A 68,517-nucleotide genomic window follows, 5' to 3' on the forward strand; every position below is an offset into this window, starting at 1 on the left:
TTCTACAAAGTCTTTCAGAGATGGCGATTGATACCAACCGTCACATCTCTATCCGTAATGTCATTTGTTCTGCAAGTCCTTCAGGGATGGCGATTGATACCAACCGTCACATCCCCTATCCGTAATGTCAAAAAAAAGAGATTTGTGAAATGAACGAGTCTGTGCGATGCGCTGTTCTTTTATAGCCTGAGTCTCACTCGCTTGTCCTCATGCCAACATGCTCTATGTGTTTACATCAGTTTGAGATAATATGCTTATGGGTATGCTTAGCTTAGGTTGGCTGCAGTCGCAACCTCAGTTGCGACTTGCATGATCCTACTTATACACAATTTAACCAACTTACATCTAACTTATTGCTATGTTTGTTCAAATGTCTACTCACAAGCACTCAGGTACCAAATCGCGTGATTCGATCACCGTTAGGTATGTGGGTGCTAGTGCACTGTGTTTGCATGTGTTTTGTGTGTTTTTACATGGGGGATCGTGTCTTTGTACAATGTGTGTATGCAGTTTATGCATTATCGTATGTTTTTACTATTTCTTTCCCTACCTAAGTTCAATTCTGCTTGTTTTGTTTACCCTAACGGTGCTACACATTCTGCGCATTTTTACACGTAGAGATTCTTGCTGAGGTTTGTTTTGCATGTAAGGATTTTCTACCTAAGCTTACTTCTTGCATGTTAAACATGTTGGGATTTTGCTTGTATTTATACTTTGAGTTTTATTTAGCCTTTGAGTTCTTGAGATTCTACTAGTATTTGTACTTTGAGTTTTGTTTAACCTTCGAGTTCTTAAACATTTTGAGATTCTACTTGTGTTCTTAACATATTGATTTCTTGCAACTAAGTTTTTCTTTTATTTGGGTTCTTGACTCCGCTCTTACATTTTGAAATTTGGATCTAAGCTTTTTGGTACACTGGGGTTCTTAATCTGTGCTGTGGTGTGCTTCTGTGTTTTTACAGAGGCCTCCTCACTATGTGCTTGTACTTTTCTCTTTACACACATGTGTTGTGTGTTTCTAAGAATTAACTCACGTGGGCCTGTACAATAGGTGTTTAGACATTTTTCTCGTTAGAAGGTATAGGCATATTTAGTGTTTTAGTTTAGATATTATGATTTTATCTGTACAAGGTATAGGTATACTTAGTGTGTGTTTTATGATTTTGATATTGCAGGGGGCTGTCCGTGTATTGCTCACCGAACGGCCTGCGGGCAGATCGGACTTGCTGGTGGCGGATTGCGGGCGGACTTTTAAGCGGACGGACTTGTATTTCGTAAGGAAGCAAATACGCTTCCTTACAAAGTGATATCTCTCTTAAAATCGTGACAGATTATGCAACATAGGTTTCAAGCAAACACTTAACGCGTCCTCGAATAAGTAATTGAATTTTATTCCCAACCAAACACAAAAACACGAGACGACAATACATTACTTTTGTGGTCAACTTTAACAAGCAAGATTTTTGAAAAGGTTTCAAGCTGTTATTAGGCCAAAACGTAGATCTGATTAAAAAAAACAAAGAAATATTTTCAAAAATTGTAAAGAGTATGTAGTAAAGCTTTGCGCATCTTTAAAGTAAGGGAGCGTGAAACAAATCATCATTACATATAATTTATGTATAAAATTTGTTGAACCAAAGAAAGCCTTACTTTGTGCACTCCTATGGTCTTTGATGGCTGGCAGTGAAGCCTTCTAAAAATTTAATATCGGGTTGTTGGATCCTGGTATAGTCAAGTGTCATCGACATATACCGGGTTTCGAAATAAATCGATGGCGGATTCACCTAAAATCGTTTCAACATCATCAACCCTCTTTTTTTCTTTTGTTTATCTATTAGCATCATAGATAGCCATATTGCCCATTTCTCAGTTTGACATATGGCTTTACTTGCAAGATCACGAAAAGATTGATCAAGCAAAAATTGTTATTCAGTTCACATTTTTTCATCCTGGCGTCGGCGCGCACGTTCTTGTCATATGAACTGTGTATACCATTTGCAACTTTTACAATTTGCGCATTGGCCATGAAGCTTTCCTATTTTCTTAATGTAAGAATGGATGTAAAAATGAATAATAGGAAACCAAATATACTGAATAGTGTAATGGTCCTGAGATTTTTTGGTACCAATGAACCCTTAAAAATTAATGAAATGAGAAAAAGAAGAGTTTCGTTTTGAAAGATTGGCTCGCCTTCAACCGCTTAGTCAGTAAATGGTTCCCAAAATCCAATATCATAGTCCAAAAAACCACTCGCTTCAACTTCTCAAAAAAAAAAAAAAAGCTTAGCATGCTTCGCATGCTTACCTTGGGTTCGTCTTCGTTTTGTGTTACTCATTGCTGACTCATTCTTCATTTCAAGAGAAGTGTCGCGTTTGGGCCACAGTAAATTACTTGGATATTTTTCATGAAATCATCTTTGGAATGTTTCTTAATCAAAGTATACAACCTTTTCGATACTCACCTCATGATTAATAACAATCAATTAAAGTATGTTTTGTTGTGAAAGATTGTAATTTCTTATAATCTATAGGACTGTTAAGATATCAAATTTTGGAAAGTAACGCTTAACCAATGACGGGCGCGCGTTTAAGCGCTGTTTGCAAATTATATAATTATCTTTGTTCTAATCAAAAAGAACGGCTAGATATGATAATTATTTGCAGTTCCACGGAGAGTGAACAACTGTCTCATAGCATAAGCAGTTAATAAACAACTGGTCATGGTCAGCTTAATTCTCAGTGTAAAAGACCGCACTTTAATTACGAATGGTGTGTTGCCGTAACTATAGTGAGCGCTCGGTCGCCAAAGGCGTACAAGCTGCACACTTCTCATCAGATAAAATTGTCACGCATGCCTCATGAAAATGTTAATTCTCCTGCAATTAGGACGCTGACACACAACAGTACGGTTGTTGGCAAGATTGGCCGATGTACGCGTTGAGGACGTTGAGAAAGCACCATATGGGAACTCAACCACTATGGTGTAGGGGCAAGGGAATGTTAAAATAGTTTATAGAGAAAAAGGGTTGAGATTCCATCCCATGTGCGATTACTGATTTTTCTTTTTTATAAAATTCTTTTTACCAAATGCTTGATAAGAAAAATAAATATCGCTCACTAAGCAAAGACATACTATAGGTTAGGAAAAACATTTGTCTTTTACATAAAGCTGTGATTTTAAATAAGGATTAAGAAAAACAAATAAAAAAGTTGACACAAGAGAAAGTGAATAAAAAAAATTGCATAATAGTTGTTGAATTTGTAGCTCTCTTCTCTACTTCGAGTCTATTAAGCTGAGTTAGTCAAGGGTCATTTTTAAGAACGTCATGAACACAGTAACAAAAGGAGTCGAGTAAAAACGTAAAGTCACAGAAGGGGGTTTATGTTACAAAATTTATGCATGTAAACATGTATGCGTAGAAGGAAGCGATTTTTTCACATTAAAATTTTAAGCGCCCCAAACTTTTATGGATATTCATATAAAAGTGGCTGGGATAAATTTTATTTTCCACATTTTAATTCACTTAAGTAATAATTCATTTAAAAAAAATTGTTTTATATTTTATTATCTTTACACTAGTTGAATTTTCAATGAATTTGAAATAAATGAATTAAAATGAATACAGCACTACACTAGATATTCCAGGCCATTGAACGAATTTGTAGACAAATTTAAAAAAAAAGCGGTATGCAAATTACTTTAGGTATTTATTTGCGTATCGTTACTGAAATGAACGAGTTCTAGATATCCGCGGCTGGATCATAAAAATCGAACGCGTTGCAAGGAAGAAAGGCGAAAGAGATCACAGTTGAAGTAAAAACCGCCATAGCTTTTTTTTTTTTTTTAAGAAATCTGCAAAAGCAACTATTAAGGGATGATAATGTCAATCTTTGTGGACTATAAAGAGATACCGGAATTTGAATCTTAAGCCCTTTTTGAAACCATTTTTGTTTAAATCTTTACGGAATTCTCCGAATGATATTAAAACAGCTTTGAAGATCCTTCAGAAATGCACGAACCATCTTACAAGTTTGCAAAATATATTAGGAAAGTTTGGCCCAGAAAATGCAATATTTGATGTCTTAAGGTGGTTTTTTTATATCCATCATAAAAGGATGAGGGGCATATTCATTTTGTACAGACTTTCGGAATGCCCAGAAAGAAGCTTCATAGATACCATAAAGCGTATATATTCTTGGTCAGGATCAAATTCTGAATCGATTTAAATATGTTTTTTCCATCCGTCTGTCTAATGTCCATTGTAAACACTTTTCTGGCCGCAAAAATGAAGCTTCATATTAGCTTCAAATTCAGTAAAAAAATTAGAAGTTCTTGCGCGCACTTTGTTATTGAAAATGGGCCAAATCGGTCAGAGGCCCAAGTCGGCTACAGTGCCATTTAAAGTGAAGATAGCTCTGTTTTTCCAAAGGAAAAATTAGTTTTCTGATCATTGTTCCTAAAAAATACCAGATAAATGTACAAAAATTTGGACTTATATTCTATGGGCGATGCTATAGCATCCCTACAAAAATGGAAAAAATTTATCGCTTAAAAGTTTGCTTTCGAAGTGCCCTAAACTTTGCAAAGGACATGCCTATGCGACAAAATCCTTTATTATGAAAATAGCAAAAAATTATCTGCACCGAAAAAGGCGATATATACTACTTGGAATCGGTTTCGCCGTTCAACGATGTTGGTGTAGATGCTAAAATGACTTTTAATGCTAACGTTAAGTCATATTTTTTACCTTGCTTGGACTGGGAGAGAATGCTAATTGGTGTAGGCTTTTTCATTAATCCTACTAATTTTCATAAATCCTACACAAAATCCTGCCCAGTATGCTCAATTTCAATGCTCCTTCAAGGAATTTCCCTCCCCTTCGTCTGTGTCAACACAGGAATAATTATGAAACCTTTTTCTTATCCCCGTTTTGTGCAAGCAATTCAATGATTTTTACTTTTTATTCTCGACAGATGATCCAAGCGATTATGTTAAATCGTTGCTGCTCAACATAAGAATTTAGACGGTTGCTCAGTCTAGGCAAATTCGTCTTGGGGCGATTCATAATATCCACCGTTCATTTAGGTTGCTTTTAGTCTGCAAGTATTTTGCGAGCTTATTGATTCTTTATGTGTTACACTTTTCTCGTTGTAATGTAATTAGATCGTCATAATAGAATTACTAGATTAATGTCCCACATACTAATGTCTTACTTATTGTGATTTAACGTTAATGCTAGTAAGTTTGGACGCCTACCCATTCTCAGTGAATGTTCTTTTTCGCTATTAATGTTGTTTGATTGATAAATGGATTTCGTATCGAACATTTCGATTTTAATGCAAGCTAGTCGTTCCTTAATTTAGATTTCAATTTTCATATATCGCTTACAACGCGTATATCATAGGCGAACATTGCATTATCGTGTTTAAAAAAATTTTCCTTATCGTTTCCAATTCAGATTTTGTATATTTTATTATTATTATTATTATTATTGTTAATTTCGCCAGAGAAATAAATTCTAACACTAAGCTCTTAAAATCAATAGCATTTAAGGCTATCGGCTTTTATTAAAAACTCTACCGCACTTGGGATTCCAAAACCCACGACCATTGACTTGCTAGTCGAGATTCCTCGCCTTCGGCTACTCAGGCGGATTGTCTATTTTATATCGTCAATCTCGTCCATCTCGTCAACATGAACAATTTCTATATTTTCGACAAGATTATTGTTGGTTGTAAACAACGTAATATTTGTCTAAAGATCGCCTGGTTTTGGTTAAAGTGCCTAAATATCCTTTTAACAAAAATTCCTCAATAGTTAACACAAGTACAGGTGCTTGTGTTACTTACTAGCCAGAAGATTAAACAATCTCTTCTCTTTGCGTCATGTATCATTATCGTCATAGGTGCTTTTCCTATTATTTTTTTTTAAAAAAGTAAATGGAAAATTGGAAATAAATTTGACGTTTTTTTGTTCATAAACAACCAACATTATGTGAGCAAAATAAGACAATATTACACAGAAAAGAATAAACACAGATGCTCAAGCAGGTGACGAACATATAATTTTGTGTTTATTGATGAAAGTTGATGAAAAATACTGGGCGACCGAAAGTGGAACGATTCAATTTTCCAAACGGAATATCCGGTTGGTGCTGGTGGGAGAGATTGATATTGTCAGCTTATAACTACGTGCAGGTGCGTCTACGCTATTTGTCTATTGCGGGCGAAAGAGGAATTTCTTCTTTCTTCATTGTTTTTCTTTCATTAGTCGCTTCTTTCGCGTCGATTTATTTTGTTCATTTTTTCATCATTTAAGATTTCATCTAAACAACTTAGGAATAACTAGCCAGCAATGTTATGACATGAAGCTAAACTACGGTTTATTAACACCGAATTTAACAAAATTTGCGATGTATACAGAGAGCATCAAAAAAGGCGATTCTCATGCTTTGTGCTTCGTTTGCCTATCATTTTTTTACTTTTTACTTCAGAGGTCAATGAAAACTTTCAAACTTCCTTTGGTGCAATAATTATGAATGGTTTTCAGACATAAGTAAGGAAATTCTGAAAACCACAACTTTTATAAACATAATCCTTACTTATACTTTTTTTATGCCCTACACCAGCTTTGGTACAAGGGTAATGCGTTTGTGAGGATATAAATAACACCCAGAAGGATTTGAGATAGAACCATCTTTTACTATATCGATCCATTCAGAAAATGTTTCTAAGTATGTTAGTCCGTCTTTAATCATGTTTTCAACCTACAGGTCGCAATTTACGAGATATTATGTTGAAATTAGTAGTGTGGAAATTTTAAGAGATAAAAATGTTCATAAATCTTGGAAGCTAGAGTTGGAAGTGAAATAAGTCGTATATAAGATTGAATGTTTGGTTGATCCTTGAGGTGAAGCACGCAAAATCTCGAGAAGGTGAAACGAACAAGAGAAACACATATATATGTAAAAAAAAAGAAAAAAATAAGGCAATGTAAACTTCAAAGCCGTAAACATTTGCGTTTTTTATTAATTTCATGAACAAAAAGAAAAAAAAATCAAAAGCCTGGAAAGAGCAAGAGCATATGTAAAATAAGTGAAGTAATGTACATAAATAAATAGTTTTTACAAATGATTAGTGAATAAGGATATTGTCAGCGGTAGTACGTAAATGAAAAGACTAAAGAAAAGAAAGAAAAGAAAAAAAAAACTGTGTGTAATTGAAATATGGCAATTAAGAGTGATGTGACACGGCATTAAACTATTAGTGAAAGCCTGAAACACTGGAAATAGGTATAAGACAGGTTTGGTAATAAATGCACCGACACACAGTAAGACTAAAAACGGCTTCAACGGTTGGCAGACATCCAGTAAGTGGCGTCAACGAGAGCAGCAGTTCCACCGGCGTTGCACATACATCCGATGTGGCTTAAAGGACAATCAACGGGTGAGCTAGAGTCAATATTTTCCAATTCTTTCATTTTGTTTTTGTTTCATTTAAAAAAAGAAAAGAACAGAAAAAATGAGTAGCTAAGCGGTGTCCCACCGCCGAGGCGGAGTATGTAGTGATGCGAGTGTTAGTGGGGGAAGGGAGACTGGGGACAGTGACAGACGAACTAAACCCGGACCAACGTACGGTGCGGACAACCGACTTCGTAAACGGACCTACACCGTTTTTTTCCAGGGTTAACATTTTTTTTTTTTATTTTTGCTTTTCTGATTTTTTGTTTTTATTGTTTTGTTTTTGTTTCTTATTATTGTCGTGCGGCCCAGCACGCCCAGCCCCAAGCGGCTATGCGACAATATCTTTTATTTTGCAAATACTAAATTCAGCCTCTCCGCCCTCTCCGTATTACAGAACATAAAAATGTAGTTCATTTACTTTTTGTGGACAAACAGATAAATTGTGGAAAACAATCTAGTTGGAATTTCACTCTAATCTAGGAAGTGTAACATAATATATTATGAATACTTTGTTTTTGTCAACCTTCCCGTGCATGCACTGCAATCACTTATTTAGTATTACTTCACTTCCTTTGTGTTAGGCTTAAAAAAAGAAGACATTTTTAGTCGGTTGAAATCAATCAATCTGCGGCCTCTATGGTCTTATCACCCCTAAGTAAGCCAGCGGACACAAATTGGTGTCAACCAAACTCTAGAGCAAGCAAAACTGCATCCAAATATTCTTTTCGTGAAAGTATCTCAGTCGCATTTATTTAAACATCTTCGAATGCAAAGTTAGACTTAATATCATCTTCAATTTATTATCACAATGAACATGAATATTAAATTCAATAGTGCCGCCAACACCAGTTTTTAGAGTTATTTAGACAAACCATACTGCAAGTAAAGAAAATAAATACTATACTATAAATAAATACTAAATAATAGAAGCCGCTTAACGTGCTTCCTTTTAAGTATCGAATTGCGAAAAAATGTAAATATGGAAATATATGTTAGCTAGCGGCTTATGTTAATCAAAAGGAGCCTCATTGCATTATGAAAAATATTAGGACATCAATTAACTTTTAAATCTTTTTTTAAATAAATCTGAGCGTATTGTACTAACGATAAAGTCGAATGATCACCTTACATTTTGGAAATGTGCCGTACTTAAATTATTTCTGGAATAAAAAAGCTAATGAGTGAGGATAGGAATCCTCGAAAAAACTTTGCCGTAATAAACAGAAATAGAATAAAAAGTGAATTCTAACGATTAATTGGGTTGAGATTTCGTGTTCTGATACCTTTCGAGTTTAACAAATAAACTTGTCTCGCCTATAATAGGTGTCGCATCCAACTTCTTTGTTTTTGTTGGTATCCATTAAATAGTGCTTCCAAATCCTTATATTCAATTATCTTCGTAACAGCCATGCATCGCTCGTCATTATTATACGCGCTGAAATGCCGGAGCAAATGCTTTAACCGTTGGGGCCTCACTAACGTGGTTTTCCGGGTGATATCATTACTACGATACATACATAAAAATTGAACAAATCGGCTAGGCCCACAAAATCTTACAGGATGTCAAAATGTTACGTCTCTTTTTGTGTCAGTTTGTCTTTTACATAAAGATGACAGGTATAAAAAGTTCGACCGCAGCCAAGTCCACTTTTCCTACTTGTTTTTGTGTGCGCTGTGGGTGTCCGTGTGAGAATGCTTGTCTGCGTGACTGTAAGGTGCTGATGGACGTTTTCTACTTATTATTAATCATATAAGCAAGACAAGTAAGTTGTAGTTCTGCCCATGGATTAATATAAATGGCATAAAGAATTTTGTTTTAATCCATAAAAGCTTAAGGCATTTAGAAAACCTCAAGTTTTTCTACCTTAAAATCTTAAGTGCCCCAAGCTCAAAAGTGGGTGTGAAAAAATTAACCTTTCATCTTCTCATATCTGTCCATCTAAATTTGTGTTCCATCTATAGGTTTTTTTTTTGAGATAGTGTACCCAAGTTCATCGAATTATTGATGTGAGCCAACGCCTCACGCTGTCGAAAATGATTTGGATCGGATGTAACACCCTATTTTGACAACTGGTCATATGGAAAACTTTCTCGAAAAAATTTGCTCTGTAATATTCGAATATTGTAAATTGGTATGAAAACTTTGCTTCGGCTGGAGCAACATACTTAAGTCTCTCTCATATAAACTTTCCTATGAAAACTGAATTTTTATATACTAAGAAGGTGTAATTTTTAATATTTCATTGTAAATATTAAATTAATAGTAAACTGGCACAGTAATCAAAATTGACAAACCGAATTTGCACCACATAAGCTTATTTTTTCGATAAAACCTCCTCCAATATTCGTCTTTTCATAAAAAGTGTGCCTTTGCATAGAAGTAATATGTAAATTTGGCGGTAAAGCGATGACTGTATTAGGCGAAGTGGTGTAGGGCGTCTAAAAGTTGGCCTTGCCCAACTATAACGTGCTTACTTTTTTCCTTACATTTGGTTTCTTTTTGTATAATAGGAAATATTTCATTGACTATTTCCATACCTTTTCTCGTTTTTTGACATTTTTTTGTTTTGTTTTTGGTTTTCATTTATGTTTAACATAATTTAACTGATATGGTTTTATGGGCAGAGGCTTTTCTTCTCTCTTTTCCGTTTTAATTTTAATTGCTTCTGCATTGGTCTATGAAGTAGTTGAAACGTCTTCTTTTAATTGCAGCCAGCTGGACAGGGTATCATAAAATAAAACGATTAAAATTTTTGACAGGCATAAAGACAGCACGGCATTAAGTGTTTTTTTAACCATAAAGCAATGATGCAAAGTATTGCAGAAGTATTATAAATGTAACAGCGGTGGCCTGAAAGATTCAGAATAAAAAAAAAAAATTTCAATGCCATTCGAAACAAGAGTAAAGGAAAAATAACTCCAAGGCTTAATTTTCCTTGTGGGGACAGTAAATATAATCCCAAGCATTCTCTTTATGTTCTTTTCTCTTAAAGAAACTTCATGTCAGGTAGAAGGCTTAAACTTTTATAATTTAAGAATAAAAAAAGATGAGAAAATTGAACTGAAAATGAAATTTGAAGTCAAAGTTTATTTTTATGATAGAAAGAGTATATTAACATACTTAAGAATGTTACTATTATATACTACTACTATACTATTAATACCGCGTCAATATACAAAGACTTAAATGTATACGACGTACATAGTAATGAAAATTCTACGAATAAAAAAACCTTTAATATAAGTCAAAAAATGAACTGAAATTTTACGTCGCTGTACATTTACGAAAAAAAAATCGAGTATATCAACAAACAAACAAAGCAACGTTATCTGTTTTATCGAATTCGAAATTCGCATTATGCAAATATCTGGTAAAAATGGTTGGCATGAGTGAATCGAACTTCAAACCAAAGCCTTTGGTACTCTTGAAATTCGCTAATGGCTTAGCGGTAACCATGGCATAAAAAAGTGATAAAATTTTTGAACAAGAGTAGCGTACCAATACGTTTGTTTTGTTATATGGTACATTTTAAAGAATTAGTAGTTGAAATCCGAGAATAACAGCAATAGCGCTTTAAATAGAAGACATTTGATTGCTAGATCTTTAATTGTCATTATTTGAATAGACAATTATCTTACGAGAAACATGTAAGAAAGTTATATTCGGTTATGACCGAATACTCATCACCTCTATCCTAACCAGGGCAAACAAATAGGAAAGTTATATTCGGTGGCGGCCAAATTTCGCATTCTCATCACTACTAAAATCTAAAAAACGCGATAAGTTCTATACTCCAAATCCTTTCATTTGCTACCAATATCGAAGGTATTTTTGAGAAAGCATTTATCCACTAAGTCGTGACGACTACCACAGTTAATTTAGAATTAATAAACTTAGTTCATCGCATCCTACTATCCAACTTCTTTTATTTGATGTCCATATCACTGGCATTCTTAAGAAACAAGCTACCTAGTCCCGGTGTCTACCATGTTTATTTTAAAATTAGCCCATTTCCAGGCAGAAAATATGTCTTTGTTTGCGGAACGTAATAAAAATAAGGAAATTTAATCACCTGTAAATTTAAGCACTTGTAAAATTGTTCTATCTAACTCGAAGTCGACATCTTCATTTTTGCGACCAAGAAAGTGCCAACAATACATACCACACAGACACACAGTTACTCAGGGAGACAAACATGCCTTACCCAATTTTATTCTGATCAAGAATATATTGTGAGGCAGATTACCTGCCGATTGTGTGGTGGTGGGGATAGTTCGCCACTTTCGACGTAATTTCCACAAAAAAATTTATTTTGAGAGGCATTTTCGTTACTCGACTCGGTAGATCATGGAAGTCACTTGAATTTTACTTCGTTCAAGGTTGTCTTTTACCAAACCTACCGTACTTCAATCAGAAAGCAGCTGTTTTCTCAACCCTGTCGTCCGTCATGAAATCAACATACTACTAGCTTAGCCGAACTCCTGGTTTTTACTAGTTTCAAGCTAAAAATGGAAATTTATGGAGAGTAAAGATGCTCACAGCGTTTGTTGCTTTAGAGATTCCGCGGAGTATGGTATATTCCCGATTATCATCAAATACTGAATCGTTGGTCCGTCTATGTAACATCTGTTGTAAACATGCTCCTGACTCCAAAAATGAAGCTATCAATTTCAAATTTGGCTGAAATTTTGGAAATTTTTGCACGCAAGTTAAAATTAACAATCAGCCATATCCACTCTATGTTACAGAGCATGAAAATTTCTTTTTCCCACTTTTTTGTCTCTTTTGATATCGCTGATGGGTGTAAAAGGTTCGAATTGCGGCCGAATATAATTTTTTTACTTGTTACACGTTTTTACAAATCATGACGTATATCCTTAAATAACTGTGAAGTATACACTTCAATAAAAGCTTGTTACCGAAAAGATGGACAGAACGTTAGCTGAGATGTGATGGATGTTCGCGATAAAAGTTGTCACAATCAATATAGGCAAAGAACTCATTAATACAGCAGCAGATATCAAAAATCGTAGCATAATACATTTTAATAATAATGTTCCTGAGAAGTTATGGAGTGTAGTAGCTTCGTTTTGCCCGAAAATTTTGATAATTCGGCTGTTAAACACTTCGAAAAAAGAAACCGAATGGATAATAGTGAGGAGTTAGAAGCAATGAACATTCTACTAAGTTGCTCAGAGGAATCTAAATTGATTTCCAGTGGTCAAATGCCATTTTTACCATTTCAAGGACGATACCTATTTCCAGCTTGTTTGGAAAGTCGTTAGAATCATATTCTGGTTATACCTACAGGAATGCTGTTGGCTATCCCTACCATTTCGAGAATTACTATATTTTCTTTAATTATACTCATCACGGAAGGATGAGCGGTGATAATCGTCATCTCAAAACCTTTGCAACGCCTAGGAGGAAGCTACAGAGACCCCGCAACGTGTATACATTCTCCACCAGCATCAATTTTTGATTTAATTGAAGCATGTCCGTCTACCTACTCGTACAATATCTGTTGTCTTCAAATTTAGCAGAAGATTGGTTCAAGATGAAACCAATCGGTTGAAGAAAACGCCTACAGTACTACGTGAGGTGAGAACGCTTCTGTTTTTCAAAAGTAATGAAAATCGAATATTTGCTCATTAACCATGAACTAAAGCAGATAAATCTGCAAAACTTTGAATGTGTATTCAACGGACAATTTTGTAGTACGTCTATAAAAATGGAAAAAATTGGCCACGCCTACCCAATTTTATATTGTCATAATTTAACTTTTTTTTCTAAATCTAAGGCACAAAAGTAAGGCGCAAAGCCCAATTTAAAATTTGAAATGCAGCTAAGCAAGTTCGCGTGTTCATCTGTCCATTTACGCAACTTCCTTGTGTCTGTGGCGAACATTCTCTTTGAAAATGACGTAAACCTGCCAAAGGACACACCTACGATGCTTCATGCAACAAAATATGCAAGCAATTTTGCCTGGTCTTTGCACTTTGATTCTAAAAATTGCAAAACTCGATCGCGCCCGTCCAATTTGAGGATTTAGCTCTTTAACCTTTTTTGTAGCCTTTTTTCAAATCGCGGTTATGGGTGTAATATATTCAATTATGACCGAATATAATTTTCTAACTTGTCTTTATTTCTGAAGTCTTTAATGATCTTTGGTATTTTCTTATCTTCATGATGGCTTTTTAATTGCATTTCCTCGTATATCCTTATCAATTATGCAGATATTTTTCCCAAATCAATTATAGATATTTCTCTCTTTAGTGGAATTTTTTCAGATAAACCGAGTAAAGTTATATTCCGCAACCAAATAAGTCTGGTATTAATTCTAATTGCGTATTAATACTCTATACATTTTGTCAGATTATTGAATTGAACCCGTTATCTATATACAATTATGTCGTGGTATGTGTGCATTATAGCGTTACTACTTACTGAATATTTATTAGCTAATATTTGAGGCAAATAAGAATATTGCTATACAAAAAAATGTTCATCACCTCCAATAAATACAAAATAGCTTTAGGTCAGTAACGACAATAAACATAAAATCACGCTTTAGATAACATCGTCGGCTGTTATTTAAAAGCAGAGTTGCATCGGAACTGTTGCAAAAAACGAGGACAAAGGAACTTATTTGCCCATTACAGATCTTTGTTTTTTTTATACCCACCACTGAACTAAGGGAGTGTGCTCATTTTGTTATTTTTCCATAACGTATGCTTCCTGAATGTATATAACTCTCAAGTATATATATCCTCTATTAGCGTGAAATTCCGATTTGATTTAGTCATGTCTATCTGGGTCACAAAAATGAGGACATCGACTTTAAGTTTGGTGAAACATTGGAAGTTTTCGCGCGCAGTTGAAAATGGGCCAAATTAGTCGGAGTAGATGCCCGCAATGGAACATAAATTGAATGCAACGCCGTTTTTCTTAACAAAAATTTTGTGTTTTTGCTCAGAAATTATAAAAGCTAGAATAGTCCATATGCAAAAATGGAATAAATCGGCCATATCCGCACAAAGTTATAGGCGGTTAAATTTTCTTTTTTTCACTTTTTTGGGGTTTTATGATTATTTACCATAAGACAAACAAAGCTATGTTTAAAAGTATTTTGCACATTCCCCAAATGAAAATATATTATATGGCTAAAAACGGGTTAGTTCTAAAACGAATAAGGTACACACAGAGATCTGGTGGTTTAATTTTTTCTTAACAATACCAGCAATGTGGGTATCAAATGCAAGAACTTGGAGAGTAAAATGCGAAAATCAAATTGGCGGGTATACGACATTCGGCCCTCGCCAAATATAACTTTCCTAACTGATTCTTTATTATTTGGATTATGCTAACTCGTCTCGCTGGATATTCATAGCCTTTTAAAATTTATTTTTTATATAGAATTTATTTATATAACAAAACTGCGCTTTCATTTTAGAAATGTTGCCAAATGTTATATTGTCTATTGTATTTCTCTTAGAAACGTTTTTCACTTTCTAGAACTATTTCAAAAAAAGTGCTGATGTTATCATATTCCTGGAAAAAAACGTAAAAGTTTTGTTATTTGTCTGCAAACGTTGTGGTAGTAACACGCTGAACAAGACAAGCAACATTTCTCTGATTGCTCAGTTGCTCCGAATGTGCTTTGCAGCAAATTAACCTGTGTATTCAGTCTTGTCTTTTCCAAAGATTTACAAAAAGTGTCGTATACAGGGTTACCTTTTGGATAAAGCTGTGCTCAGAATTTACTTGATAGGATGGACGAGGATTGGGCTTAGTTCGGAGTTTTGCTCTAATTAATAATGTCAGTAGTTTTCGCAAATAAAGAAAACTTTAACACCGGCAATCTCGTGAAGCATAGCAACATAAAAAGTGCGCCCTTCTTCCTAATTCAACTGCTGATGTCCTTTGAATATACTTCTAAATGTTCATTTAAAACTTTGGCACAACAAAATTGTTCTTTATACGCTTAATGACTCACAACGCACAGAAGGGATGTTGCAGCCTACCTTGAAACTTGTAATGTAAAGGTAGGCATTTACACAGATGCAAGCATATGAACTTATCTAGACTTTACTATAACTATAACTTCTTTGGCGGTATCACCAAACCTGATAAGTGCAAAGAGCATGTAATAAGTGTATCGAAAATTAAACAAAAAAACATTTCACACACATGTTATGCATGTTTATGCAAGTTTAAAACGTTTCTATGTTTGTTTACATTTTATAGTTGTGTTGAGTGAGTTGTGTACGAAATCATCAGTATCGTGCCATAAAAGGAATATATATCAAACAAATGCAAAAATTATGTAAATTCGTTTGGCGTATGTGTAAAGAAAAATGAAACATATTATTTTCTGTATTACAAAGGAAAACGAGTTACGAAACTTTATGCGGACATGATCAAAAGTTTTCTTGTTCGTCCAGATTATATAGCAGCTAAACTTTAACAAACCTTTCTAAACACTTCCGATGGCGTTTGAATTTAACGAGAAATATCTCATCTAAAGTTCTTTACCAACACAGATATAATTTGCTAAAAGTGTTTCATACTATCTCAAACATAGTAAAATGAATAAAACAACTCAGCAGAGTACCCAAAGAAACCAAGCCAATGACAATAAAAGAACGTCAACAATAACCACAAAATAAGTGAACATAATCGTCAGTTGCATTAGTTGATAACTAAATGAAAAAATAAACAAATTTCTTATAGCAAGGAAGCTCATGACAGTTGTTAAAACAAATGCAGTGGCTTACCTTAAATGTAAACTGAAAAGACTCTTTCAACGAAAATGTTATTTTTGTTCTCATTATTAACTTAAATGATACCTCTTTTTAAATGTAAACAATAGCAAAGAAAGGAAAGCGTTAATTATAAATATGATCGATTTCTTTATTTTGTTTTTATATGACTGTAAGCCTCTAATCTTTTACATAAAAACGCTTGTAAAGCTGCAATAGAAAAACATTCGAGACAAGAAACTGTAATAGCTTTACGATAAATTTGGAAGGTTTTTGATATTAAGGGCGAGTTTGTGAGGAAATCGGATAGTTTTTAAACTTTACTAATCTCAGTTTTTCTGCTCCGGCAATGTATGAAACGGCAAACAATTAGAAGAATAATATGTTACAAGTAAAACGAAGGCCAATCGCTTAGGCAGGGATTAAATGAAATGATCTGAGGGATCGAAGAAGGATGGGCGAAAATATAACCATATGCGCGAACAGGCTATCCAACGAATATGCAAGGAGTTTAATTTAATTTTAAGTTAAACTTTTTAATTTTATTAATTAATTATATTATTAGGCTACAAGAAAATCCGTTTTTGAGTTAAAAAGCGAAGTACTTGTCTCTTTCAGCGCAATGTCTTAAAATGATTATACAATAAATTAGACATATTCTTTTAAAATAAGTTTTGAGAAGCGCGAGATTTGATTAAAATAAAAACTTCATAAAAAAATCGTATATATGTAATTTATTTCATAGTTTTGACGCGATTACAATTTTCGTTCTACTTTCCTCCCTTTTTATTTGACATCACGCACGCGCCGCCACATTTAATGTAGAATAACTTTACTTATAGTCTTATACTCCCCAAAAACTTTTATTAAATACCCATACGAAAAGAATTGTTATAAAAGCGGTAGTCCGACATTTCGTGGTGGTCGTCCATTTGCATATAAAGAAACAATTGAATGCAAAGCACTTTATTATCATAAGGACGATGTAAGATTTCAGTATTATTTGATTTATGGAAGTGCTCGAAATAACGAGTTCCCGTGCTGGCGCGAAAGCAAGCTTTGAAGAAAAAATTTACGAAAGGAGAACTTTGAACAGTGTTACTGCATAAAATCAAGCATATGTCATTAGATATAATCAAGTAGTAATAATAATGCTACGAAATTATTAGAGCAGTATAATGCACAATTTACTTAACATAATAGGAGATGAAATGCTGAACAATAATCAAAGAAATATGCGCATTAGTATCGCATCAATAAAACACAACGACGTCATCAATAGAAAATATTTGACATAGTACATTTCACTTAGTATAAAAGGAAACATACGATTTTGAGCTGTTATAATCATGCCTATTTACGTGGTGAAGAAATCGATACGACTTCGTAACAGGTAAAAAATTCCATATCCTTGCAATGTTAATAAAACACAGTCTCAACGGAAGGTGCATATACTCTACCTATATGTATTAAATAGGATTTGATCGCTCAAAGCTATATTAAAGATTATGTCGGCAAATTTTTGCATTTAGATTGATCTCGCACATATATTCACGATAGTTTGCAACGTATTTTTAGAAACATTGTCGAGGCTTAATGTAACTTATTATGAAATGCTTTGTTTTGTTGCATGCCCGTTTATCTATTACATTTGTTGAAATTATACTTTGCCCAAAACAATTCCAATACTTTACTAGATTAGTTGCAGAGTCGCGTAACTAGCAATTTGATGTTGATTATAAAGATACCTTTTTTCCAGTAGCCAAGTCTTCTACGATACGAACGTTATTGGCTATTGAGAGCCACCTTAGTGTGATCTGTATGACGAAACCTACATAAGATAGCCAGAATTGTGCATATATGAAAACCACCTCTAAGAAGATTTTGTTTATTGTCCATGTGGCTTTAGGCAGTCAGGTTGCGGTTGGATTTAAAAACTGTGTATATGAATCGGGGCTATACAAAGTTAAATAAGATGGAAAATGACTATTAATTGGATTGTGGGCAAATTCTTACAGTAAAGCACATTCTGTGCGACAAATTAAACTTTTCTTTTATTAGAAAAAACGCATTCGGAACTATTAAAATGGATATCCTGAAATCGGCTACAGAACGCAATATCATTTCAATACATTACTTTATTAAAACTAATAGGCTCAACGTCCCACTTTTTTCGTAAACTAGGGCCGAAGGCCTATGTTGTTTTTTATTTTAGTCTAAGAATTCATTTTCTTTGTCTAAAAAAATTGGAACGATAATAATGATAATAATATTAATTGCAGTTTATGCTGACGATATGGTGATTGGTAGCAAGAATATTGGAGCAAATGGGAGTTTGGGGTATTTGATCCTATTACTACTGGACACTCCTGGTATATGATCTAACATGACAAAGTTTAAACCTGCTGCAATGTCTCTCGAACCAGGGTTTCAAGTAAGGTGCCATAAGAATAAGGAAAAAATAGTAAACGTCGCGAAGTATCGATTTATTACAGGAGCACTTATGTATCTGGCAATAACAAGTCATCCAGCTATCTTGCCTTCAGTTGCGTAGTTGGCTCATCAGAATAGTTAACGTAAATATGCATATGTCAGCAGTAAAATATATGTAAAGGTACTGTGATGCTGGTTATTTGCCTCTGTGTCATGCCGGAGTAAGCTCGTCACTTATCACTTATTTACTTCTGCCGCTGGTGATGAAATAAGCTTGTTTTGATTTAGTCAAGCTTTCCGATCTAGGAAGGCAAAAATCAAAACGAAAATGGTCCGTTCCTTGATTCGAACGACGGCGAAAATCACATGACTCGTACTTCCTAGAAGGTTGCCTCTTATTAACCTTCCGGTACTCCAAACGCGTCGTTTATACAATAACTTGCCTTGCAAACATATTGATATTAATTGTTATCATTAACGAAAAGATATTAGTAATAATGGCGTTGAGCTAAGTTGCTCTTACACGGAAAACACAATAAGGAATGTTATGAAGAAAAATTTGGCAAATGCATTAAACTGTAAAAATTGATAAGATTAACGGTGATACGTATTAATGTATAGTAAAGAAAGTGATTGCTAACAATACAAGGAAATTCCCCATTTGCGGAAGATGCGTTAACAGGCACTAGCAAAGAAGGATGAAAGTTTTATATTTTGTATCTTGTAACGTTTTAGATATCTAACCTTTGCATGGATGTAATTATTTTCTTAATAATTCCATGAACCTAACGCACGCTTTCCTGCCTGACTCGTCGGATGGGTTGGATAAAAATAAAATGTAAATAGGCTCGTGATAAGTTTTCGTTTCGCTACAAATATTTCATTATTTTAAAAATAACATGCTTACTATTAATTTTCAATTTTTCCCGGATAAATACAACTCTAAGCCCTATCCATACTACGTCTCCGTCGCCCCCAAGATTTATATAAAAGTTTAATATTAATACATTTTTTATTTTTCAAGAAAAGAAATGGAAAAAAAATTATAACAATCAGAATTTAAAGGTAAACACAATTAATGTAATTTATAATTTAACTATTTATAAGAAATTTACCGAATCTTGCAACCACGTCGATGCGCATCGCCGCAGCGATTAGAATTCTTAACAAATTATAAATTTTAATTTTATGAATATTATTAAGAAAAAAAAATAAGGCAAAAAGAAATGTCAATTATTGAGTCGCGCAAGTTAAGTGGAACGGTGTGGAGAGGAGTTTTCTGTTACTCGAATTATTGATCTTTTCGTGTTTTTCACTTTCTTTTACATTAGCTTGCTAATTTTTTAGCTTCAAGTTTTCGTCTCCTTTTTCATATGTCAAAGTTCTCAATAATGTTCGAAGAATTTGTTTGCGGGTTTATTTTTAAATTAAAACAATACTTATTGTCTTTCTTCACATTATTCGCCAACTTTTCTTTATTTCCAATGTATTCGCTTTTTTTTTTTATTAAAATGTCACTCATACAACATCCGCAGCCGACCAACGATTTAGATAAATCAATCTACACCTTTTTGAAGTTGTTTCCATTTCCTTTTCTTTTGCTTAAAAAGTTTCTGTCATTTTTCCTATTTTTTACTAATTTCAAAACATATATTTGCGATAATTATCAACACATACTTCTTTCATTCTTATGGCCGCAACCTAGCGAACGTAGTGTACGTTCATACGTTTCACATTTTCCATTAAAAAATAAAAAAAATAAAAAACTTCCTCCTTTTTTCCTTTTTTGACAAAAAAAACCTCTCACTCTATGTGTATTACAATCTCCACTTTTATCAAAAAAAAGCATGTTTTTGAAAAACGGAAATTGGGCATTTGAATACTCTGTAATATTGGGTAGCTTGACCCGACATTTTTCATTTTTGTCCAGGTCTGTAGCCTAACTCGCATACGTAGAAATTTTTACAGTTATCATTCACCTGGTCTTAACATTGGTAACATACAGAAACTTTCTAAAGTGTATATATTCTTGATTCTCTACCAATTTAGCCAGGTGTGTACGTCTGCGTGGATGTGCGCTTTGGACTCTCTTAGTTCCAAAAATACATTCTTGGACAGCATGAAATTCAGAACCTAGTTTAAAAAGTTGTAAGCAGATATCATTTATGAGCCAAGCTACAACCTTTGTGTTAGCTGCGTCTTAGATTAATGCGTACAGAATAGTATGCATACTTTCTGGTATATTTGTGGTGGAAATTTCGAAATCTTAAGCATGACCATAGGCTGAGGTTGACAGAAAATTTTAGGAATCTTTTATAGTACATTGAAGGCGTAAGGGGTCACGAATATATCTGCTAGAACATTTCTCTCTTCAAGCTTGTTCCCTTAGAGATAGGCATAGAGCCGTAATGAGTAAATTACTTTAAGCCATAGCTTTGTGATAATTGAAGATCAATTACGCAATATCTAATTTTGCGAAGAGCTATCCCACACATAAATAAAAAGATTGCCCCTCTTTGCCACAAAAATTAAATACTATTTTTGTGCACGGGTTGATAAACACTCACAGAAATTGTTTTAATTTAGGTACCCAATTATTGTCTGACGCAGTGTTGTGTAGTACACTAAGGTAAAGTATACCCATCGCATACCCATCGCCATCGATATGTTTGGTCTTCATGCTTTTATTTGTTATCATATCAAAGTGAATGAGATAAAAGTTATCTTTCACCTTTGCTGCACTGAAAGGTATTGTTGTTAAAGATAATCAATTTACCACATCATGACGTGCACCGAAATAAGTTTTGAGAGTAAAATAATAATTTTGTTAATTACTCACATATTAAATACAATTATCTCCGCGCTTATATATAGTTGCTTAAGTTCGTCTTTATATGTCACGCCTTTACACTGCCGGTATTATTGCTTACTGACAGAAGAGATTGTATCAAAATTTTATGGACAACAGAAATTCATAGTCATAATGACGAAAAAGGGGATAAATGCTTATAAAGAAAAAAATCTACATGTGTAATAAAAGCAAACGAAATTTATGTAAAGGGTGTATGGAAGAGATTGTCAAATGTATAAAAAACTAAGTGATAAGACATGCTTTATCAAGCACGACATGCGGTTAATGTAAAATTCACATTATGTCCAGCAAAACCGATGAAGGCCACGGGGTTTCATCGATTAAGGTTAGCCTTTCCCTAAAATGTGATGTATCTCTCATAACTATTTGGGTTAAAATTCGAAACGGCGTTCATATTAGATGTTCATATTATTAAAAATCTTCGCGAGAGAAGTATCGGGCTTGCTTCTAAAATAAGGATTATTTCACTAATCATCATTATTTATTATATCTCTTTCAAAATTTATTGCACTTGAGCCAGGAATCTTACTTTTCCCTTCAAAGTTCTATCTATGAATTTACTTTCATAACATCAACCGATTTATGCTGGTTTTCTACGAAAACCATTTCAGTTTTTTGAAAATAAAACTCACATACCTGACGCTTTTGAAGTTTTGTAAAAGCGTGGAAAGGAGAAAAAATGCTTTTTTTATAAATATGTTGTTAAAAATGATTTTTTTTTTGTAAATAATTATAATGAGGTTTTTGCCTAAACAGAGTATATATATATATGCAAAATGAATAAAAATTTAGAAAAAACGTGGCGGACGTATAACATGCAAAATTGACAACACATTAATCAAATATAAATACAAAAAAATAGTAAAATAAATCATAATAATTATATACCAAAACTAGCCCTAACGTCATTAAGGTTCAAACAAAAAAAACTTCACTTTCATATCGGGTCCCTTCTACAAATCTCAGCAAACTTTTGGTTGTTGTTTTGCTTAATAGAAGAAGGAGAAGAAAATATAAATTTTTTTAATTTGTAATTTATTTCCAATAGATACGAATGACAAAGCCAAGAAGAGCCGAAGGCGCAAAAATTGACAGGTGAAAGAATAGGTGGGCAACGGAACAAATGAAATAATGAGCGTACCTCAAAATCGATTAATAGCGATTTATAAGAGAGCAATCGCGGATGAATGGAAAGAATAAGGCATATTAATATCGGGAATTTCCCTAAGAACATGCAGTAAGAAGAACTTGTAAGTGATTGAAGAAAGCAGCACATCTTTTCCATCCGGAAGTTGAATACAAAACAAAGCAAAATAGAGGGAAAGTAACCTGTGAGGATAAGCGCCATGAATAGTAGTCACCAATAATGCAAATTATTATTCTTCCCAGCGTTCAAGAGCGCTTTACTTTTAATCTGCAAACAACGGAAATCATTAACATTTTTATCTGTGCACTGAATCCTTCCGGGTACAAAAAGACTACAGCGATACATTTTTATAACCGCATATAAGAAACTGTTGTTGTCTTATTTTTAATTCCTTACTTCTGAATTAAACAATGTTAACCTAAAATCTGTATTTGTTTTCCCTCATATGTATGTAAATATGACTTTAATGTAGATTTTTATTGTTGGCAATTTGTCTTAATTTCTGTGTAAAAATTAACTTTTTGGTTTTTATTTGTATAACACACGAGGCTTAATCGTACACAGTTTCAACGCCTGAAACGTTTATTTTTTGCATTTTATTTCCCTTTGTTTATCGTTTCGTTTTATGCGAATGGTTGACTATAAAAATTATGTAAGACAAATAAATTTATATATATATATTTATGTCATGTATAAAAAAGAAAACTTCATATATATTTGTCTTATATTTTAAATATAGTTAGTTCACTACATTATGTTTAACTGATAACCATTATAAAAAAGTTTCTAAGGTTCCTGGAAAACTGAATATATGAAAACGTATATGGATACACATGTATACATATCATCTTCATGCTCCTCATTTGAAATCAATTTTACCTTATTAAGATTAAAGGGAAAATTATGGTTGCTCGGTGCAAAATCTAAGCTGTTTGCATCACCACCTTCTACCCAAGTTCTCTCATTTGTTTTGGAGAGGATTAACAGATGTTTACGGCATGCCATGGTTGGGGTGGTAGACCACTATTAACCACTTCCGGTCTCCGATATACTACTACTACTTTTATCGCCCTCTGTATCTTTTTAAAAATTGTCTCAATTTGTTTCAGCAGCGACGCGAAGTTGCTTTTGAGTCTAATGTTATATAGACGATTCAAAACTGTTTTTTTTTTGGCAAATTCTCAGTTCGTAGCGATGTTATCGACTTCTAAAGAAATTCATCCACTTTGCCAGCAATCGGTCGACCAGAGCGCGTCGTGGCTTTAAATTAGAAGTTTACAGAACGAAAGTGGCCTTCGACATCGATGAAGAATCTTCGCCATAAGCAAAACGAATTTGCTCTTTGCCCGCGAAGCCTGTTATCGCTTTAATATGACATTTAGTGGAATTTTTCGCCCACTCAATTCGTTTTTAAATACTTTCGAATAAATTGAAAATTTTCGTAAAAGTTTTCTTTCTAATTGTCTATTGATTGTTATTGCGGCTGCCATCTTCAATACACAGAAAATTTTACTTTATCACATTGAGTCGTAATTACAGGCGCGTGTAAAATTTCAGCAAGATAGAATGTTTATGGTCCTATTAATTACCTTACGCCACATCGCCTTATACAGTTATTCACCCGTTTTGGTAACTGTACACCAAAATTTACACATTACCTTGATACATACTTTTCATCAAAGCACGTGTCGAAGGAATCTTTATATGCGGTGTAATCTAAAAAGCAGACATCAAACAGACAGGCAGACGGACATGCAAAATCATTTTTTAAATTGATCAGAATAAAAACGGTGGGTCTATCTTACGCCCTTGTGCGTATTGCATACTTAATATACCCTGTGCCAAAAGTGGTGTAAGGTATAAATATGATGGTGATAACGAAGTGTTTGCTCCTGTATGTTAATAGAAAATTTATATAAAAAACGTTAATTTAGTAAACAAAAAATTGAAATTGGCGCTCACATGCCACATAGAAGGTTTCGAAATTAAGTTTGTAGGATGAGTGGAATATCTTCAGATAACTGGGACGCTTGAGAATAGCTTCGCTAAATATCTGAAATCGACCCTATGAAAAACTTGGTGTCATATGACACGCCAAGGAAATTTGAAATTCTACGCCATATTGGAGGAATCTTAAAAAAAATTTTAAGGCATGTGAAAAACATCCAAGTTTATAAAAGCACAAACGTCGAAGAGTGTCTAAGTTGATTGATTTGATTTCAATAACGTACGCTGGCAAGCTTCACGTATAGATATTTCGGTTTGAATACTGTGCTGTAGTTAAATACTTTCCGGCGGAAGATGTTTTATTAAATTTTAAACAAATTGAGAACATTATGATTATTGTTATTATCATTGTTATTATTATTGTTCTTATTTTTACTATTATTATTTGCGGTTTCAAGCAATGTCAAATAAGATTTCCAACCACAAGGTTTAAGTCAAATCGACTATCATCTTTTCACATGTAACTAGCGTTAGAATCGAACGTTTCTTTCCAATTCCGTTGAAGACGTGGTAAGGACAATGACAACTTAGCACAATCCTTTGCGAGATTTGTTTATGTAAAGTGATGCAAGAAGTAAAAGACAACAGAGCAGAATGAGTTATTATGTTTTGTGCATTAATCAGAACTAAGCAAACTTTTTGAAACATGAAGAATGTTAAAAATGTTATCCGTTTGTCGCCCTACACATCTACGTGTATGCTTTAAAAACAATGTTAACACGAGGTGGCTAACAAAATCCAAGAAGTCTCTGCGAGCTAATATATTGGAAGAAATCTCTAATCGCAGTCTTTACTTTGAAACTGACCTGAGTAAGCATTCAGAAAGTTTTGCATCTGCCTTAATTGCATTGATAATAACTAAGAAGCTTAACTATTATGTTATGTTTAGAATTTAGAAAGTAAAAAAACCGGGATAGGGACTTTGGCAACTTGATAACAGCAAAAGGCCTACACTATAGTAGGGTATTGATCGCTTTAAGAAATTTTGGCTATCATAAATGTATTTAAAATTCACGCTAGCTTAAACCAGAAGCACTTACCGGCTTATTTGCAACTTTTTTGTTACTGTCTGATTCAGCCATATCAGAAACGCTGACGTTCTTTGAGGACATTATGGACGCGCTAACTTACACCAACAAATCGGACTCAGGAGAAATTAGACGTTTCGGGCCCGTTTTAGCCCGACAAGGTGTATATAAACACTCCATGTCCAGTCTAAAAGACAGAAGTGGATTATGATGAACAGACAGACAAATTGCAAAAAAAGCCTCAACACAAAAATTTATCAATCAATTTGAGCAAAACTTTTCTGTTACGTTGACACTGTAACAAGAGATCAAAAGCAAAACAAACTACAAACACCGAAAAAATAAACAGAAAAAAAGAGAGAAAATAAGCAAAACAAAAAAAAGAGAGATTTTTATCAGAGCTCAAAATTTTTGTTTGCAAAAATCCAATGAATCACAGCGTAAAGAAAAAATACTTCTTTTACTTTGAACTCACTCACTTTCTACACACAATAAGGCAAATTAGCCGCGAAATTCAATAAGAAATTAAAATATTAATAACCGAAACAAAATATAGACGACTATACCGCGTGACAGAGTCGCCAAACTATTGCTGATATATGATAAGTTTATCGTCATAACCAACAGACAGCGTGCAATAGTATTTTTTAATTTCACACGATATCACCACTATGTGTGCATTTATGTGTGCTGCAGCATTAAATCAATTTCGCCATGGTTGTGTGACTACAAATGTTTATGTATTTATGTGTACATATGAGTGACATGAACAACACCGCAATGTCTACTACGTAGCCAAACATCCTTACAGTGAAATGTTGTATGTTAATGATGGATTTTTCTTAGCTCAACACGAATAACGGTTAATACCATGTGAACTCGTACAAATGTTATGCATAGTAAAATACTTCCTTCCCTGCAAGGTTTAAGCGAAACAGGATTTTCTCTCAACTTATGCTCCAAAAACTGTTTCTATTGATAACATGTTCATACAAAAATTTTACACATATTAAAAAAAGAAAAAATCAAACAACCCTTTGGGCAAAATATCTCATCTGTTACTTTGAAATTGAGACTCTCTTTTGTTTTGTATGGTTTCAAAATAATCCATGTATAAACCTTTCTGTATGTTCGTTAAAGGATGTTACGCCCAGCTATCAATCTTTATTTCTTTGTATTTTTTTTTTCTGATTTCCCACTTTGCCCACAAAGGACGATTTATAATTTAGAGAAAAGTGCTTAAAATATCATAAAACTGTGCTTAACGACACATTACTATGACATTTCATTTCTATTCGAAAAACTTTCCGTTACGTTGACGTAAACAAAGAATTTTACAGTAAGAGATGTAAGATTTGCAAATAATTTATTCACATATAAACGTGCAGTAGGTTGAAATAAACTTTTTAGCCTTGAAATTCGTAGTATTTGGTAAAACAATTGCAACAACACCAACAACAGAAACAGTTTTAAATTAATATTTACATAACACAAATAGAATGCAAGAAAGAATTTTAAATTTCGAATCACACCGAAACTCAGGAAAATTAATTCACATAAAACAATAACTTTTAGTTTGTTCTTAGAAACTTTAGAACAGTAGCTAGTAGTACTTGCTTCCTAGACACGCAAGTCTTCTAGTAACTCATTATTGCGCAGTGCTGCTTATACAAAATAACGAACTCAGCACACTGGACTCTCTACTATTTCAATATCCGCTCAACAATGTGCCGAATTTCGGCTGTCTCCATATAATTGAAACATATGCAGCAATGCTATATGAAGAAATATTGTTAGACAATGTTATCAAAGTAGCGATCCAGCTTAATAATGAACAGTTTATAATTTATTCCAGTATAAGCAAATTTTGTAAAAAGACACAGCGATGAAACTGGAAAACTATGTATAAGCCACTGCCTGTAACAGTTTACGAAACTTCTAAAGAATGATCACTCGCGCTTACGGCTGGGTAAGTGGATATCCATTTAGCTAGGGACGATTGCTGATGCTCTGGTCGACATTAGAAGTCTGGGCACCACCATGAAAGCTAGTGTGTATATTTTTTATCTCTACATCTTGAAAGGTCATCCTTATTTCTTTCATACATATTATTGTCACAACTCACATATTGCTTTTACAATGGTATGATGAGCTCGTAGTTTACATAGCGAAGTTGTAACGTTTCTACGTTCTTACTTAAAAGATCGAGTGTGGACAAGGGCGCAATCATAAGGTATTTAAATGTGTATTACTTTTAAAAAAATATATCTGATAAAGTAAGTTTTCTTCAAAGATATCTCATTCTATGGAAAACTTAGACTACTAGGAAAGTATTGAGACAATGATGAAGATTTGCGATGCTTGCCCTTGTCATGAAATAAGAGGTGTCCTGTACAATCGGCCAATGACGGAAAGAATAGCAAAAATTTCCGATAAACGGATTAACAAAAATGGCAGATATCTGACATTGGCGGCTAGTTTTCAAGAGGTTTAAAAGCAGACGATTTGTTGAAGCTAAGAAGACCTGCATCTTGGCATTTGAAAGAAAAAAGCCTTGAAGTGTTTGTGAAAGGCCATGGCATAGAATGTTGTGAAATGCTAAAATTCTCGTTTCTGTAATTTTGGAAATAACTTTCTGAAAACAGCCTTTTACAAATTGAAATAAAAATTATGCTACTCACAATTCGCTGACACCTACATTTACGTATATTAGAAAAAGACATAATGTCAAAAAAAGATTGCCCAATATAGGACACTCGGTGAAAAGCAGCCTGTGGCTATTAAAAGGCAACTCTTTGCTTTTTAAAATATTTCCAACCTAGGGATTTTCTCAACAGACTCTTGTCACCATTTTTATCGACAGGAATTGCCGGCTTTCGTTTCTCATACAAAAGCTCGAACGTATTCTTACCAAACTTTTGGCCACTGCTGTTACATATAGTCATGACCACTTTAAGCTTGCAAGTCAACTTGTTCACTTTTTCGTCTGTCATGAAGAAATCTAATCTTTTAAGCCCAGCTTGTTATAATAGTACGCATGGTTTGCTAACCTAACTGCCAAAAAAAAACAGAAACGAAAATTTTAAATTCTTTTCGCAATTTACAGAAAATGTTGGCCTAAAAAGAATGTTCCTATAAAGTTCGATACAAAAGTAATAAAATAAATTCCTTGACCATGGCTTGTTTAGAAAGAAATCGCAGCAGTGTTATTAACCTTTGGGGCACCATTCGTATAATTTTTTCGAACAATTTGTTAATAGTTTTTCAACTACGTTTTCATTCTTTATTTATGGTGTTTACACATAGGTGCCCTGATTAGCCCTTCTTTGCGAATTAGTTGGCGAACCAAATATATCATCATCAGCGTGTAGAACCAAAACAGAACAGAACAAACTTCAAATAAAATGTAAATAATACAAAGTTCTATTTTATGTGCTGTGTTATTACAAATCATTTTTTACATAAATAAATTCTCAACACCTAGGAATTATTTTCTTTATAATTATTTATTATTATTTACTTAAAAGAATTTTTGTACACATTTTTACAGTTTACCGCTTCTTTTTTCTCATATTTTTAGACAGTTTTTAATTGGTTTGCTTGCTATGCATTAAAGCAGGGAGTTTTAGTTTTCTGTGCACATATTTTTGAAGGAAATTAAAACTATAAAGCAATAAATAAAGTATTTCCTTATCACTTTAAAGCTTCATTTTCGATTTTTTTTAATTTTGAAATGTTTTTAGAAAATAGAGAAAAGAATTTCTATTTTGTAAAACATTTAGTGGCATGAATTTCTATAACAGAAGACATCATGACAAATTATGTAACTCAAATGTAACAGTAATACGAGTGAAATATCAAGCAAATCTCTTAAATAATGTGCGTGAAGTAAGTGGATTTTATTTCTAATCGCGTACACATCCGCACAGTAATGCGTATGTAAACAAGCATATACCATATCACGAATGGAGTCAAGTTTGTAAGCAAGATATTTGGAACGCATTCAAGCCGTCAGTAAGCCAACACATATGCCTGCGTAAAGAAAAATAAATTTGATGAAAAATAATGAAAACATGTGCAAAAATTCTGCTTTCTAAAAAGTGCCAATATACCAAACACATATACCAAATTATATGCATACGTATACATACATATACATACACGTATGCATATATTTGGCGTTAAGTGGGAAAGAATCTAAAGGACGCCCGTTTTGGTAATATGAGACTTTAACACGCTAAAAGATACCTATACTCTGCCCTCTGGCGCAATCATTTAGGTATGTTCTCATAGGGGGGTTGTCCTTTAGACAATATGGTGGGATCTACGATAACGCTCCTGATTTGATTTCTTTCTTCAATATGTTTTCTATCGCTTCCCATTTTTGCTGACCATGCTGCGTGGTTATCACAAGATTGTCGGGGAGGGTAAACTCCCGATTTCCTATTTATAGTCTTAATGGTCCCTCTTGGTATTTCGGACAGGTGAAGAACATATGTTAAATGTCTTTTGTCATATTGCACACACACGTCTTGAGAACATATTTTCTTCAAATTTCGTTCGTATTATTGTTGCTCCTATGTTACATAATTTGTCTTGATATCCCCAATTATCGCAATTTGCGCTACTAAATGTGTTTTCTTCTTCTGTAAGCCAGGATATGAATAGTAGATAAATTTGTATTTATTTATTTATTTATTTAATTTTACGATTAGTAAGCAGTGAGGATTTTATCAGCTGAAGGTATCTTCAATCACATTGATAGTTGAGGTAGTTAAATCTATGCCTTGCAGCAAAATAAGCGAAATAGTCCTAAGAACAACTTTTCATAAATTTTTTGAAATGTTTTTGTTTTCCTATTTTTGTGAAATTTAATAGTCTTGCTAAACCATAAGGGGCGCATGCTACGAGGGCGAGGTTGCTTCATCGAAACGGAGCAGCAAAATATTAGTTTATTGGAGGAAGTTGAATTTGGCAAGTTCGACTCATTCAGCGGACCATCCTGCCTGTAATGAAGGGACACATAAATAGATATCTATCTACGGGTCCTCTGGTAAGCTAAAAGGTGGATAACGATCTACCGCTATCTCCGGCAAATTGGCGAAGCAAAGATGTAGCAGTATGTCGTTACAATTATTCGTGCGGTTTTAATGAAGTAAATTACGTTCAAATAAGTCATTGGAAAACAACATAGTTGAAGTGGAGATCATATAGCTAGAACTATCACCATAACACCAAGTGACTTATGGCAAAGAGAAATTTCCCAACGCTATGACTATATCAGCGGGTTTCGACTTTTCGGCCATGTCACAAATGAAGACAATATGTTTTTTATAAATAGAGATATCTGCATTTGGCTGAATCAAGGAGCAACTTGCATATAATTGTTACTGCTAAGTTTAGCCCGAATGCCGTCAGTCTTGAGACGAATCTTGTCTTTCTGGGTGGTACTGCCGCCAAGCGAACGTCATCCGTATTAGGAACGATAAGATTCACAGGTAGAGAATGTTGAGTTGGAGAGAAAATAGGGGGAGTGACTACAGTTGCTCGTTACAGCTTTTAGCACATAAATTTACTATTGCAAAATAAATTTTTTCCTCTCTATTTTCTGAAAACAATTACTACTTAAATAACTCGTAAACGAAACTTTAACCTGATAAAAAATATTTTATTTATTGGCTTATAGTTCTAATTTTCTTGAAAAGTATGTGGATAGAAAATTAAAGCCCCGTGCTTTAATGCTTACCAAGCAAACCAGTTAGGAAATTTACAAAAATTGAGATAAAATAAACTGTGAACAGTACAAAAAATATGTAAGCAAATAAAACTATGTCGTACTAAATATATGTGAAAAATTTGAATAAGATGGGATTTTCAAAGTAAGGTGTCTTCTAGGAAGTGGTCGAAAAAGGGATCCAATTCGAATAATTTTCAATAGCGATTGTCTTGGCGACAAAACCCGTTAATGCACCAAATTTCATGGAAACATTTTAAAAATTTGCGGCTTGTAGGTTGAACACAGCAAAAAAGAAAGGTGAGTAAATTTCAAGTTCTCCTAGACGTCTTATCCATCTTTCCATCACAAGTAGTTATATTATATAATAAACTTGTCTCGGAATAGTAATTTATCACAAAATGTTTTCGAAAGCTTTTACTGCACGTCCTAACAAACTCAGTTTTTGTATAACTACTGATTGCTTTGTTAGCTGATTTCTATATATGTGATATGTAATCGGTTTATATATATGCGATATGTAATAAATTGTAGCATTATCGATTTATCGTAGTCCACTCACTTATTAATCATTTATGCTAAGTTTACAGTTTCTTATATTTCCACATAATGCAAATGTAATTAGTTAAGATAACCCTTCAACTTTAGCTATAACCCACCTTAAATGTAACTTTAGTAATAACCTAGTTTAAAACAACTATTTTGCTTAAGCCGGCATAATAATTTATTATATTAGACACTGACCACAGTTTAGTTGAGTCAGGATTAGAATTAAAGAAAAGTTAATAAACGGCAACTTATCATTACATTGATTATGTTTTCACTAAAAAATGCTGCTTGGAGAAAACAATTTATGAAATTGTTATCACGACTTCAAAACAAGAGGATGATTCGATTCGATTTTTTATCGATTATGACTAATGATTTCATGGGATATAATTACGCCCATCACCGGAGGATGAGCGGTATGTGCACAACACCGACAAGCAAGCTTCCAAGACACTGTAAAATTTACGAATAATTGATTAGTGCTAAATGTGAACCGTTCTGAACGTATTTTTTAGTCCGTCTGTCCATATAAACGTTAGTTGCTGTATTCATGATCACAAACTTTTATTCTATAAAAATAGAGAAAAATTGGCCACACCCACTCTGCGTTATTTGCTGCTTTATTTATTTTTTAGGATAATCGCGATGGGTGTTAAAAGATTCAGTCAAAAGCGAATATAATTTTCTGACTTGTGTTTGTTTTCAATCTACAAAAAGTGAATCGGCCACCACAACTGTGATATACCCGTCCTTAAGTTCGCCTGATGCATTTATGTGTACACATAGACTGACGACTAATTGTTTAGTTGGCATTTCTCTGTTTCGCTTTAAAATGCAGAGTGTGCAGATAATTGAAATCCTTTGGTAGCTACGTATGTAAGAAGAGCGATTCTAACATTCTGCTAGCGTGCTGCCGTATATGAATGAATGAATTTATTTAAATATTGTTTGTTGCAATTTTTGTGTTCTTCTAATAATTCTCATTGTGTTTATAAATTATATGGCATATAATACAACGCTGTGAGAATTCAAATGCACTCTGGCTTCTCCTCAGTTGTCGAATAAATCTTTCGCCTTTTACTAAAGATTTCCGTGGAGAGGAGCACTCTAATGAGTCTATAAGCAATTTTTTTCGTGGCTTGACCTATTAAGGTTGAGTCCGCAAATGATAAATAAGATTTAGATAGAAGAATGTGAAATCTTTTTGCATAGTGAAAAACATATCATTTTTGTTTGTCCAATAAACATTCCCTGGTTGTGTGCTGTATTTATTAAATCCGCTCTCGAACTTTTAGAAGGAGGAGCGCGTGAACACAATAGTGTTAGCAAGTAGATGATAATATAGATTAGAGGTTCAGGTCAATTAAAACAGTTAAACAGAAATAGGAAGTTGCGGTAAAAAATTGTATTTTAACATGTATATAGCAAATGAAAAAAGGTGGAAAATTTGCGTTGTGACGAACGTCCATAAATCTGTCTATCCTTGTGTTTGCCTGTTTCTGTGAACAAGAACAGTGCCGTTGAGCTATATAAATGGAAGTTCCTTAACAAGAGCATTTGTGCGAATTACATAAAGAAATCAAGACCGAATATTAAAAAAATAAAACCTATAGTTTTTGCGAAACGTAATCAAGGAATATTTGTTTGAACAAGCTGATGATCATAACTCACTGTCTCATGTTTATGTATTAGACACATTTTATTCAAATAAAAAAATACTTATAAACATGTCAAATTAACGCAAAAACAGAAGCAAGTGAAGAGTAAAGCAGCAAATCCTTTTGTGAAAATGCCGAAGTGAATGTAACGAACTAGCAAAAGAAAACTACATACAAGCACGCAGAAACGTAATGGCAATTTGCAAAAGAGAGGGGAGCAAAATGTTACAATTGTATATGTAAATGCTAACTGCGTCCTCATCTTCAATGCGGCGGTACACAACCGTCATCCAATGCAGCAGCACCCAACCATCATTAAACACGGCGCTACCTGTCCATCATGGCATCTAGTAGTACCATCGTCAAATGATGGCTCTTTTTTCATTGTAAGCTTTTTAATTACGGTGTAATTTAATGCACACTATTTTTATCCTATTTTCAAAGCTGAGAGATATTACATAGTATTAATAATTATTTCTAATTTTCATTCATTTTTTGTTAACTCCGTCTCTTGTAACGTATTAAAAATGTGGTAATTCGTTTTCTTTTCAATGAGAGGAAAGCGGCTTAGGAATTAGAGAATCCATCTTCGGGGTATCCGACGCAAAATTATGGGCCGAAGGAGACCATAGGTACGCCAGGCACGCAAAATAGCCCAATTCATAATCTCAGCTCGTACGATAAGGAAGTTTCGATGCCCCGTCTGTCCTATTAAGGTGTGTATTCCTTGAGTGTAACCGTTTGGGTAAAAAGTGAAACTTGCTCTCACGTCCAGAACCATCCCTTACTACCCAACTAATTAGATTTCCAATGGCACATGTGTTTATCCTCTACCGTCTGTCTGACCTGTGTCTCGGGCTTTGTTAGTATGGTTAATTTCAACGACCTGTGGGAGATATCATCAGGACTCGGCGCCTTGCTTTCGTTAGTTTAGTTTGCGATTGCAGTTATTTCATCCTTCGGTACTAATTCTATGCTTCTTGTTTCATCTATCCTAGGGATGTAGTCGCGATTCAACGATATTTTCCACCAAGGTTGGACATGGTCGTAGATGTTGTTGCGGAAATCCAAATTCATGTTCCATGCCCAGCAAACAAATTAACAAGGGGAAGGAAAATCCAAGTACACATGGCGCGTCATGCAGCTGTCGGACGACGTCGCCATGTAGGTGATAGAATTTGTGGCAAGGGTTTAACGTGGGTTCCTGCCTGTAAGGCTTAACCCCACGGTGGCCCAAACCACTTTTTAAGCGTACTACGCCCCCTGGCGAGTTAGACAATCCCCACAGAGTAGGGGCCTAAACAGCACCAGAGTCCAGATCAGTTTATTGTGTATGGAACAATAAACCCCACTCCGGTGAGTGGCGAGGCCTAGCTGCACTCATTGTTCCATTTTAGCTAGGAACTCGCCAACCACAACCACCACGAGTACTCCCCGAAGGGCCGCACCCAGTAGTCAGGACTCACCAATTGATCAACTGACTGCTTCCGCCATAAGGCTTCCACTGTGCTTGTTGATCAATTACCACCTTTACCCGCAGGCATTCATGACATGTGTTCAAAAGTAAAAATAGGTAAAAGGGGAGAACTTATTCATCATACCCCTTTTCCATTCTTGCATGTATTAATTAATTTACCAGACATTTTCTTTCATTCGGCCAAAGGGAAAGCCGTCCATCAATTCCTTTTTGCATGTATTAATTCATTTACCAGACATTTTCTTTTATTCGGCCAGAGGGAAAGCCGTCCGTCAATTCCTTTTGCATAAATAGTGTAATTAATTTATTTATTTGTTACGACTTAAGAACAAGTCCATCATATACCCGCAGGCATACGTGGCTTAGTGAGCGAGCTTCCTGACCCCCGTGGCTCCCAGTTTATTTTGCAAAGCCTTATGGCACACTTTGGGCGTTTGTTAAAAACAACCGTACTTGCTTCGGATCCTCCATACTTTCCTGGTAGCTAACACCAATGAACTACTTTTCTTCAAGATATATAGGTCTCGGGTATTGCACTGAACATGGTAGACTAGTCTAATGCACTCTACCATGCACTCGCTAGATTACTACCTTCATTGTACTTAAACCCATTCAGTGTATTTCCTTGGTAGTAACTAGCTATTGAGTAAGAGCTCTTCTTCCAGCCAACCCCTCCACCATCTATCAGAAACTCGTCGCCGAGTTAGCAGCCCAAAACCTTAAACTCTTCTTAGCCGGCCGAAGCCGTTGCCCGGGGATCACCGCTGGGAGGTGAGAGTTTCGGCACATCTATACTTCTTATCAAAGCATAGTTCATCTCCCCCATGTAGGTGATAGTAATATTTTCATAAAAGTGTAAATGAACAGAATATTCGTAGAAGGCAGAGTCAGTCGAAAAAGAAAATTTAAGTGGAGAGTACGGCCGAAATAAATTATAAATAATCATAACCCATAAAGAAGTTTATAGTGATACGAACCGTATCATGGAAAGCAAATTTTGTAACAATATTTATATTTTATTCTACACACATATATATATATATTGCATCCTATACAAATTTAACTCTATGAACTATCAAATGCCAACGAAAAACTAAAGTTCCAGGGAATATAAAAATAAATAAATATATTAAATTAATAAAATAAGGAACTAACTCAATATAAAAAATCAAAAAATATAAAAAAATTTAAAAAATATATATTCGAAAATACCAAAACATACTTTCGAAAAAAAAGGATAACGTCGAGCAGATGTCAAACGAATAAAAATTATAACAAGTAAAACAATTAAATTAGGTCCGGACCGAATCTTTTGCACACATCACTTTTTAACCCAAAAAAAAGAAGAAGAGATAAAAGAATAAAATGCTCATGCTCTTTAACATGGAGTGGGCGCTTTTATCGTAAAGGCATGCAGGCGTTGCTGGCTTGTCCTTTGAAAAGTTTAGGTCAATTGCAAATTCGTTTGCAAATTTCTACGCGATATCTTCATTTTCACTACCGGGAGAATGTTTACCACAAATACTACAAAGTTGCGCTAACAGCCAGATGGACAAACGAATAGGCAGATATGTTTAGATGCATTCAAAATATGAAACTGCCCAAGAATTTGTACACTTTATGGGGTTTTTGAAACTTGTATCTGCATGTTATAAAGGTATTGAAAAAACAATTAAATTTTGATACAATATAATGTTCGATAGGCATGGCCATTTCTTTTATATTTTTGTGCACAAATGCTACAACATCGCCAAATGAGTATGCATTCAAATTTTTGTACATTTATCTGCTATAGTTTAGGGGTAATGAACAAAAGAATAAACTTTGAAACTAGATTTCCTTTTTCTATCTTTCACAGTTTTTCTAAACACAAGAACTAGCGTCAGTGACGTTCGCGTGGGTAGAATATTTGTCAGTGCGGGTTCCACATATTTCATGTTTTAATTAGGACAGGGGATTACCGCTAATTATACTTTTAGAGTTGTGAATGCTTAAAGAGTTGAGAATGCTCCTTTGATCATCAACTTTAATTGCGCTACGTTTCTTTTTTTACATTTGCAAGAAAAGCAACATTTTAATTTTGCGAAGAAAATTTTATAAAGGAACAGTTTTGCGAATAAAATTGATCGAACCTATTTGAATATAAAAACTAGGAAGGTTTGAGAGGAAACGAAAACAATATTTTGCTTACGAAAAGAAATCTAGTAAAAACTATTATTATTTTGTCTGGGAGAAGGCGAAAGAATTTCAATTTTAAAAATTGCTAAATGATTTTTTTTTGCAAACTCTACCCTAAAGTTTTTTTTGTGAACGAAAAAGTCCAAAGTGTACTGCAAAATAAACAAATTGCTTACCAGTGAATTTTGACTTGACATTTACACAAACATTAAAACAATATTTAATTCATTCATCAATCCATTTAAAAAAACTACAAAGGTTTTCTTTTACAACCACTGTTAAAAATCTTGTGTAATAAGACGACAAATTGAAAGTCATAAACTGTGCTTTGCGGAGATAAACAATCCTAGCCCTTAGCTTCCAGCTTTACTCGCCTTAGCGGCACAGAAACGCGTTTGTCAAAAACCAACTCTAAATAAGCTTAAGAGGTTGTGGCTAGTATTTTCTACTTGCATTTAAATATTTATTGTTTGCATTCATTGATAGATAGATCTGTATTTGTGCCTATAAATATGAAAGCGGTGTAAGTCAAATATTTTTTGTTTCGAATTGTATAATAGGTTCGCCTATTTTATTTATTTTGCTATCCCTACGCCGCTGCCGTTCTTTGTTTTGACTTCTTTTCTTCTTTGGTCATTCTATGTATTCTCTTTACTTTTCCGTCACTTGCTCTCTAATCTGCAGTTAGCGCCATTTGTCGTCCTGGCGCTTTCATATCTTCACGCTTAATTGGGGCTTTCTTACCACACTACACGGCACTTCTCAACAAGCCTTGATCATCCGCTTCATCTCTCGCTCTTTCTACCTGTTTTCTTTTCTGTTGCTTTAATCGGTCTTCACTCTAATTTGTTTCGTTCATATCTCTCTACTTATGTTTATGGTGCCTATTAAGACCGTAGGATTCGTGTTCCCGTAACATTCTTCCTATCCCTTTTCCCTTTTCATATGTTGCCCTTCCCACTTTTACTCCTTTATCATTTTCCTACTTTTGCTTATGCGTCTCTTGCTTATTTTCTTCTATCCCATTCTTTACTGAGCCACCATTTATTAATTGCTATTATTTCAAATCTATAAACTGCCTTTTTGAATGTCTTTTTCCGCCATTTGTATTTTTTGCTCTCCGCATCCTGTTCCTACCCACCACGCTTTAATTAGTTGATCAAATTTCGAAAATTTGCTGCGAATTTCTGTTATCTATGATTTGCTGCTGCTAGTAGGGTAAATAAATGTTTGGAAATGGGAATTGTCTACTGCCCTTATAAAATTTATTTCCTTAAATTGGTTATGCGAGAAGTTAAAACACATCTTTATGAAATACTAAATTCTTGAGTTGTCAGTTCTGTTATGAGTGTGAACTATTCCTGTTGAGTTTTCGCAAATAAATGCTTTTTATACCCATCACGTGTGGTACAAGGTATATTAAGTTTGTGCAGCCATATATAATACGCACATGGACTTAAGATGGGGCCACTTTTTATTCAGAACCATTTTCTGAATATGGGCTTTCATGAAAATATGCTTTTGCATAAAGAGTTTTTAGAGTATTATTACCAAAACAAGCGAATCGTTGCGTTAGGTGAGATAATGTAGGTAATCGCAAAGTTGGTCTTGCCCGAGTATAATGTTGTTACTTGTACTATGGTTGTGTAAGATTTCTGTAAAAGAATTCTAAGGGCAATGCCAGCAGAATGAAGATAAAACGCAGCAATGTTGGAAATGAGAAGACCAACAATAAGAAGAATTAAAACCAAAAATTAGAGAAATCGAAAACCAAACAATTAGTGTTATATTAAAGCATCCACAAACCAAGACAAATCCTCCATCGGGCTTCATAGCTGTTAGCACATTTTGGATATGTATCGCCCAATTAGCTTTCTTCATTACTTTTTGTTTGTCATTGTATCCGAATGTATCAAACTTAGACTCGTCAAAAAAATTTACATTTATCCAAAAATCTATATCATCATTTTTGTGGAGTTTTGTAATTCAAGGCATTTTATCGGATTAACTTCGCTTATAAATGGTTTTTTCCTTGGGATGCAGATAACAACTATTAAATGGTTGATTAAGGTGAAAATTTGAGGACATCTAGTTGCTTACATTTGCATAGTTAGCTAAATATCTCTCTATTCCTAAAAGCTATTCTAACACCACTGTAATTAATGAGAAACTCAAGGTTCTCGAGATATTTTGAAGAGACCATAACCTACCCCTTTTCCTTTTCTTTGAGTTGAGACTAAAATAATCTTTATATGTATAGCTGAGGGTATTAGACCTAATTTAGTTTAGGTAACATACATTCTCATATATAAAAGAAAAGCAGGGAAGAACAGTTTAAATTGCATATTGTTCATTTAACTTAAGTTATTTCCTGCTTTTTCTGCATTCTGGTGTCTAGCACTAGACTTTCATCAGCATGAGAAGCTAGATTTTCTCTTGTCTCATATATTTTGATGCATATATTTTGCAGTACAGCGTACGCAGTAATACATCTAAATTCATAAGAACGACAGTCATGTTAATATAAGAAAACGAAAAGTAAATGCACGCAAATAAAGTATAAGAGCATCTTTTAAATTCGAAATCACTTTTACTAGCAACACTTCTATTACTTATGGAATTAAATTTTTTCATTTTTTCTATAGGAAGGAAAGGTTTAATGTTTTCCGTACCGTTTCTCTTAATTACGTTTCTATACAAAGAAATTTATCATATTTTTCCCTCTCAAGCTAATGACCTGAAAAACGACTTGCGTGCATCCATTTAAAGAGAATTTAAAGAAAATAAGTTTTTAGTGATATTTTGTTCTCTCGTCAGTTAGAGCACCCGAATATTTTTGTAGCCACAACAACAACTTCCTTGCCAGTTGGCCGCCATCATAAGGAAGCGTTTACTATAAAGAGCTTTAGACAAATATTAGTTTGGGAAAAAAGAAATCCATTATTTTTGTATGAACTTCAGGACTTTATTTAACATGCTTCGGATTGTCCGATTTGGGTCAAATATGCACCGTTTTGTTGTACGATTTGTTAACATTTTAAAGGTAACTTCAAAATGCCTCTCTCATAGAAGTGCTGGTCTCTATTTGCAAAAAACTCTAGTAGTCGATTTTCACAATCCTCCCTAGATTCCAATTTTTTATCACTAAAGAAATTTTGCAATGCAAGAAAAAGGTGATAATCGCTTGGTGCCAAGTCCGAACTGTATGGCGGATGCATTAAAACTTCCCAACCAAGCTCCCGAAGTTTCTGGCGACTCACAGTAGATGTGTGTGGACTAGCGTTGTCCTGGTGGAACACGACACCTCTCCTGTTGGCCAATTCTGGCCGTTTCTGGTCAATCGCTATCTTCAAACGGTCCAGTTGTTGACAGTAGAGATCAGAATTTAGCGTTTGGCCATATGGAAGCAACTTATAATAAATAATCCCCTTCCAGTCCCACCAAATGCATAGCAAAACGACTGCTAACATGCCGGTCAACTTCGATCATTTCTCCGATTTTATCGACATTTTCGACGACCGGCCTACCTGTGCGAGGTGCATCTTTAACATCAAAAATTTCTGAACGGAATCTACGAAACCAAAATTGCACATAATTGGCTGTTACAGTATCGGAACCATAAACACCATTCACAATTTTAGCCGCCTGGCTTGCATTTTCGCCTTTGTCAAAGAAAAACTGTAAAATGTACCGAATTTTCTCTTTGTTCACTTCCATTTTTAACACGCTGTAACTCACAACTGAAGCACCAAACAAAAAACAGCAGAAGAATATTTTTTACTGCGAAATGTCACCTTTCCAAGGAGCATAAGTCTGAAATTGTTTGATCGGTACTTTACGAGAAATCTATCAGTGCAGCCATCTACCGAAAAAATAATGGATTTCTTTTTCCCCAATATATCCGTCAGCACACAGAGGCTTATGGTGTAACCCATGCAAATGTGTATATCAACAATAGGAATGAGCCATATCTATCAACAAAGAACTCAGCAACATAAACACAAGGGGCAGCAGCAGCAATAAAAGCAATAATAAGAAGGAAAGCAACTACACACAAACAACGGAAACCCTAACAACACAGCATGGTGGTGGTATGACATTGAGAGTGGCAACACGAAAACTCGATCGTGATGTATTAAAACGCCCTTAGGATGGTAAATGCTGGCATTGTTGCGAGCTCTCATCTACATCACAGGTACACCAACAATACGTGCGTGTAAGTATTATATTTAGTTTAATATAAATCCCAAATGGATACATGACCGACATAAATATGTTGTATGGATTTTTTCTAACAAATATAGTAAATACTGCTTTTGTGCCTTTACACCCATTGCATACTGATTTTATCAAATGTTAGTAAACCATAGATATGTTTACGACCCTACAATCAGAAAATGTTTATGCGTGTATAAATGCGTGAATAAGAAGGGCATGTTTGCCTGACAAATTTAGTGAAGTGGTGGATACAATTTTAAGATATTTCCTTAAAGAATAAATAAGGAAGTTGGAGTTGAATGTACCCTTCATAACTAAAAACTGTTGTTCAACGCCGAATTAAAGAAAAGTGCAAATTTGTTTGTGTACCTGTTAATCCTCGAAATCACGATTCCACAAGGATAATATAATTATGTACAAATAGGACGGACTAGATATATTTTATACTCTTTACAAATACTTCTAAGTTGTCTAAAAATACGATATCTCTAATGAAGCAATATGTATTGCATCCTGGAATCAAATATTAAATGAGTAATAAATATGAGAAGATTAATGTGGTCTATGACAAACAAATTAATTTTGCGTCAGCTCATGTTTTAGACCTTCACCTATAGAAGAGTTTCCCTCAAAACTGCCAAAAACTAAAATTTTTGGTAAAATTTTATCGCGAAAAAAAATTAAGAATTGTATTTGACTAAGCGGTGTACGAAACTTAAAGGCAACCTTGCTTGTCTGTAATGTTTTTATCTGTCTCTTTATTTTTTTGCTGCATAGCAACATAACAACGGTTACACATCTGATCAGTGAAAATATAAATACTAAATAATAATAAAATCTGCGAAATATATAGATATCGGAAAGTTGGTTTCTATTTTTCGGAGCGTTAGACGTAGGTGGAGTTTGCAAACTTATTTTTACTATAAGTATAAGTGTAGCAAATATAAATTAACTTTTAGAATCTCTTGGTAGATATTATTGCAAATTTCACATTAAGATCCGATACATATTACAAGTTACATTTTTTTTATATTAGCGGATCACGGGTAGCTTCAAAATTAATTTGCGGCCGCCAGTTGAAAATTTTAATTTTAATTTTCAGCATACAAAAATGTATAGAGATATCTTTGAGGTTCCGAACTGGAAAAGGTAAATAAACTCTTGAACACTTGAGCTCATCCAAACCGAATCGGAATCCTACACTAATTAATTATGTGCACAGCTGTAGGCTTTCTTATGAGTATTTCTTATTTTTACTAACGAAAGGATGAATGACACATATATTAATCATATAGTGGCGAGGATATAAAAATAAATAAACACGAAAAACACGGATAAATATGAATAAAGAAATTGATAATAAAGCCAGAATATGCTTTTGACCCGGACAAAACTTTCATTCTTTTGGAAAAGATTTTAGGAAAAATTTTACAAAAAATAGTAAGACAAAAGTATAAAAACGATTTGGGAGTATTTCGGTAAAAACGACGATTATGCCCTGAAGATAGTTCGTCAAGATTTTTTTATGCCGTTAATTTCTTCCATGTTATCACAGAGGTGAACGATTTCACATTGCTTCAATAATTATTGACACTTGTCGCAAAACAACGCATCGCTGTCTAATCCCATCACACACATGGCCATCGTGTAGACCCTAGAATTTCTACAGCAGCATCATCTTATTAACCTACCACCGTCTGGCGTATGCAACATTAGCTGCATGCCCTAACAAAAGCTAGTATAAATTTGTTTAGGTTATACATTCCTATTGTATCACTACAGCTTAAATCGTACGCTGCGAATGGTGGATAGCCTTTAACGTAAACTTTGATAAAAACCTGCTCACTACACAAAAATATCATCTGCTTCGTTGTCAATACGTACCTTAAATCCTTGTATTGTTGTGTTCGTTACGTAATAATGCTTCGAATATTAATGTCGACGATGAGAACGGAAGGAATAAGATTACATTTGCGCCTGAAAAACAACAGCAACCACCAAGCAATAGTAGATTTATTAGCGAGAGGTTAAGTAAACCTTGAGTAAAGACCACACTGCAGCAACACCGAAAATGTTTACCACTACCATCACACCCGCAGAGGTAACTCCAAAACTTATTCAACTTCAAATTTAATTCAAGGAAAAGTCTTTTACGTATGAGCAATTCACCGATGGCTAACGCGAACGAACGATACTCAAAAGTATTACAGTATAGCAGGCAATTATGTCTGCGTGCCGTATCATTTATGAATCGGTTTACTTGTTACTTGTAAGCAACCATAAAATGGTAATTTATTGTATTATCGTTTTAATTTTTCTTTAGTTGTAACAAAAAATACATATTTTTTCTGTAACGGCAAATATGTCAAATAACTAACAAACCCATGCCCTGGGGACGTTCAGATGATGGTCACATAATGTTGGAATATTAGAAAATATTTATAGCTGATCAAACTTTTCGGGAAATAAAATTTATTTGCCCGAGGGATAAAGGCTGGTATAAGTCTAAAATGTGTACTGAATCAAACTGACTCAGGCTAACTATCAACTAAAGCACCATCGTCAGCTCAGGTGCAGAGTACTAAACTGTGAGTGATATTTTAGTTTTATTATTATTAACACTAATATTTCACCATCATTATTATACCCCAAACGACTTGTGGTATAAATCTACATTAAATTTGTGCACAGAAGAGCTTCAGATAGACTGTCCTTTTATTCCATCAATTGATTCAGAATTGTTTTCTGTATCGATCTAAACTCATCCTCCGTCTGTTCGGCTTGTTCTATTGAATTCAATCTACAGCCCGCTATTTTTTGGACAATTTGATCAAATTTGATTTTAATCCAAAAGACGAACGTATGTATGTAACACTGTTTTGAAAGGACGCTATATGAATGGCTGCGGGATAGTGTAGGATATTTAATAGTAGGTCGCCACCTACTATGGTCTTTTTGTGTTTTTATTTGATTTGATTTTTTGTTTGGAATATGTGCTGAAGCCGTAATAAATGAGTTTATTTATTTATTTATTTATTTATTCCACTTATACAAGAAACTCAACTAAAACAAAATGGCAGTCGAGTTCAATTGACTCTTAAGTAAATCTTAAAATTATTTAATAATAAAACTTAGTATAAGTACAATAAAACAAATAAGGAGGAAAAAAGAAGAAAAAAAAAAAAGCATGTACACAATTAGCATAGAGCCACGCCCACAACCGATACAGGACCAAATTGCAAGTGAACCCCTAAGCCATCGCAAACATGCATAAGCTTGGCAACCGATAATTGTTAACAACAAATTAATTTTCGACTCATAATGACAAAATCTAAGGTTAAATCAGTTTAAGTACGACATAGGTACATCGCGCTTGTTGAGCAATATTGCTTTAATAGACTTTAAAGAGTCCGATAACCAGAATAAGTGATAGACGTCATTTAGGTTCTTGCAGAAGACTCTGAGCGGATTAAACAGCTCATACTTAAATTTACACTGATTAAGCTTAACCAAGATAAAGTGCCTAGAGAAGCGGTTAGGGACATTAAAGCAAATCTCACGAAGTAATGCGGGCGAATCAATTGCACCATTTATTAATTTGATTAGGAAGGAAACCCCAAGAACAAATCTACGTTTCTCGAGTGACGGTAAGGATAACAGAAGCAACCTATTTTCATAGGGTGGAAGAGGGGAAATCGGGTCCCAACCCAAATTCCTAAGTGCAAACAGCAAGAATTGCTTTTGTATAGATTCAATTGAACCAACGTAGCATCTATATGAAGGAGATCACACAACAGAGGCATACTCAAGAATAGGTCTAACTAAACACGTGTAAAGCCTTTTAGTAATATAAGGATCATCAAGCTCTTTGGACCACCTCTTTATAAAACCAAGAGCGGACCTAGCTTTGCTTAACGAGGACTCAATATGCAAATTGAAACGTAACCTATAATCGAATAGAACGCCTAAATCAATGAACGAATCGACGTCTTCCAACCTGTGCGAATCAATGAAGTATTGGGTACTAAACGACTTCCTTCTTAAGAAAGAAAGCTTCTTACATTTATTTAGATTTAGCTTCAGAAGATTGAGGGAGGACCATGCAACCAAATTGTTCAAATCACTTTGAAGATGATGTGATTGCGATTCTACGGAAAAAGAAGTAAACAGTTTCACATCATCAGCATACATTAAAATCTTACTGAATTTAATCACGGAGGGCAAATCATTGATGTAAAGATTAAATAAAATAGGCCCCAAGTGGCTACCTTGAGGTACGCCAGACGTCACGGGAAATTCATCCGAGATAATGAGGTTAAACAAAACCCTGAATGATCTACCATACAGATAAGAGCTTAACCATTCAACTAAGAAGAGAGGAAAGCCAGAGGTCTGGATTTTAAATCTAAGAAGTCTATGATTAACCATATCAAACGCCTTGCTAAAGTCAGTGTAAATGACATCAGTGCGAGAACCACTAGAAAAAGCCTTGAAAACATGAGAAGTAAACTCCAACAGATTGGTCACCGTAGATCTTCCCTTTCGAAAACCATGCTGGAAAGGAGAAATATACAATTTCACGGAAAAGGCTATATGCTGAGCCACAATTCGCTCGAACAGTTTAGGTAAGACACTCAACTTGGCGATGCCTCTGTAGTTCTCTACAAGTTGCCTACTACCACTTTTGTGAATAGGAATAAGGAAAGAAGTCTTCCAACACAAAGGGAAAACACCTAAATTCAAAGACTTATTAAAAATCTTTGAGATAACATCACAAAGCTCGCCAGCACAAGATATAAGTACACATGAGGGGATGCCATCGGGTCCAGGCGAACAATTATATTTCAGAGAGTTCAATCCTTCAAAAACGTCATTTTCCGATATAACAAAGTTAGGAATTGAAACCGAATTAGAAATCGAATATGGATAATTTTCCGATAAATCAAAATTGGCAGTTGAAAAGTTCTGTCGGAAGTATTCCGCAAAGAGATTTTATATTTTATTTATGGAGATTTTTCTTTTGGAATTAACGAACTTAAAAAAGTATTTAGGGTTAGCAAACAAGGAGGATTTAACAAACTGAAGGTATCTGCAGTAGTATTGGCGGTTGAGGGAATTAAATTTATGCCTTACAACAGAGTAAGCGAAATAGTCGAAAGAGGAACCACTTTTCGAAAATTTTTTGAACAACTTGTTTTTCCTATTCTTGTAGTATTTAATTGTCATATTAAACCACGGGGGATCCTTACTTCGAGGACGGGACTGCTTGATCGGAACGGATGCAGAAATAGCTTGATTTAATACATTGTAGAACGACGACAGTAAGCTATCAATGCTTCCCTCTGAGAAATCGAGCACAAAATGAGAAAGATGAGATTTTAGTAAGGAAACATTGATTTTATGGAAATCATAACGTTGATATGAAAAATTTGAATTTGGAACGTTATAGAGGTTCAACGAACCAACATACTTGTAATGAAAGGAAACACCCAATGCTGGATGATATGGATCCTCAGGTAAACTAAACGGAAGAAAACGATTAACGCAAACCTCAGGAAAATTTGCAAAGCAGAGATCAAGAAATCTCCCATTACAATTAGGGGTACCATTGTATTGAACTAAATTATTATCAAATAATTCATTGAAGAACACAACGGCTTTATCAGATGTTGAGGAAGGAATCAAACAGCCAGAACTATCACTGTAAAACCAATTGACTTGAGGCAAGTTGAAGTCACCCAACGCAAGGACTATATCGGTAGATTTAGATTGCTTGGCCACTTCACAAATGAGGGCGGCCTGTTTCTTATATACAGAGATATCCGAATTTGGGGGAATATAGGAGCAGGTCACATATAAGTGTTTGTTAGGAAATTTCACTCGAATGGCGATAAATTCAACATCGGGAGTAGTTGGAAATTCAAACGAATAGGTGGGCACTTCCGTAGAAATAGCAATTAAAACACCACAACCATTGCGATACAAACGATCGTTTCTGAAAACTTGAAACGAATTATGGAAAAGTTCCGACGAATGTAGATCCGGCTTCAGCCATGTTTCAGTGAAGACCAGACAGGAAAACTCCGTGCTCACTGAATTTAGGAAGGCAGAACGAATTTTTGAGTTTAGGCCCCAAAACATTTTGATAAATGAGAGAAAATGAGGCTGAAGAAATATTTAGTTTTTTGAAGGGGAAAGAGCTACTGCATTTTCATTACGGGGTCGGTCCCAAGGGATAAATTCCTTAATTAAGGATCCAACCGGCCACAAAGGTTTGTTTAAAATCAAATCCATATTTTCGGTCGGAACTAGAATTTTAAAAGATGAGATAGCTCTAGATTGAGAAGGACCCAGTTTGAAAACACTAACTCGCTTTAAATTAACAGAAGGGGCTTTCGCTGCCAGATAACCCTTTATGTTTTCAACAGATGTATCTGGTGCCAGTCTTGACACAAATATGGCCTTTCTGGGAGGAACTGCCTTCAAGCATATGTCATCAGTACTGGGAGCAACAGGGCTAACGAATGGGGAGTTATGAGTTGGGGAAAATATAGAGGGGGTAACCACACTTGCACGAGCAGCTTGTGCGACCTGCTCAGTTTGGCGACCAGCATTTACACTCGAACAGCGAGGAGGAGAGGACGATTTACTATTATTCTTATTAGTTTTGGGCGATGACGCCTGAGAAGATTGAGTGACATCTATGGGAGGAGATACCCTTGCCACTTCAGCATAGCTCAAGCCAGAAGGACTTCTCGGACTATTTGTAACATCTATGTTACCAACCGACTCAGCCGTAGCAGAAACACTAACATTATTTGTAGCCTTTAGGGAATCGCTAACTTGCACCAACGAAACGGACTTAGGAGGTGACGAACCACACGCTACGCTACGCGTTGAGACTATGTTAGCTGGAGAGGAAGATGACTGCGCAATATACCGACATTCATCATTGATTAATTCAAACTTCTCCCACAAAGAGCCGAGATTTTTGCTCAAATCTGAGAACCAATTTCTCGTCTCCGTGAAGAGCTTGTAGAAATCAATATCCCGCTTTCTACAGTCAGGACATGACCATCGTAAACCTTTAGAAGGGTCAAGGACTGCATCAGCAGCACGGCCGGTAATACCAGCACACTTTGCATGTCCAAAACGATCACACAACCAGCAAGAAATGAATCGTTCAGATTCAGGGCCAGTTTTCGCACGACATGGAGTAAATAAACAATCCATGTCCATTGAAAACAAAATAAGTAGCTTAAGAAGGAAAAAAAAACGAAAAAGAAAAACAAAAAAAAAAAAATAATAATTTTTCCACGGCACAAATTTTCAGGAAAATTAAAGCAAATTTCTCACTTCCCTGCCCACTGTAAATATAGAGCGAAAACTAACGGAAACTGTAAACACAGATTAAAAGGCAAAAAGAGAGACTTTTACCAAGAGCTCAATTGATTTTTTCACATAAATGGTTAATAAATTCATATACAATAAATTCACACTTTATTCTTTAAGAGAACTTTTAAATTTAAACACGAATAAAGCAAAAAGTTAAGAAATACAACTAAAAAAATTGATATATTTGTTGACAGAATAAAAACGCGACTACAAGACACGCGCAGAGTTGCCAAGTGATTCTTTTCACTTTTAGAATTTACACGCAGAAAATGAAATCGCTGGTAGGAATAAATCTAAAGTATGTTCACTTTACGGTTTGGATATCTGCCACTTCAAATGATTAATTTTAGGCGTATCAACTCCGACCCTACAAAATAGATAATGTTTATTGCCCGGACTGATACCAGCACTAAGCCAGGATCTGTTAATTAATAAGCGCATATTTTAAAAATATATATACCCTCGGTTTCGTTCAAAGTTGTTTTATCGTATTGAGATTGCGGCAGGTGGTTTTATAAGGCGATTACATTTATTTTCGAACTTATCTTTTAGCATTGGTTAGAAGATGTGTGTTTGAAATTTAGGCGTTTAGGAAATGCAATTTGCATAATTTTTAACGTTCTGATCGCGATCAGCTGATGCAAGAATAGTTGTAGTCAAAGCAATTTTATTAAAGGTTATGCATTTTCATATATTGTATGAGATCTTCTATGTGTACATACACAATGGAAAAGTTAGCGTGCCCTCTTCATAGGTTGGCCTACACACGTACTTTGTAAGACAATGTGCGTGCTGATTATGTATCCTCTAATTAACTAGTTCTCATTTGGACGGCGTACCTTGGAAGTTGTTTATTTATGATTTATGTATGGCTTTCGTTATTCCAAATTTATTGCGAAAAAATAAATGGAAAGAAAAACGCAATGATTGTTTACAAACATCAATAACATAAAGAGCAAATTGTGTAAAATTTTTGAATAAAATGAAGTACAGATGTATAAAATAAACAATGTAAATTCCATACCCCAAAATATAAGAAATAAAAACTTCTTTAACAAAACAAATAAAAAGTTATAATAATAAATTGCAAATAATGAGTTACATTGAATTATGAGTATCGTTGTGTTTGTTTACTCTATGACATTTGTTACCCCAGCAACTTTAGTACATCCATTACAAAAGAATAGGAATGGCAAGCACGTAGATGAAGGAAAGATAATACAATAAGTATACAGGAGAGTTAAGCTGGTAAGAGGTATCATTCGTAAACATTTCAAGAATCGTTTCAGACATGAAAAAGGTCGAGCAAAAGTGCGCAAGATAGCAGTATCCCTCAAGTATATTTGTCCGCCTACACATCTGAGGTTGTTTCATGTGTTTCTGTATTCGTACTCCAGCTAGATATGTTTTGACGATATTTAATATATGGGCAGGATTAAGCCAAAAACTTACCATCTTTAAAAATTAGTTGAATTTGGGTTTAATTTATTTTATTTCTCATTTAAAGCAATTTTCTCGTACAAATGGAACTCCAAACAATCAATTCCAACTCTGAAAATGTCAGCCCTTCTGGAACGGTATACGTAGGACATTAGCTAGTTTTTATTTTCGAATTATTTTGGTATATGCCTGCACAAACGCTGTGAGAACCGCTCTGGAAAAAAGTTAATATTTTGTTTTAGAGTTAGTCCTTCTGATTTAACATTGCTTATTTAGATTTGCATTTATAAGAATAAATAACATCTGTTCTAAAACAAAAAAATTGGAAATTTCTGAAAGATAAGTAAGTTCCTTTTTTTGCTTTTTACTTCAATTGTCTGATTAATATTTTTAATTTGTCAAAGATTGCAATGCATTGTGTATAATCAATCTTTCCAAACGTCAGCATACACTGGCGCATTTCTCATTGATAAAGCGTAAAGTAATAGTAGATAATAAAACCTCATTGTAGTCGCAACATTTATGGCGACTACAAAGTGCAAAGTCTTATTTTCGCGACAATGCCGACGTTCCTCTAGAAGCGCGATGCTATGCACTTTCAAATTGAAATGTAATTAAATAAAAAATATAAAGCATAAACCAGTTTTTTTAAAAACTAGAAGAAGAAAAAGAAAAATGTCATTGCAAACCATTACAAATCCTTTATATGTAAATTCATACGTTAATGTATGAATGTATGTAATAGAAGTAAAAAAGGCATAAAATTCATAGTAAAACTTCTTAATAAAAATAATAAACGAAAATGAAAACGGAAATTAGATAAAATTAATTGGAATCTTCACTTTCCGGTTTAGGTGGCCGAATTAAACCGTCCTTCTCCTTGGAGAATTGTAACTTCCGGCCATGAAGCGACTTAAAGTCATATCTAATTTCTTAATTAATGTTATTATTATTATTATTTTAATTTTAGACTAATGAATTGAATTCTTAGACTAAAAAAAGAGACATTGAGCACTAGCAACACAGGCTATCGGCTCTAATTTAAATAAATGGATATTAGATAATAAGCTTAGTAGTATTAATAAAGTAAAATATTGAATTGATATTCTGTTCTGAAGTTGCTTGTAGAATGTTCAAAGGGTTAATCGTTCCGAAGGCAATACTTCTAGCCAAGGAAAAGTTGAGGCAGTCGCAGAGAATGTGCTTTATAGTAAGAGTTTGTCCACAACAGCAGATTGGGGGAGAAGACTTCTTAAGGATCCATTGGTGAGTTGCAATTGTATGACCAAGGCGAATTCTCGAAAATGTTTGGATCTTGGTTTTCTCAACATTTGTTGGATATAGAGGTGGAGTTAATTGGGGGTTAATGCAAGAGTAGTGTTGATGATGGTATTGTAAATTTCCTTCTGCAATTTTCTCTTTAACTTTTCTTCCAATGTATCTTTGAAGATCCAACTTTTCCATGACATTATCCATATTTAGAGGAGCAGAAGCAGCATACTTTGCCGCTCGATCAGCCTGCTCATTTCCCAGTAATCCGATGTGACTTGGTACCCATAACATTTTAATTTTTCCGTCGGGTGTAGTAATTATATTCCTTAATTTGTTGATGGTGCTCCATCTCGAAGTCGAAGGGTTCCGGGTAGCTAGTAATACAGATAAACTGTCAGTAACAATGACGGTTTTGAGTTTGTTTTTATGGGCAAGGTTGGCAGCGTGAAGGATAGCTCTGGCTTCGGTTATGAAAGTTGAAGTGCTTTCGTGAAATATGTAATTGAGAAGAACCCGTCCTGTAGCATCTACCACCGCACAAGCAGGAGGCAGACCAGGAGATTTTGAGCCGTCTGTGTACAAAAGATTCCAACCAGTATTGTCCAATACTTGGGTTTTCTCAGCTATTAGATTCCTGAAGACGTAATTTGGAGTATCTTCTTTCTTGTGCATAGACAGTGAGATGTCAAAAGAGCAGTCTTTCAAAATCCAGGGAGGTTTAACACCAAACGAGCGGGAAATTTTTAAGGGAATGTTCAATTCCTTGCGATGCACAAACAATGGTCAATTGCAGATGGTGTCTTTGGAATTTTCTTCGCAATAATAATCTTTCTTACGTCATCACCGAGAATGGATTTGTTTGAATTAAGAAGCTTAGGGACTATTTTAGCTTTTAACTCATACAGTCTATTTTCTAAGGTTGGGAGACCAGTTTCAATTATAATATTATTTATGGGCGTCGTCCGAAAAGCATAACAACTTGCTCTAACGGCTTGGTGATAGACGGGTTTAAGGATGTTGATATTAGATTTGCAGCTATTGCCATAAATTATCAAAGCATAGTCAATCTTGCTTAACACAAGCATTTTGGTAAGATAAGCGATAGTGTTAATATGCGCATGGCTTCTCCAAGCAACGTACTGTATGAAATTTACCCTTGTTAAAAGGGAGTTTTTTAAACGAAGGCAGTGTGCTTTCCAACGATAATTGTTTGAAAACGTGAGCCCGAGAACATGGAGCGTCTGCACATTTAGTACTGGTAAGCCGTTAATATGCATCAGTAGGTTTCCTGCATCGCACATTTGTTTTCGACAAATGTGCATTTTTTTTGATTTTTGTATAGAGATTATAGCTCCTGACGAGTTTGCCCATGTGGAGATCTCACATGCAATAGATTCGAGGATGTTGATTGCTTTCGTGTTGTCTTTTTCTTTTGTAAAAATGTATACTTCGTCCGCGTAGAGACAATGTTCCACTCTTGGTGCACGGCAAAGAATTTCGCTGATTTCGTTGAAAGCGATCTGGGAAAGCGTAACAGAGAGAGGAGATCCTTGCGGAATGCCATTCTTTAGCGGAAAGGAATCAGAAAGATGATTGTTGATTCTAACTTTGAACCGCCGATGCGACATGAATGATTTGATGTAGTTGAAGAATTTGGGTCCAACATTCCATGATTTCAAGAGTCTTAAGATAACATGAAGACCAACTCTGTCAAATGCTTTTTCGAAATTAATTGAGAGAATTGTTACGTGATTTCGTTCGGAAATTGCTTTGCTTGTGAAATAATCAATATGTAACAGAGCGTCGATGCATTCTCTACCCCGCTTGAAACCAACTTGTTGCTTTGTTATCAGATTCTTGGATTCAAGAAACCAAGATAATCTAGATGCCATAATCTTCTCTAAAACCTTAGAGAGGCAAGATAAAAGAGAAATTGGGCGATAATCAGATGCGATGGAGACATTTTTTGACTTTGAAATTGGAACAACTGTTGACATTTTCCACATGTAGGGTATATGGCCAGTCATAAATACCGTATTATATAGGTCCAGTAATTTCTTTTTACTAGACTTAGACATAGCACTGATCATTTGGTATGAGATGCGGTCTAGACCAGGTGTCTTCCCCTTCAAATTGGAGAGACAACTTCCAAGTTCTGAGGTAGATACGCTATTTTCCAGGAACATGGCACATCTATCGATATTATTTGAAGGAGATATTGGAGTCCTTTTATTTTCAATGAAAGCACTGGAGAAGTTGCTGTCAGAGGAGTATTCGCACCACACTTTTCCAAAGTAATTAGAAATCTCATCTGCGTCATTGGGAGTGCAGATGGCAGAAATTTCGTTCAGGTTTGAAGTCCCATTAAGTCTGTTGATTTTGTTCCAGACAAATTTCATCGATGTATTTCTGTGAATTCGTCTCGAGAAAAGTTCGAAACTAAGTGCCTTTGATTTCCGTAATTCCTTCCTGAATAGAGCATTGGCCTTTTTGCATAACAACAAGTGATTCTGATCAGGACATCTCTTAAAGCGGTGCCATAGATCCATTTTATTTTTCCTCAAAAACGAAAGCGTGTTGTTCCACCATGGAACCCTAGCTCGTTTAAAAGAGGTGTTGGATTGAGGAATAGAAAGATGAGCAGCCGTGCGAATCGCTTTAGACATAATAGCAGCATCATGGTTGCAGTTTCCGTTAAATGGCTTTGAGTTCAAAAATGACTCCACCTGTTTGGAGTAATTGATCCAATCCGCTTTATCTAGGAGGAATTTGGCCTGTTTTGCTGGAGTAGCAGAGGACGTTGAAAGTTTAAGATCGATTATGATTGGAAAGTGATCACTATTACGTAGATCATCAGAAATAGACCAGGACACCAAAGGAAGAAGTGATGGAGAGCAACATGTTAAATCAATATGTGAAAAAGTATGATGAGTTGAGAAGTGCGTTGGTTTTCCATCATTTAAAACGCAAAGGTTGCTTTGAAAAAAGGCCTTTTCTAAAACAGTACCGCGAGTGTTGTTCACTGTTGAGCCCCAGATGGTATTCCAGCTGTTGAAATCGCCGCATATAATTAATGGGGGGGAAAGTACGGAGAATAAACTGTAGAGTTCTTGCTGAGAAAACGATTGCGAAGGTGGAATATAGAGCGAAAGCACTGTAAATTTTATATTTAACATTATTTGTATCGCTACGGCTTGTATATTTGAGCTTAAATTTATGCGTTTGTGAGGTATACTTGATTTTATAAAAACACCTACTCCTTGTTTGGAATATGAGTTTTGATCAGCATTTGTGAAGCATCCAGTATATGATTTGGGTGGAATAGGATTAAAAGAGCTTCTACAATGGGTTTCTTGAAGCGATAAAAAGGTTGGATTAAAATCATTTATTAGTGTACGGAGTTCATCAAAATTATTAATAAGTCCCTTAATGTTCCATTGTAGAATTTTAAAAACTTTATTTAATTGCAATGACATGTAAGCAGAGTGGAGGGAGGGTTAAGTTGACATGTCAGCGTCTCCGTCGAGAAGGTCACTATAGGAATTTTTCGTGAATGATTTATTCTTACCAGCAGAATAATCTGTATTTAGGTGATTTGGTACATTTGAAGCGCAACGGGTTGGGGCACGTGAATAATTTGAAATTGAAGGTTGATTAATGGATGAAAGAATGGATTCATTAACACTTGTGATTTGTTGAGTAAAGTTGAGAGCTGGAGATTCTGGAGAATTTGGTATATTAGATTTTAGCAAATGTGTTGTTGTTTTAATTTTTTCAATATTTGCAGTTGCTTTGGTTTTCGAAGGTTGATTAATGGATGAAGGAATGGATTCATTACCACTTGTGATATGTTGAGTAAAGTTGAGAGCTGGAGATTCTGGAGAATTTGGTATATTAGATTTTAGCATATATGTTGTTGTTTGGATTTTTTCAATATTTGCAATTGCTTTGGTTTTTTCAATATTATCTTTGGCAAGTGATGTAACTGGTTTCGCAATATAATTTTTGGTTAATGGTGGAACAGGTTTTTCATTGGACGCAGTTGCAGTTAAAGTCTTACTAGGCTCGATTTGCGAGGCAACAGCAGCATAGGTATTACTTTTGCCAATTCCATGGGCTACAGATGGATTTCTTTCCCGGTATGTGCGTCGCGCTTCGCCCATGCTACAGTAATTTTCTGTTTTGATTTTTAATATTTCACGCATCTGTACAAAACGTGGGCATTGTTTGTTTAACGCTGAGTGTTGATCATTGCAATTTATGCAAAAACTACGGGTACAGCTTTCAGTATGTGGAGGATGACCACAGTTAGCACAAGATGCAGCATTAGTGCATCTTTTTGCCGTATGACCTAGGCGTTGGCAATTTTTACACCTCATAGGATTTGGGATGTGTAGTTCTACTTTACATTTATACCAAGCCACATCAACTGTTCGCGGTAATCGATAGCGATCAAAAGTTAAAATAATCCTTCCTGTAGGAGAGCGTGTTTTTCCGTCATCATTCAGTTTGGTTAATTTATATGCTTCAGTCACTCCTTGAATGCCCATGTCGCGTACAATTTCATCTTCCGGCACATGCTTTAAGCAAGGGGCATAAATTACGCCTCGAACCTAGTTAAGTTTCTCATGTAGTTTAGCTGAAATAGCACATAGATTAGCTAAAGAATTGGCCTTTATTAGTTTTTCGGTTGCGCGCGGGTTCCCAGCGAGGACTAGTAAATTCCCATCGCGTAGAATCGAGATCGAGTCGATGTATGTTGTAACGCTATCTAGAGCTTTTTTTATAGCAAAAGGGCTAATTTGGGAAATTGTTATTCGAGCATCGGTTGAAGAAATAACAATATATTTTTTATCAATAGGGATTATATCGCTGATCGGCAACACCGGAAAATCTGATTTTTTACTTTTTTTTCTTTGGGGGGATGTATCACTTAATAGATAAAATCTATTCGAGTTTTTGTCTGGCGGCCCCGAGGCCATTATGCCTTATTGTTGTCTATTTATTATTATTTTTGAAATAACCACTCACTTGAAAAGGATTGGGAACTGTGGAAGAAGGTTGGGAACTACTAAAGAAAAGTGTCAAATGTTTTCAATTTTTTTTTTTTTTTATTTTGATTTTTTGTTTTCTATTTTTTATTATATATAGACGAAACAAAAGCACATACGCGATATCCGCGTTAACCAGTTTTAGCAATAACACTGAAAAGACAGAAGTTAAATACACAAAAACACCGAAAACACCGAAACAATTGAAAAAACGCAGACGAATAGAAAACACGCACTACACTGAACACAAGTCGACTCGTCTATGTTAATTAATGTTAAAAATGAAAATTATTACATTACATTCCTACTTGGAATGCCATTCCCAGCCTTGCAATCTAGCGTGCGAAACCTTCTAAACATATATAAAAGCAATTACAAAATAAACCAAAATTTTACATTACAATTGTACTCATGGTTGTATTCCACCTATCGGCGGCAACACCTCATTTTCAAAAGTTTTAGTGCGTCAAGTATTTACAAAGTCTTCATTACCATCGATGGCCGCCTCTAAACTTGTCAGCTCAGCAATTGTTTCTTCGTTCACAGTCACTGCCACTTGCTTGCTTGACCTTTATCCGGTTTGTTTTCACTAGTCATTTTTATGTGACCTCATACCTTCGGGCTTAAGACCTTAATATGCAAGAAATCCTTTTTTTGTAATCGCGCCAAGCCTTTACTTGTAGTCAATAAGATTTTAAAGAGAATTTTTTATGTGATATATCTTACGCATTATTCTTATGACACCGTGGATAAGTAGATATTCGCTAGTTTGGGAATCAGTAAATAAGATCAAAAATATAAGAACATTGTTCGATTAGTGTATAAAGAAGCTTGTACGAAGTGTGTCGTATGTTTACCCTACACACATTTTAATAAATAATAAAACTGCAAAAATTTCAAAACGGGACACGAATTTCTTATGAATTACAAATTATCGAAACTAAAAACTTAAATTTAGCGGAGAATGAATAATATGCGTTTTCTTGCTGGCCATCAATTTTAGGTCCTCTAAAATATTTCTGTGTTATGTGATTATATAAGCAATACATTTACTCTCTAATCCTATAGACTTCCAATAGTCAGGGGAGTTTTAAATAAATACTCTTCTGAAAGGAAACTATTTTAGTGTATGCCACAATCCTTCTTTTATTTTGCAGATAGTTCAATATATATATATTTTCGTCGATTCTGTCTAATATACTACACTTACTGGAACATTGTAGGTATGATATGGCAGTGTCCATATTTCTACGAAACACATAAAATCGGTCTTTAGTTGTGTTTTGCTTGTTTTCTATCCTATCGTTTAGCAATACGTTTATTTTCTCCATGAACGAAATTGTAATAGAGTTTTATTTTTGCTGGAATTTTCTGATGATTTCGGAGCTGCAGCCGGATACTGCAAGTTTGTGTAGTCCGTTATATACGACGACGTAGATTGCGTCTCTACTCTCCTTTCTTTTAAGGCGAATAATTTCGTTCGCTCTTTTTAACAGCCGATCAGAAGTGTCAACGTTCACAATAAATAAATATTTCACAATCGTTTTTAATACACATTCAAGTTCTTCAGTATCGTTTTTTATATATGATTGATGTTCATTTACTAAATCGGATTTTGATTATGTCATAGCATCGTGTTGACTGTTTTATTTTCTATATAGCTAATAAGCATAGCTTGCAATGCCATTTTTATTCTACCCTAGCGTATACAACCATTTGTAACTTTTGAGAGAATAGGGTCTACGAAGTCTCCTGAAAAGAAATGAAATATAGTTTCTGCCAACCTAACTCTCATCCATGGCTAACATATATTTCGATGTAAAGCTTGAACATGGCGCTTTCAAATGATTAATTAGCTTTCTTGAAAAACTTTTAAAATTAGTGGCGTCTACTAAGACATTCCTCATTAAATCATAGAGATTTAGATTTTATATTATGCGGTGTATCACCGGCAACCCAACCCCAAAATGAACAGTGCTTCTATTCTAAAAAATTTTATTTTGATAAATATTGATTTCTAGGTTAGACAAGAAATTAATGTTAGAAACATATGTTGTCGAATTGTTTATAAAACTAACCTGCACAAACGTTCGTGACCCGCTGAAATATACACTTCGTATATTCTTACATTGTCATTAAATCACTAGAACTTTATTACTTCCTTTATGCGCCATTCCATGAGAGAGATGTGCAGGCTGACGTAGTTATTACAAAACTTCGCGTTCAGTAGAGAAGGACATCAATTTTAATAGATAATAGGTATGCAGACGAACCATTGACCTACTTTTAAATGAAAAAATTTGTTTCCTTTTCTACTATTCAAAATATTATCCTTTTGGAAATCGAGTTCGGTACAGAAATAGCCTTTGATCTTTTGAAAGTATCCACCATAGGGCATGAATATATGTTCACGCACAAAGTATTGTGTTCACTCAAAAAAATCGGGAACTTATATGTGCGTCTGGCGTAACGCATAAGTTCTTATTCCCATGGTAAATTCCTACGAAAAAGTAAAACATAATGGTTCGAATTGCAGCGCCAGCTTTCAGGTGTATTATTTGTAATACAAAGAAGCTCCATAATCTATAAATATATTGAATGATGTAACGTCCGCGTACATTTGAGATGTACTGGTTTCATCGGTCTGCTTTGAAAACTGCTGTATCCCAATAGAGTAGGTAAAACCACAATAACGGCCTACCGTTATGGAGAATGTGTATTCATAAGTCTCTCTCGCTCTCTACATAATGCTATCATGCCAGAGAGAATTAGGAAAAGAGGGAAAGTCCAAAGGTCATCTGTGTAGCATGAGAACATTTTTTTTTTATGTCTGATCTTTCTGTTGGTTGTTTATTTGGAAAAAAGAGGAGATATAAAGCAAACGTTCAAGATTATAAAGGTTGCAGAGTTAGTTACAAAAATGCATAATTAAAAGAGAAAGTATGGATGTACTACTATTACTGAGACGTTGAAATGAAAAAAGATGTTAAAAATATTAAAATTGCGAGAGTGTGTTTATAATATTATAGAAGACACAAATTATTGAAACATGCGTTAAAAAAAGAACCTAAAGAACTATTATCCATAAGGAAATATTGAAATACAAAAAAACATATGATAATTGCTAAAAGAAAACTTTTATAAAAAAAAAAAAAAATGGGAACATTAAAAGAAAAAAGGGAATAATAGCATTAACTGTACTAGCATTACCATAAAAATAAACTATTGCACCTTTGCAACATAAGGTAATGAAGATATGGCGAATAACAAATACATAGTAATAGCAATTTCTACATTCAAGAAAATGCGCCTGAGTAGCCGAAGGCGAGGAATCTCGACTAGCAAGTCAATGGTCGTGGGTTCTCGAATCCCAAGTGCGGTAGAGTTTTTAATAAAAGCCGATAGCCTTAGATGCTAGTGCTTTTAAGAGCCTTAGAATTTATTTCTCTGGCGAAATTAATAATAATAATAACAATAAATACATTCAAGAAAATTAAGAAACGAAAAGCAACATGAATTTGAACAATAGACAAAAACGAAAAATATTAAAAAAAATATTTGTAATGTCAGTGTATGCAAAGGTTTTGTGAAAGTAGCTTTAGTAGTGTGCCTTTATCTGTCAAGCACCACCCCCGGAAGTTGTTTGGTATATATATTTTGTCCTTGTGCGCAAAGTCAGCAAAAGACCTCACCCGCCGGTTCGTTTAACTTGCATCCAGGAGTGCCTATACGTTGCGGTAAGGGCTCGCACACGTTAATACGTTTGTGACCAGTGTTTCCAAATTTCGTGCCATCATACTATAATTTATTGACCGCAAATGGGAAAACAATTTTTTATCACAGTTTAAAGTATATTGTTCCATATTGACCGATATTGATTGAATTTTCAGAACAACCTGTATATCGCAAATATTTTAGTGTTGCAACAAGAACAATTAGTTTATGCTTTAGTGAACACCAACCAAAAGCTTCTATCTCAACGAAATATAATGTTTTATTGATTTTATTTCAACGTTTGAAGGCCTTAATATAGATTGTTTTGCATTAAAATACTTACATCTTACAAAGCACCCAAATCACTTCATTCCATTTCTATATCATGATTACTTTACTGTTTTTACTTCCACATGTTTGGCACAAATCATTCAACCATGAATCTAATTACTATTAAGAGTGAGTTCATTTTCTTGTAATGGTTGATTGCACCACATCTGTGGTCAATTTTCCGTAGTGTCATTTCATGTTACAGATTGTTTACATTACATAGGCAAAAAAGTTAAAACTCTCGAAAAAGCAAAGTGAAAGCTAACATGGAAAGAATTTGTTTGTAGATTGAAACTTCTTGTCATGCTTCAACTAACACATTCAATGTAGTGTTTTCTGAAAGAATACAATGTTTTATTCAAATGCAAATACAAAGATGTAACTAGAACTTCTGATGTTCTATGTAAGGTAAAAAAAAAACAACAACAAGATTTGGGATGTATCCGCTGTAACTAAGTTATATCATTCGAATGGCCGCCATGGCCACCTTCTCTTGCAGGAGCGACATCGACTAATTTTATTACGAAGCACTTTGCTCGGTACGCCCGGCTTGACTTCATCAATCCGTAGTTCAAGATTTGTTTTTAATACATATAAATTCAGCAATTGTTTCGAAGACAATTTTCTTAAGAAGTTAAAATATGATTATTCGATAAAAATTTTGGATTATTTGCTAACGTTGTCGAGGCGGACATGATCCACGGTTAGTTTGGAAATCCTTTCAGACACAGTTGGCAGTGGCAGAACACGTTTATGAGATGAAAAATATGTCTGCAATGTCAAAGCGAATTTGCGTCACCCACATCAAAAAGCTCTTTTTTAATTGCCTCTACCAACTATAAAAGTTGCGCACTTTATAAACCTTTGTCTAAAACTTGAAATTGATGCGGATCGCCCTAATCGATAATCAAAGCATAGAGACATGAAGGAAAAGTTAAAGAACTCTGTTGTATTCCTTTCTATTTTCACTTGTTAACTTGTAAAAAAGCTTCAAACCCAACTTTCGTACGATTTCTATACGACTCTTACGAACTGGGATTACTTTTTGTAAAATTTGCTTTGGTTTATATATTAATGATATGCTATTTATAATGGAGTTGTCCCACATTTTGATGTATGCACATGTTGTAAAATTTAGCTCCTCCTTCAACGATGAATACTACTCCTTTTGTCTGCGCTCAGATTGAAATAACCAACTAATTTCTTAACACTGTAGTTAAGTAAATGCAAAGAACCTTTATTTATAAGGTGGCGCTTACTCATTTCGAAATAATTCGTCGAATCGCATAGGCTGCAGCATGAGAGATGCCTCTTGTTCTTGAGACATTATTTGATAACAAGTTCCTGTTGAATTTGCACATTGAACTCTCTACTAGTAAGGCGAGAGAAGTGCAGGCGTGTTTTAGCCATCAGTTTCTTAGTGAAGTTAATTAATGACTTAATACATTCACCAGCCCTCTTAAATTAACTTCAATGTTACGGTCCTTCCATGTAAGAATTTTTAATGCAGTCCAACTATGAACTGTTTGTACGAAGGTGAGCGACATGTATAATCATCTCAATACAAACCATAAAAAAGATATTGACGATGTCATATCTCGAATTAACAACAACAAATGAACTCACGCATCTAATCAATTGATATGGTGTTGAAGCAAGGACTACAGGGTTTTCTCGGACTTTTGTGTTATGATCTAGAGATTTCTTAGCGTATATATATATTTTTCTCTTATAATAAATAATGTAATCGGTTGGAGGTAATGTTCTGAGGTATTTTATATAGACAGATAATTTTTCTTTTGTAAATAAAAAAAACATGCGGCTAGTGAGTCATTAGATTTTTTTTGTTTTTTTACCTGTTGTATAATATAAAAGGAGTCTTTTTTTTACCGTTCGTCATTTACACGTGATATTTAAAGTGAAAAACATGTCAGTAGGTATAATGCATTTACGACATTTCATTTTGTACGAACTCCAAAAGTTGGTTGCATGTAAAAATTTATGGTATTTGCAAAATATATTGTAAATGTTCGTACTTGTCAAAGATAGTTTAGCAAATTTCGTTCCGGGGATCTGAGCCTCCAAAAAACTGATCGATCCAGTGATCATCCAAGATCGATAATGATGCTTTGCGATCCATGTTTGGAAATATCAAGGCGAGAAATTGCAGAAGAGGTAGGCATTCATCATACAACTGTTAGAGATCACATTAAATCTCTTGCGTCTGTGTTAAGACAAAGTGTTTGGATTCCATATGAATTAACGGAAAAGGATTTGTCTAATCTTGTAAGAATGCGTTCATCACATATTATTAGACACGGTTTTTGGACAAGCTGGTTACTGGAGATGAAAAGTGGATTCTTTAAGAAAATATTAAGACAAAAAAATCTGACTGCAAACCAGGAATATCATTAGCAACAGTTACAAAACCAAGAATCCATCAACGAAAAGTACTGCTTTGTTTGTGGTGGGACAGGAAAGGTCCAGTGTACTACGAGCTGCTGAAACAGGGAAATACCATAAACTCTGATCTGTACTGCAATCAGCTGGATAAATTGAATGCAGCTATCAAAGAGAAAAGGCCTGCATTAGTGTGTAGAAAAGGAATATCGTGGCGAAACACTAAGCAAAGTGCAATTGCGACACAACAAAAACTGAATGCGTTAGGATGGGAAGTCCTTACTCACTTCACCTGACATTGCACCTTCTTATTATTACCTGTTCAGATCTCTGCAAAATTATCGAACCGGAAAAAAATTCAAGTCCTTTGAAAGTGTTTCTAAGGCAGTTTCTGACTATTTTAACTCCAAGGACGAGAACTTCTACAAAACAGGAACTCACAGGTTACCTGAAGGATGGCATCAGGTTGTAACACATAACGGAGCATATATAATTGATTAATATTAAACACGTATGTTTATGAATGAATTCAAATATTTTCTTTAAAATACGGCAGAACTTTCCCTCCAATCTAATAATGTGGTGATCATAATTAACTAAACTGCTGCATATGTAAGCTCAAGAAATTGTATAGCTTTCTTATTGAATGTATACGTCTAGTTTGGCTGAAATTTAAAAATTGTACCTAAATTGGAATGAAATAAATGAAATATATCTCATATACCTTACGTTAAAAGTTTATTAAAAGTACCAACAGAATACTTGCAGATAAATTTTATTCATATTATCCACTTTAAGTGAGTTATTTTCACCCTTTTAGATATTATACGCAAATGGTTATAAACGGTAGGAGAGCATGTGCGCATCCATTACTTTTGCTAAGAAAAAAAAACATTAAAAATATTATATTCACCTTGACACGAATCGTGGCTACCTCCAATTACGCCATTTCGTTAATTTCGGGAAAGTTGACCGAAACCATTCCCGCAAGTAAATCTTATACGATTTGGTTAATTTTTAACGTCGATATCTGCTTTAACTAGAAAGACCTTACGAAAGAGTCCGAATAACAGACTGAGGGTCTAGGAGATGGGGAGATGTCGTTAAATCGATTTAATGCGACAACCGGAACGACAAGTCAAGTAGCGCTAACGATGTATGGCGGTAATAAATAACCAAACTTTTTTTCTAACAACGTTTTATAGGTATAAAGGTATAAAGTATAAGCTACGTGCCTAAGCTGTCTATTTGTTGTATGCGTGGGAATCAAAGCAGACAGCACAATGGACAGTTAAATATTGAGAAGTACATTAGGTTTTGTTATGGAAAAGGTAGTAGTAAAAATAAGTGAAAAATTTCTTAACTCAAGATTAGATTTTATGCTAGTACTGTACACAATTTTTTAAGGATGTTCGAAATCTTTGCGATTTTCAACGTAAGTATAGAGACTTACATGCACTGTCGGCGCAAGAACTTAACAACATCTCTAGAAATACGAAAGAAATATGTGGTTATGCCAAAGCACCATGGCTTTTGAAATTTTGTAAATAGGCAAGTTTGCTACGAATTGCGGAAAAGAACAATATTGCATGAACAACGAGCAACATTAGTTGGAATTATTAATTAAGTTGGAATTGTTTGTCTTGCAAAAAGTAGCAAAAAAGCAAAAGATAGGCATATTAGTAGAATGGAGACGATATTGATAATGGTCATTTTGTCCATTTTAGCGGGTTTAATGGAGATAATGAATTAAATAGAAATAGAGAGACACGACACACGACAATATGTAAAAATACCCACTACGCGGTCGCTGTAACAATGAAAACAGCGATGAATTTAGACACATATTTTTCATTAATACATGTAATAATGATACAATTGCAGCTTAAACGGTGGAGCTTGAAACGATAACTAAGCTGTGTTATTTGCATGCGAGCCATTTCAACTAATATTCTCGTATTTGATAATTTTTTGTAAAATACTAGATTGGAAGAGCGTTTTTATTTTAACGCGTAACGCACTCAGGAGTGATACACTCATTTGCATTCACAACTGTCTATTTTAGGTAGCGTATGAAGAAAGACGAACTTATGACGTATCTTTAACTTCGCAAACAAAAGATTCGCCATGCGAGTTGATGATTTTTATATACAAATGGGGATTGTATCTGCAGGATAATCGTACGTTTACATGTGTAATCCTTCGAATTTCTTAGGAGAGATGCCTTTGGCTTTCTTTTCTACTGAAATAAAATTTTGTTCACAGCATACCTTCTCCAATTTCCTATCATAGTTAAATCTTGTCTTCCAGCTAAATATTTTTAGCAATATTTGCAAGCGACAAGTTAGCGAGTAAGCGTTTTTTGTTCTGAGAAGCCGATGAGAAAATTGGTACAGCGTCATATGGTGATACGCCCGTACGTTTAATATTGCAAAGAATTTTTACACCTAAATATATTTCATCACTCATCTTTTATTTCAACTATTTATTTTATTTCAAACAGCACAGAATTGTCATTCGGATTCAAGGCAGGCAAGCATCTATCGTTTTAACCTACAATAGTGTAAGAAAAAATGTTGCATTTAAACCCACAAATGTGAACACATACTCCCATATATATATATATATATATACAATGGAGGACATCAATAGTTTTGTGCTTTCGACCACAAATGAAAGCAGAATGTTTCTAATAAGTAGAAATATACCCGTTTGAGGGAATAATATATATAGGAACAAGTTACATATACGTGTTAACTCCAAATTTTTAGCCGTATAGCAAGAAGGAGGAGAAGGAAGTTCAAATGAGTAGGACGGGAACGCTGTTGATATGCCCATTGAAACACCATAACCAGTGTAATCTAATCGATCTTTTTTGAAAACCTAAAAACAATTGCAAAAGAGTTCCGAAGCAAAAAAGAAAACTTTATGGTCACCGAATATAAGTAAGTCGAACAAATTTTTGAGTATAGGTCCGTAACTTTTCAGTAAATGATAGTTGTTGGCCTGAGGAAATATTTACTTTTATGTGGGGGGACTGCCGAATTAATATTTGGGGTACTATCACGAGGAGTTAATTCATTTATTAAGAATTCCTTGTTAAGGATTAAGGAAAGAGAAGATAACCTTATAGCATTAGCTTACCTGACGCGAGGAGTACTGCCCAGCTTATTAGTATTATCTGCTAAATTTACGATGGAAGAAACGTTAACTTTTTGGAAGGCGGGGGTAGAGAGCTCGATAGCTTAACCAATTTGAACGCCTTTATCTGATTCGTTGGTAACAGATCCGCAAACTGTATCAACGTCGGTGAGGAAGGGTGGCGAGCAACGTGGAGAAATGAGTGAGCTTTATGCGAAAACGAAAGTGAAGCACTGCATGCTACACTAAAAAGTTACTTTTGTACAAGTATAATGAGGAGCTAACTGCTCTAAGTAGCGACGCTCTTCGAAAATCGTTTAAATTTTTTTCAAATTTTTCAGACAATGCCGAGAGTTCTTTATTGTGCCAACAACCTCTTTTTGTCCCAATACAAAGCCTATAGAAATCATTGTCATGCATACTGGCATTGGGGCAAGACCCCCATTACAAAGCCAAAACAAGGTGTGAACAAATATTCCGTGTTGGAAGGCAATATAGAACTTTTTAACAGAAAAAAACGCAAGAAAATGTAACCATACCACACCATTGCCAATTCCAAACCATAAGTCAATTTGAAGCTGATACGGTTGAGATTCCAAGAAGAAGGAAGAAAACAGTTTAAAGTCGTCAGCGTACCGATCTGGTCGAATTTAATCATCGAAAGGAGATCATTCCTAAATAGTCCTAAGTGGCCTTGAGGGACGCAAGATGTGATCTGTTATGCTGATAAGAGCTTATCCATTTCATTAAGTAGAAAGGGAAGACAGAGGCATGGCATTTAAAGAGCAATAAGTTATGGTCAACTAAGTCAAACGCTTTACTAAAATCAGTATATACGACCGTGTGACAGCTTTTAGAAAAACCTTGAAAACGTGACAAGTAAGCTCTAAGAGGTTTGTGAAAGTAGATTTTCCTTTCCGAAAGCGACGCCGGAATGGAGAAATATAAGACTTAATAGCAAACACTAAATAATAAATTGTCCAAACAATTTAGGTAAGAGACTCAATTTAGCGATGCCTCTATAGTTGTCAACGTGATGTCTGTTTCCACTTTTGTGAATGGAATAAGTACTCTTACAACACAAATGGGAAACACCTGATTTCAGGGACTGATTAAAAATCATTGAAGTAACGCCACGTAGCTCGGCAGAGCATGTTTTAAGTATACATGATGGACTCCCAGCAGGTCTAGGCTCACAGCTATATTTTGGAGAGCTCAAACCATCTAGAACATCATCTTCTAAAATTACAAAGTTAGGAATCGAAACCAAGTGAATTATCGGATACGGATAGTTAACAGTTAAATCGGAATCAGCAGTTGAAAAATTTTGTCGGAAGTATTCGGAAAAGAGATTTGAGTTTTCAATATCACCAATATTTAATTATAATTTACTATTGTAATTTAATATCAAATAGCTACTCTTATATATTTTATCAGTTATTCTTAGTTAAGTTAAGCGGTTCCATATCTTAAAATAAATCCCCTGTGCTCAGCGTTGTCTGTTTTAGGCTTATAATGATCGATACGGAACATGAAAGGGTCATTTGGACTCATATCAGCAGATTTCTAACGGGATTGTTAACCAATTCGTAATTAACCTCGCATAGAAGTATAGAGGGCAAGAAGATGGCTTGGATTCCTCGCAGGAAAACCCGTGAAAGAGCCGCATGCGATAAGGGAGTGCTTAGTGTGGTTAACTGACTGAGTCGTATGACGTTCAACATTAATATGATCTAAAACGGAATTTATTAGTTTACGCGAGATTATGACATAGTTTATATCGCAGTTTCCTAACTTTAGTGTTTTTCTCGTGCTTAAAAATATTGCAAATTTTTTCTACTTTATTTTTCAAAATCTAATAATAATCATATGTAAAAAATTTAGCTTTCAAAATACGTTTTTTTTTGCCAAAGAGCTGAATGCAAAAGCGAAAGGTGACTTTCAGCAATGTGATAAAACTCCTGTTCTTAAATACTTTGGCAGCATTGATCTTCAAATTTGTCAATAATTTTTTATTGAAATTGCAAGTTCGAACATTATTTGTTTTTTTTGACGTGCTTTTAGATTATGTTGTTTTCGTGTTGTCTGCTGCTTACGCTTGCTTAGTTATTATCTCCTTTCAAAAAATCTGGTTGTTAACCAACTCTTTAGGTATACTACTGCATACCTTTGGGCTCTCTTATTTACAATGTTTTAATAGTAACAGTTTTGGGCGCTATTTTAAACAACCATTATAAATATTTCAGCA

The 68,517-nt window shown here is 34.6% G+C and overlaps 1 non-coding gene across 1 annotated transcript; it reads left to right on the plus strand.

Annotated features, from left to right (window-relative positions):
• Positions 1-33,029: 33,029 nt before the first annotated feature.
• Positions 33,030-33,153, plus strand: LOC119641429. The gene has a single exon (XR_005247834.1). It is a non-coding gene; the product is annotated as a U5 spliceosomal RNA (small nuclear RNA).
• Positions 33,154-68,517: the final 35,364 nt, after the last annotated feature.

The sequence above is a fragment of the Glossina fuscipes genome, unplaced genomic scaffold, assembly GCF_014805625.2.
Source record: "Glossina fuscipes isolate IAEA_lab_2018 unplaced genomic scaffold, Yale_Gfus_2 149, whole genome shotgun sequence".
Lineage (NCBI taxonomy): Eukaryota > Metazoa > Arthropoda > Insecta > Diptera > Glossinidae > Glossina > Glossina fuscipes.